This window comes from Podarcis gaigeae (assembly GCF_964106915.1).
Source record: "Podarcis gaigeae genome assembly, chromosome: W".
NCBI lineage: Eukaryota > Metazoa > Chordata > Lepidosauria > Squamata > Lacertidae > Podarcis > Podarcis gaigeae.
The window spans coordinates 28,815,278-28,887,366 of NC_139695.1; the positions used below are offsets into that span (position 1 = coordinate 28,815,278).

The 72,089-nt window shown below is 44.2% G+C and overlaps 1 protein-coding gene and 1 long non-coding RNA gene across 2 annotated transcripts in view; one reads left to right on the plus strand and one right to left on the minus strand.

Annotated features, from left to right (window-relative positions):
- Positions 1 to 3,505: 3,505 nt before the first annotated feature.
- LOC310836064 (inositol polyphosphate 5-phosphatase OCRL-like) lies at positions 3,506 to 28,180 on the minus strand (the record flags this gene model as incomplete). The annotated part of the gene is made up of 9 exons (XM_083720992.1): positions 3,506 to 3,855; positions 13,347 to 13,512; positions 13,978 to 14,088; positions 14,487 to 14,622; positions 16,035 to 16,138; positions 17,968 to 18,021; positions 21,410 to 21,660; positions 21,771 to 21,870; positions 28,127 to 28,180. The coding sequence occupies 9 exons, from the start codon at positions 28,178 to 28,180 to the stop codon at positions 3,506 to 3,508; spliced, it is 1,326 nt and encodes a 441-aa protein (XP_083577118.1).
- Positions 28,181 to 54,502: 26,322 nt separating this feature from the next.
- Positions 54,503 to 72,089, plus strand: part of LOC310836093 — a 382,060-nt gene continuing 364,473 nt past the window's right edge. Inside the window, exon 1 of the long non-coding RNA XR_014559856.1 lies at positions 54,503 to 54,615. This is a non-coding gene — a long non-coding RNA (uncharacterized lncRNA). The remainder of the gene's footprint in view (positions 54,616 to 72,089) is intronic.

Here is a 72,089-nt window from a genome sequence, read left to right on the forward strand (position 1 = left end):
ACCTGCCCCGCATATTGAAGGCTAGTCCGATAAAGGATTCCGGGGGCGTGGCCCTGTCCGAAGCCTATGGAGGTGAGGGCCTAAGGCACGCCCCTGAGTGGTGACCCCGGGGGGGGGGGTTGCGAGTTGATGTGCATCAGCAGGACTCCCCCTACTGGTGGTTAACCCTTCCCGGACCTCAAGCGGACGGGCTGAAGCCGGATAGTCGGTTAGGACCAATGCCTAAGCCAATACCACTCATCACCTGTAACCAATAAAGTTGTGGCCATATTTAGCCCATTAACCTGAAATAATTGTGTCATGTGTCTTTATTTCCACTTTGGGGGGGGCGGGAACTCGCCACGCAATAGGGCCCCACCCCCCTCCTCCTATACTCGGACGGTGCCGACTACTCATCTCTACAGAGTGAAATGTTTATGAGTCCTGCAGATCTAGTCTCAGACGTCAAAGCTCTACCCCAAAGACGGGGGAGCCTGTGACCTTCTAGAGCATACATTTCTTTGGACTGCTATATGCTGAAGTGAACAAATGTTTTGTCTGAAACCCTTGAGAGCTTCTGTGGGCCGCCCTAGAGAACACTGGGCTAGAGGGATCATGGGGATGACTTGTTCCACAACAGTAGATGGCATGCAGAAATTTAAACTGTAGCAAAGGGAGGTAAACTGTCTAGCTAGCTAGCTAGCTATGTCTTGCTGAAAGTGCATGCACTCCTCTTAGCCAAAGCCCCAAGAATTGCAAGCGTGGAGCCACACAAACACGCCTGATCTCGACACTGTCTTGGGGGAAACTCCTGATGCTGGAAAATTCATGTGCTCAATTTCTGCTCATTGAGACAGGAGCCAAAGAAAGCACACGCAGAGTAGGGGAGCTCATAAAAAAGGTTTCTTTGGGAGGGGGTGGGTTGAGGTTTGCTCCCATGTGAAAGCTAAAGAGCAGGCTTTCACAGAGAAAGGAGCAGAGTAAGGCGGAACCTACTGGGACCCGTGCTTTCCAGGCACGCTGACGGGAGGGATGAGTCCAGCATTGCATTGTTTTGGTCGTATTTCCAGTGACAACTATTTATGACAGAGGTTTACAGAAAATTGATCTAAACCCTCTGCTTGTAAGAGGCTATGGGCATTTGAAGAAGCCCATCATAATCTTTACATGAAATGTATCTTTAGAACACCGGTGGCGTCATGTCCCCATTTGTTGCCTTAGTTTCACTGTCAGAGCTGCCCGAGGTCCCAGCTCACAAAGGACCAACGCCAGTTCGTTGTTATATACAAAAGTCTTTATTGAAGTTCAGTTTCGATTTCAAAGCCGCGGCGCGCAGCTCTACGTCTCAAACTCTAGACCGCTGAAGCTCCGTCTGAATCTCCTCCCCCCAGACACCAGTTTAAGACTCTAGCCTTGCTCCACCTCTTCCTTTGCTCTTTCCTCCTCTGGGTCCGCCTGTCCGCTGGGGTCTTGCCCTTTCTAGACTCTTCCCCTGAGTCTTCCCCCTGCCTCCGGCGGGCTTTAGGACCTGGTTCCCAATCCGGGTTTTCTGCTGTCCCGCGCGCCTGTACATTCGAACTTGGCGCGCGCGCCCAGCCGGCAACCTTTCTCCTGACCGTTACACTGCTCCTGTCACTGCTTCCCCCTTCGGGGAGGCTAGCTGGACCTGACTTCCCCTCCGTTCCCTCACTCTCCGATAGAGGCGTGGTCAGCCCTGACTCATCTTCTCTCCCTGCTGGAGGAGACACTGGCCCTGATACATGGGACTCTTCCCCTCCACTACGCTCTGGTGGGGGAGCTGGTCCTGATCTCCCGCTGCTGCTTTGGGAGTCCCCGCTGGCCCCTTGCTTCTAGTGCGTCCCCCCTGGGACCCCCCTTGCCCTGGCCCTCGGCGCCCCCCTCTGGGAATCTTCTGATTCGCTGGAGAAGCTCATGGAATCTCTCGTGCCACTGTCATACTCCCCTACGCTGCCCTCAGATTCTTCCCCTTCGCTCTCCATTTCCTCTCTCCCCTGTGCCTCTGCTCCTGAGCCCCTGACATTCTCCATCAATGCACCACCCACAATTTGCCATCATATTGGCATCAGGTGTTCTCCAGGCCAGTGAATGTCAGCAACCCCTTCTTCTAAAGCTGCTTCCCCAGTTCCATCCAAAATAGAAAGAAATGCCATTTGGTGGCCCAGTGAGAAGCTTTGGGAAGTAATGAAATACATTTCTGAAAGTTATTTATGGATGCACAAGGTCACCACATCTTTGCTTAAGGTGAATGGAAAGGAACATTTCCCCAGGCGGCACACCACTGTCCCCGAATCTCGTCCGCTGCTTGGTCATTTCAACAGATTGTGTGTACATTTCAGAAAGCTTCTCCTTGCCTACAAATGAAGTGCATGATTTTTCAAAAACTTATCAACGCCCCGTGCTTTTACTTCTGGTGTGGTAAAAAATGGCAGAATCTGGCTATCATTTAAAGCAGTGTAAGACGCTGGTTTACGTTTCCCCTCACATTTGGTGACTAGGTAGGGATATGCAGTTTTGTGTTTTGTTTTTTGAAGAGTTGCTAAGGAGTCCTGCTGCTTCCGAGTTTTATTTTGGGGGTTGTTGTTGTTGTTTTTGTTTACAAAAAGGTAGTCCAGTTGTAACCCTTTTCTAGGTACAATTCTGTACATTCTGGTACTACCTGTTCACTCATGGTCCCTCCAAATCCCTTTCTTTCTTTTAGCAATGTGTCCTTGTGTATCTGCATAAGCTTTTCAAAGCCTGCTACCTTTGCTTACAGAATTTCTCCTGAGGGGCGCTTTGAACATGTCCCGTAATACATGTGGATAAAAGGAATCGCCTTTGTTAATTTCAAAAGCCATTTTATTTCTTCCATGATTTTCCTCTCTTGTTAATTTATTTTGTAAAAGCAAGTGGGGTTTAGTCACCAAAGAGGTGGAGTCTGTGGTTTTGCTCAATAGGTCATGGTCATTTCAAGAGCCATAGGGCCTGAGATGGTTCCAGCTCTAATTTACGTGTAAGATTAGGAGTCCAAGAATGTGGAATCAGTACTGCAGAAGGTCAGTTCTGACATACTTCCCCCCTAAATAGTGGGTGAAGTCCTTTTGGAAAGGTTTCAAAGTGTCAAGTTTTGCTGTACTGAAGGACTGTCCATATCTAATCTATTAGAACATTGAACCCTCCTCCCCACTCCAGGAATTTTGCTATCCAGTTGCTCATCTCATTTCCATGGAGGACATTCCGAGAAAGAAAAGTGGGTTTGAATTTGGATAATAAAAGTTTCCAGTCGAGTAGATTTATATATTTTAGTGAAGGTAAGCAACTTAAAATGACCCCAGACCCAGTAAAACTCATTACAAAGAGAAGAGAAACAACATTTAAAAGCAGATACAAATAATGAGGCATTATTCTTTTCTCAAGAAGCCAGCAAAATTTCATCTTTCCTGTTTTATTTTAAGCATGCTTTTTATTCAAGTTTTTAACAAACAACAAGGTGTTAAGCTGCTGACTATAGGCAGACCATCCTTTCTCAAGGGCCATTCCAAATGGGATGAGGTACATCAGTCAAGGCAAACAAAGGGCATGAACAGCACACAGGAAGCGGATGCACAGCTACAGAAGCTGAAGCTGAATGCAGCGGAGGACCCCCAGCTCCACATTGCTGAGTGGAAGAGCAGCTGTTTTCCAAGCAGGCAAGCAGAGTGGGAAGGGTAGACATCCAGCACAAGGCTTCCAAGGAGGTCCCGAAGCAGCTTGGTAGGTAGCTCCCACCGATGGTGAGGAAATAGTCCTTGCCAGGGTCAAGGTGAAGGACAAAGATAGCCTCAATCTTCTCTTCCTTGCTGACGTACACATCCAGGGAAATGTCCACCGTCTCACCTAAAACGGGAGGAGGTCAGGTAGATACACTCTTTGGCACAGCCAAGTTGGCTTGTCTGTAAATTAAAAGTGAAGACGGTGAAGAATAGGAGGCTGCTGGATCAGGCCAATGGCCCATCTAGTACAGCATCCTGTTCTCACAGGTGTATGGGGCAAACCTTAACTTCAAGAATTAGGAGAAGAAGCGACTCAGTTCCCACCCCCACCCCACTTTCCTCTCTAGTCCTCCAAAGCAGCAGCTGCACAGAAGATGGTGACAGGATACTGGGGGGTGAGAGAAAGTGATCCTAACAAAAGAATATCAAAAGGGAAAGGATTTTTGCGCCCCCAATGTAACTTTCTTTTTTAGTTTACATTTCATTGAGTTTTTAAAAGTAGGCATTTGTTTGACAACACAAGAAACATCATCGACATTTTGGAACTTTTACAAACAAAGCTTAACACTAGAGCGGTGTTAATCTTTATCGATGCGGAGAAAGCCTTTGACAACATTTCTTGGATGTTTATGAAGAAAAATTTGGAAGGGATGGGAGTGGGGCGGGGGTTTGAAAATGGAATAGAAGCAATATATTCAGAACAAAAAGCTAAATTGATAGTAAACAATGTGGTGACAGAGGAGTTTAAAATTGAAAAAGGGACACGACAGGGGTGCCCTCTATCCCCTCTATTGTTTATTTCAGTTCTGGAGGTGCTATTGAATATGATTAGAAAGGACCGGTTGGTACAGGGAATTGAGGTCGGAGTGAAACAATACAAATTGAAAGCATTTGCAGATGACCTGGTATTAACATTACAGGAGCCAGTCTCTAGTACTAAAAGAGTGCTAGAATTAATTTCTGATTTTGGTCGGGTGGCGGGATTCAAGTTGAACAAGCAAAAAACTAAGGTTTTAGCAAAAAATTTGACAACTGCAGAAACAGATGAGTTCCTGAAAGAAACAGAATTAAATGTGGTTAAAAAAGTAAAATACCGGACTTCCGGAGGCGGCGCGAAACAGCAATGGCGGTCCTCTTTGCGTTGTGAAGAGGGGCTCCGCGAAAAAGGGTCATCCGCTGCGGCAAAGCGGAGACCCATTAAGAAAAACCACAGGCAGAGCGAGCCTGCGGCCGTGGGACTCGGCGGGCGCCTGGAGCCCCCCCAGAAGCGGGGAAGGAGCCTCGTAAGAGGCTCCGGAACGTGAAAGGGGGAGCGGCGCTGTGAGTTCATCGCTCTTTTCGTGGAAGCAAAGCCGCGCTGCTGCTGCTGATGAGCGCTGACCTTTCTTCTTGAAATTATCGGAATTGGAGCAACATACCCGTGAGTAAGGGACCTAAATTTTCTAACTTAAATTGAAGAAATTCGGCTGAAAGCGGGAGGCGAGTAACAGGAAGTCCGCCTCCCGACTCTGCTAATTAGATCAAAGCAAGGGCTCGGAAACGAGCTGAAGTATTTAAAAAGGGATTGTAAAAGTGGAAGAAAGGGTGCATTGAGAGACTCTGCATTTTGAAGATAAAAAGGAAAGAACTGTGTGTTGTATAGACTTTTATTCTTTAGAACTATCCTCCAATTTCTGGGCTAAACGGGGCTGAAAGAGATAACCCCGTCACCGGGCTGCCAGTGCATAGAAAAAGAACTGTCAAACTGCTGTCAAACTGACGACATTGTTGCAGAGATCGAAATTGTTGCATAGACTGAGATACTAACATTAAACATTGTTGCATGGACCTGTATCGATACTTTATGGCTGGATTTTAAGAGATTAGAAGTTCTGGAAACCTTCCTTTTGTGTTTGGGAATTACAAAACTCAATATGGGGAATTGAGGAACTTCAATGGCGGAAAATAGTTCCTTTCTTTTTTGAAACTTTGAAATACTCCCCCTATAGGACTGTGGAAATATAGTGGCATGGGAACTGAGCTTTATTGAAACTTTCTGTGGTTCTTTTTGTTTATATTTGGGACTTGTTTTTCCCATGGGACAAAAGACCATTTGACCTTGAACAGAGGCAGGTGTGGAATGAGCGGCACAGGGAGAACAAGAGCAGCTAAAGCTAAAGATAAAGAAAAAGAGAAAAAATCTGGGCAACTTTTGCAAACAACTTTAACTCATCACCGCAGATCATCTGTCCCAACTGTGCTGACAGCACAGGAGGTGGAACTAGTGCAGCCTGCTGCAGAAGACATGGCAACTGGAGGATCTGAAACAGTTTTAAAACAAATTTTGGAACAATTGGCAGTTTTAAACCAAAAAGTGGACAATCAAACATCAAAGATTGACCAAGCTACATCCTCTATTGGCAAATTAACTGAACAGGTTTCGCAGCACACTCAGGCAATTGAGAAATTGCAAGGAGCTACGGCAGAAAACTACAAATTAGCTGTGGAAGCCAACCAAAAAGCAGAACAGGCGAACTTAAAGGTGGATGAAATTAAAGGAGAGGTAAGACCTCTGACAAGGCAGGTAGGGGAACAACAAGCCTACCTGGCATTGGTTGAATTGAAAAGTAAAGATAGTAATCTCAGGATAAGGGCTATCCCGGAATTGGAACAAAATAATTTAGAGGGATTTTTGACACTTTTGTTCTCCAAATTCTGGGGAATTGAGGAAGAAAAGGACTTTAAAATTGTGACAGCCTTTAGACTGGGAAAATCAGTAAAGAAAGACAAGCCCAGAGACTGCTTGGTTGCTCTGAGATCAAGAGAAGAAAGGGATAAGATATTAGGCCTACATTTTAAGAAATCTTTGGAGATAGAAGGCAAAAGGGCCGAAATTTACAGAGATATACCCAAATATCTCTTGGAACTTAGGACTACCTATATAGATTTGACCAAATTGTTGAGACACAACGGAATTCCTTACAGGTGGGAGTTTCCACAAGGACTTTCATTTATTTACAAAGGAAGGAAAATAAAGATTAAATCACCTGAAGACCAGCAGAAGTTCCTACACGACCACGAGGAGGACCTGCAAAAAGGAGCTGCAGCTTCTTGGCCTCCACCACCACCGGGACCATCTCCAAGAGTTATACCACCAGGATCAGGACCAGCATTACCTCCCCCGGGATCGGGAGGAAGCTTAGATACCCCATTGTAGAACCCGTCAATTGATTCAGGATGTCTCTACAGCTTCTTAGTTGGAACATAAATGGCGGAAACTCCCCGGAAAAAAGAAGGAAAGTCTTTCACATTTTGAAAAAGGAACAACTGGACGTTATCTGCCTACAGGAAACACATGTGACAAGGCTCCATAGAAAAGTGTTAATTAACAAAAGACTAGGCCAAGAATTTATTTCTTCGGACAAAGTTAAGAAGAGAGGAGTGGTGATTTACGCAAAGGAGAGCCTGTCACCGAAATTTTTATTCAAAGATGAATATGGCCGAATTTTGGCGATTGAAATACAGACACAAGGAGAAAAAATTTTGATATTAGGAATATATGCTCCAAATGAGGGAAAGTCGGAATTCTTCAGGAAGCTGCATGAGACTATGCTGGATTATTTGGACTATAGTAACATCATTATGCTGGGTGATATGAATGGGGTTGTGTCTGTAAATATGGATAAGTCACAAAGTGCCAACATATCGAAAGACGGCAGACTACCCAAAACTTTTTTTGAAATGACAGACAATATGGACTTAGTCGACATTTGGAGGGTTAAGAACCCTCTAGGGAAAGAAGGGACTTTCTTTTCTGAAGCTCATCTGACATGGACACGAATCGACCAAATCTGGACAACTAGAGGACTGGCACCTAAGACTAGAAAAGTGGAAATCTGCCCAAAAACCTGCTCCGACCATAGTGCTTTGAAAGTGGAATTGAGACTTAACACAACCGGTTCTTTTAGATGGAAAATGAATGACACTTTATTAAGAGATCAGGAGATTGTGAAGAAGGCCCAAAAAACTTTAAAGGACTATTTTGAGATAAATTTGAATACTACTGTGGAAAAAAGAACAATCTGGGACGCAAGTAAGGCAGTCATGAGAGGGTTTCTAATACAACAAAACACGATTAAGAAAAGGCTCTGGAATGAAAAGAAGGAGAAGATATTGGAGAAAATAAGAGAAGGAGAGAAAAAATTAAGATCTAGGCCTAAGTCGAAGGACGTGTTAAGAGAAGTGAAATTCTTCCAGGCGCAATATTCAAAACTGATAAACCAAGAGGTGGAATGGAAAATTAAACAAATGAAACAAAGATCCTTCGAATCGGCGAATAAGTGTGGGAAACTGCTAGCTTGGCAGTTGAAAAAGAGACAAAAGCTTAATACGGTTACAAATCTAGAGATCGAAGGGAGAATGGTTCAGAAACCCGAGGAAATCAGAAAGTGCTTCCAGAGGTACTTCAAAGAACTTTACACACAAGGGCCGCAAAAAGCCTCAGAGGTGGATCAATTTCTTAAAACTAATGGATTACAAAAAATACCCCTGGAAATGAGAACAAACCTGAACTGTAATATTACACAGCAAGAAATTGAAAGTGCCATTCAAAATCTTCAACTTGGCAAGTCCCCAGGCCCGGACGGCCTAACCTCCAAATATTATAAAGTTTTAAAGGACTATTTGATACAACCTTTGATGGAGGTTTGCAACCAGATAATGGAGGGAAGGAAGGCACCGGAAACGTGGAAAGAAGCTTTCATCACATTGATACCTAAATCAGAGACTGAAAAGACCCAACTTAAGAACTACCGCCCCATTTCACTCCTAAATGTGGATTATAAAATTTTTGCAGATATTTTGGCAAATAGACTTAAAAAAGTACTAAATGAAGTGATTCACAAGGACCAGGCTGGCTTTCTCCCTGGTAGGCATTTGTTTGATAACACAAGAAACATTATTGACATTTTGGAACTTCTACAAACAAATCTGAACACCAGAGCGGTTTTGATTTTTGTTGATGCAGAGAAGGCCTTTGATAATGTTTCTTGGATGTTTATGAAGAAAAATTTGGAAGGGATGGGAGTGGGGCGGGGGTTCGAAAATGGTATAGAAGCAATCTATACAGAACAAAAAGCTAAATTGATAGTAAACAATGTGGTGACAGAGGAGTTTAAAATTGAAAAAGGGACACGCCAGGGGTGCCCTCTATCCCCCCTATTGTTCATTTCAGTGCTGGAGGTGTTGCTAAATATGATTAGAAAGGACCGGTTGGTCCAGGGAATTGAGGTCGGAGTGAAACAATATAAATTGAAAGCATTTGCAGATGACTTGGTATTAACACTTCAGGAACCAGTCTCCAGCACTAAAAGAGTGTTAGAATTAATTTCTGATTTTGGTCGGGTGGCGGGGTTTAAGTTAAATAAGCAAAAAACCAAGGTTTTAGCAAAAAATTTGACAGTTACAGAAACAGATGAGTTCTCCAAAGAAACGGAGCTGAATGTGGTTAAAAAAGTAAAATACCTAGGGGTGTACTTGACCTCCAAAAATTTGAATTTGTTTAAAGATAATTATGAGAAATGCTGGTCAGAAATCAAAAGAGACTTGGAAATATGGTTAAGATTGAAACTTTCCTTGTTAGGCCGAATAGCTGCTGTAAAGATGAATGTATTGCCGAAAATGTTATTTTTGTTTCAGGCCCTACAGATCGTGGACAAGGTGGAATGTTTTGGAAAGTGGCAGAAGGATATTTCTAAGTTTGTTTGGCAGGGCAAAAAGCCCCGAATAAAGTTCAAAATATTAACTGATGCGAAAGAAAGAGGGGGATTTGCCCTGCCAGACTTGAGGCTATATTATGAATCTGCAGCCTTCTGCTGGTTGAAAGATTGGATTTTATTGGAGAACACTGACGTCCTGGATCTGGAAGGGTTTGACAATGCGTTTGGGTGGCATGCATATTTGTGGTATGACAAGGACAAAGTGCACAAATTGTTTAAAAACCATATTGTCAGAAGAGCAATTTGGAGGGTCTGGATAAAATACAAAGACTTATTGGAGAGTAAAACTCCGAGGTGGCTCTCACCGGTGGAGGCCAAGGCACGTAAGAGACCCAACATGGAGGCCCATTGGCCTAAATATTGGGAAATAATTGAAAAAACTGGAGACAATTGGAGGTTGCTAAGCTTGGAGAAATTGAAAACTAAGGTACGAGATTGGCTGCACTATGCGCAAATTCAAGAGGTATTTAAAATAGATAAAAAAGTTGGATTCCAGGTGGAAAAATCGAAACTAGAGACTGAATTGTTATAGCCAAAAAGTAAACTACTTTCGAGAATGTATAACTTGCTGCTCAAGTGGAATACACAGGATGAGACAGTCAAATCCGCTATGATAAAATGGGCTCAGGATGTGGGGCATAACATTATGTTTGCAGACTGGGAAAGGTTATGGAACACCGGTTTGAAATTCACGGCATGCACTGCCTTGAAGGAAAATATTATGAAAATGGTATACCGGTGGTACATGACCCCAGTCAAGTTAGCCAAGATATATCATCTGTCTGACAACAAATGTTGGAAATGTGGAGAGGCGGAAGGGACATTCTTTCATCTCTGGTGGACCTGCCCGAAAGTGAAGGCCTTCTGGGAAATGATCCATAATGAACTAAAAAAGGTATTGAGATTTACCTTACCTAAAAAACCAGAGGCCTTCCTTCTGGGCATGGTGGACCAGAGAGTGCTTAAGAAGGACAGAACCTTTTTCATGTATGCTACCACAGCAGCAAGGATCCTGATTGCAAAATACTGGAAGACACAAGATTTACCCACGCTGGAGGAATGGCAATCGCAGTTGATGGACCATATGGAACTGGCTGAAATGACTGGCAGAATCCGAGACGTGGGAGAAGAAACAACTGAGGAGGACTGGGAAAAGTTTAAGGACTATTTGAAAAAACACTATAAGCTGTATGAATGTTAAAAAAATGCACCTTTCAGGAAATTCTAGCTTCAGCAAATGTAAGTTAATGAAATGAAAATTAAGACACAAGAATTCAGAGGTAAAATAATGAAATAACTTTATTGTGTTTAATATAAAATATATAAGAATTGAGCGATAGTAAAATTGAAAATAGGGAACATGATAAAATGGAAGTTACAATAAGTTTTGAAATAAGTTAACAAATTGCTGATGCTTTATAAGACAGAGAACGCAGGGTTCGGAGGATGTGGGGAAGTCCTATAGGTTAGATGGAAAAAGAATATGGAAATTTGTTATTTATATCTTTTTTTCTTATAACCACTCTTTATTCTTTTTTCTGTATTTCTGTATTTTTAAAAAGCAATAAAAAAATGTTTAAAAAAAAAAAAAAGTAAAATACCTAGGGGTGTATCTGACCTCCAAAAATTTGAATTTGTTTAAAGACAACTACGAGAAATGTTGGTCAGAAATCAAAAGAGATTTGGAAACGTGGTCAAGATTGAAACTTTCCTTGTTGGGCCGAATAGCAGCTATAAAGATGAATGTATTGCCAAAAATGTTATTTTTGTTTCAGACCCTACAGATCGTGGACAAGGTGGAATGTTTTGGAAAGTGGCAGAAGGATATTTCTAAGTTTGTTTGGCAGGGCAAAAAGCCCCGAATAAAGTTTAAAATATTAACTGATGCGAAAGAAAGAGGGGGATTTGCCCTGCCAGACTTGAGGTTATATTATGAATCTGCAGCCTTCTGCTGGTTGAAAGATTGGATTTTACTGGAAAACACTGATGTCCTAGATTTGGAAGGGTTTGACAGTGCTTTTGGGTGGCATGCATATTTGTGGTATGACAAGGTTAAAGTGCACAAATTGTTTAAAAACCACATTGTTAGGAGAGCAATTTTAACGGTCTGGACAAAATATAAAGACTTATTGGAGAGTAAGACTCCGAGGTGGCTCTCACCGGTGGAGGCCAAGGCACGTAAGAGACCTAACATGGAGGCCAATTGGCCTAAATATGGGGAAATAATTGAAAAGATTGGAGACAATTGGAGGTTGCAGAGCTTGGAAAAATTAAAAAACAAGGTGCGAGATTGGTTGCATTATGCACAAATTCAAGAAGTTTTTAAAGTAGATAAGAAGGTTGGATTCCAGGTGGAAAAATCGAAACTAGAGACAGAACTGTTAGAACCAAAAAGTAAACTACTTTCGAGAATGTATAACCTGCTGCTTAAATGGAATACCCAGGATGAGACAGTTAAATCCGCCATGATAAAGTGGGCGCAGGATTTGGGGCATAACATTATGTTTGAAGACTGGAAAAGGTTATGGAACACCAGAATGAAATTTACGGCATGCAGTGCCTTGAAGGAAAACATTATGAAAATGATATACCGGTGGTACATGACCCCAGTCAAGCTTGCTAAGATATATCACCTGTCTGATAATAAATGTTGGAAATGTAAAGAGGCGGAAGGGACATTCTTTCACCTCTGGTGGACCTGCCCGAAAGTGAAGGCCTTTTGGGAGATGATTCATAATGAACTTTAAAAGGTACTTAGATTTACCTTACCTAAGAAACCAGAGGCCTTCCTCCTGGGCATGGTGGACCAGAGAGTGCTTAAGAAGGACAGAACTTTTTTTATGTACGCTACTACAGCAGCAAGGATCCTGATTGCAAAGCATTGGAAGACACAAGATTTACCCACACTGGAGGAATGGCACACGCAGTTGATGGACTACATGGAACTGGCCGAAATGACTGGCAGAATCCGAGACCTGGGAGAAGAAACAATCGAGGAGGACTGGAAAAAATTTAAGGACTATCTGGAAAAACACTATAAGCTGTATGAATGTTAAAAAATGCATCTTTTAGGAAACTCTAGCTTCAGTAAGGTTAAACTAAAGAAATGAAAATTAAGGCACAAGAAGTCTGAGATAGAATAATGAAATAACTTTATTGTGTTTAAATGAAAATGTACATGATTTGGGTTATAACACATTTGAAATTGGGTAACATGATAAAACGAAGGATACAGCAAGTAATGAAATAAGGTAACAAATTGCTGATGTTATGTATTACAGAGAATGCAGGGTTGGGAGGATGTGGGGAAGTCCAGTAGATTTGGAAAAAAGAACAAGAAAACTTGTAACCTTTCTACTTTACTCTTATAATATGTTCTTTATTCTTTTTTCTGTATTTTACAAACTCAATAAAAAATATTATAAAAAAAAAATAAAAGTTTGGCTAGTTCTGTATGTTCCCCAAGATATTTTTGTGCCTCCACAACATAAAAATACGATTATTATTTTTGAAAAGTAATTTTTGGACGGACTGCTCTCACTGGTTCCCTGCAATGCCAAAAGGTGTTTGGGGACCCTCCAGCATTGCTTGGCTTCAATTCATTTGTGTGTGTGTCTTTGTTTAAAGCTGGTCACACACACTTTTTCACTTTGGGCACAGCTGCTTTGACGTGTGGCCCTTGGAGGCTTGAGCATGGGGCAATGCAGCCCACAAATGTTAAGCCTCCCCTGCTCTACCAAACTCCCAAGGTTTGAGGGAGGAGGGTTGGGAAGAGGAGGGGAAAAGGAAGGCCTTCCCTAGATGAGCCTTGGGGTCCCTTTCCAACTCTACAGTTCTCTGATTCCAGAGAGAGACGCGCTGGGCTCCAAGTATCCCTCGCAGGGCTCAGCGCGAAGCCATGGCTTCCAATACTGGCTGTCACTGAGCTTGGGGATAAAGGAGAAGTGGAGGGTGACCTGCCCGTTGTTTGTGATCTGGAACCTCTCCTTCTGCAGCTGCCGGAACTTCACATTCTCAAACGGAAACTGCAGAGCAAAACGGGGGGGGGGGGGAGGAAAGAGAGTGTTTGCCTTCAGCAGAGGCAAGGAAACGTGCTCCAGGGGGAAGTTTGTCCTTGGCCCTGGCCTCTCATTTAGGGGACTGCACATGCAACAGGTCCACGTGGGGCTCTCCAGATATTGCTGCACTTGCCACTGGCCATGTTGGCTGGGGATGATGGGAGTTGTAGTCCAGCATCTGGAGGGCACCACGCTGGCTACCCCTGGAGTCTTTGCCTGCGAGGAAGAGGAAGAGGCTGCCGCTCAGTGGAAGGGCATCTGCCTTGCATGCAAAGGTCCCAGGTTCTATCCCCAGCATCTCCAGGTAGGGCTGGGAGAGATCCCACGGAAATCCTGGGGAACCGCTCAAGACTGAGCTAGATGGGCCAAGGGCTTCTTTCCCCCCTGGTCTTTTTGCAACAAACCCTCTTTAAGGGATTGGAGAGGATCCTATTCGTCCTTACCTCCCTCCAGGGAGGGAAGGAATTCGTTCTCCATCCTGTCCATCAACTGAACAATATCCTCAAACACTTTCCGGTACCGTCCGTCATCCACAACCTTCACCTATCGGGGGGGGGGGGCAGAGCACGTTTGTTGGGGCTATAGGATGGCAGCGGCTGTGACTTCCAGAGCCAATGGGCTGAAGCCAAATGCTCCAAGCCAAGTACCACAGAAGCTCCATTGCATGAATGGAGCCAACGGTTAAGGTATACAGTTCAGCCCATGTGGTCTGCCATGCCTGCAGGAGCAGTGTGTACTCAGAACAGTGGAGAATGGAAGCCTAGGGATTTAACAGAGCCAAAACCTGCCCACTCCTTGCACCGGAAGTCATTGGCCAAGGAGGAGCTCTGTGGAAAGGGGCCTGGTTGTTGGTCAGGGCCTGCCCAGATTCGAGGAGGTGCCACATAGCAGGCAACTAAAAAGCCTGAATAGACGATAGCCCTGGCCAGGGCAGGTGTTACCCCTGTGAGGAAGAGGGAGCTGGCGGGCTTGTGGTCGCTCCTTTTCAATTCCATGTGGCTTCGGTAGCTGAGCTGATTCACGCTGCCTCCTCTCCAGAGGATTGGCTCACACCATGCTGGCACACGGCACTTCCCACTGCAAGGAGACAGTTGGACTGGCTGAGGCAACACACAAGGCTCACACAGTCAAACTTTGACTCCACACACGGCCTGTGATCTTGACCACGGTCAAGAGCTGGAGATGATGGGGCTTGGGAGTCCAACTTCTGAAGGGGCGGACCTTGCAGGTGTGCAGGCATTTTGCCTCATGGAGAGAGTTATCAGGAAATCAAAAGCTGCCTTCTACCAGGTCAGAATGAATTTCTGACCTCCCCCAGTTTGGATTCCTACATTGCAGGGGGTTGGACTAGATGACCCTCGTGATCCCTTCCAACCCCACAATTCATTAATTAAGTCTCCTCTGGCTGGCAGCAGCTCTCTGTGGCCCAATCCTTTTTCAGGTGGAGGTGCCTTTCAACTTGAGACTCTGCATACAAAGCATATGGCACACCACCAAATGATGATCCTTCCCCAAAGCAAGGGGCCCCGTTATTCTTGTTCAGACACTATTTTTTCAGTGATCCAAAAGACCCTTTCTGGCACCTGAAATGCTGCCCAAAGGAGCCTGCCGTTTTCTGGCTTCGTCACTACATGTTCCGCCTGTCCTTTTGATTTCCCCATTACCACAGCAAGAGCAATGAAACTAGCAGGCCTAGGTGGCTTCTGACAGTTGTCAAGAACCACAAGAATATGCCACATCCTGGATGGTGAGGCTCAATGGCTACTAGCCATAATGGCCAGAGAACATACTCCACCAAGAGAAGCAGTATGGCTTGGAGGAGGGGAGCGTGCTGTTGCACTCAGGTCCTGTTTGTGGGCTCCCCGAGAGGCATCTCATTGGCCAATGTGAGAACAGGATGCTGGGCCAGATGGACCAATGGCCTGATCCAGCAGGGCTGCTCTCATGCTCTTATGCCCTGGCAGACTCATCTTGAGAGAGCACCAAGTCTCATTCCCAGACTTCCTTGACACAAACAGGATTCTCTGCTTAAACACGCCATGAAACAGAGGATGCTGGTTATCAGGACAAATGTGGGGGAAAGGCTGCTTGTGGAAAAGGAGCCAAAACATTTCCAGAGACTTTGAGCAGGGATGGCTTGAGGAAGACAACATATCACAGCCTTGCATTTCACAACTCGCCTAGCAGCCTTTGGCAACCGGGAATTCCATGCAAGCAAAGTGAGCAGGTGAAGGAGAGCTGGATCTCTCTCTTCCTCCCTGGCTTGGTGTCCATTCTGGCTGCAGAGGAAAGGAAGTCCGTCCAGCCCTCAACTCTAGCCCTCCTCCAACAGCTTGCTTAGCAGAAAGCCATGTTTAAAATATATGTTTTACTAGCCTGCTCAGGAGGATGGAAAGGCAGGACACTACTAGCATCTCAGCAGACTAGGAAAAACAAACAAGCCTTGCAGAAGAATGATTGAGAGGACTTACTTACAAAGGCTCAACTATCAAGCAGGATCTGTTTTAGAGTCGAATTTGTACGTCGGGATGAACTTGATCTCTCCCTCTGTGAAATCAGCAAAAGCTGTCTTTTGGGTACGCTGAATGTTTAGCTAAAGCCAAAAAGAAATCGCTTATCAGCAGAGAAGCAGAAGACCCCCTGTTGCCTGACAATGGAGTCTATTAACAGCCACTGTTGTGCTGAAAGACCAAGGTGAAGTACTAGTAGGTTAAAGGTAAAGGTAAAGGGACCCCTGACCATTAGGTCCAGTCGTGACCGACTGGGGTTGCGGCGCTCATCTCGCGTTATTGGCCAAGGGAGCCGGCGTGCAGCTTCCGGGTCATGTGGCCAGCATGACTAAGCCGCTTCTGGTGAACCAGAACAGCACACAGAAACAGCGTTTACCTTCCCGCCAGAGCGGTACCTATTGATCTACTTGCACTTGGACGTGCTTTCGAACTGCTAGGTGGGCAGGAGCAGGGACAGAGCAAGGGGAGCTCACCCCGTCGCGGGGATTCGAACCGCCGACCTTCTGATCGGCAAGCCCTAGGCTCTGTGGTTTAACCCACAGCGCCACCCGCGTCCCTACTAGTAGGTTAGCCAAGTGCACAAAAGGGGTATACCTGCTGAGATCCTATCTTATACCCAATTCTTAAAGGTACAGGATGCTTGTGCATTTTTGCCCCATGTCATCTTAAATTACTTTGCTGCATCACACGACAGGAAAATCCTCTAACTCAGGAGTAGCAGACACGTGGCCCTCACAATGCTGCAGAACTACAATTCCCATCATCCCTGATTACTGGCCATGATGGCTGGAGCCAACAGGAACTGCAGCTCAGTAACATCTGGCAGACCACAGGTTAGCCATACCTCCAACAGACAATGTTATATGTACCAATAATCCATACAAACTGGTAACAACCACCAGAATACACCCCCGACACTATGAGCAACTGCAAAACCACCCTTTTGCATCCTACGTTGGCTCCCAGGACGTTTCTGAGCACAATTCTCAGTGTTGGCGCCAACCTTTAAAGCCCTAAATGGCCTCAGCCCTGAAAGAGTGTCTCCATCCCCATTGTTCAGCCCAGGCATCAGGGTCCAGCACCGAGGGCCTTCTGGCCTTTTCCTCACTGTGAGAAGCGAAGTTACAGGGAACCAGGCAGAGGGCCTTCTGAGTAGTGGCACCTGCCCTGTGGGACACCCTCCCGTCAGATGTCAAGGAGATAAGTAACTATACAGCCTTTAGGGAAGTTTTTAATGTTGTATGATGGTTTTGCATATGTTGGAAGTCTGAGGCTGCCCCCCCTTGCCTTCCTTGCAGCATCCTTCTCAAAGGGCTAAGGCATGACTACGCTCACAGAGTTTAAATCCACCGTAAGGTGCAGCAATCAGGCCTCTGTTTCAACACAAAATACCAATGATCCTTATGCCAAGTGGGAGAAAGGTCGTCAACATGATGAACACACAAACCTTGGAGAGAAAAATGTAAAACAAAAAGCACCAGCAATTTAATTGGACTTAATGGAAGTCTCTGCTGATAAGAACATGTGAGCAACGCAGATTTTCCAGACAGATGCAAAACCTAGAGCAGGAAACCTTAGACCTTTAGATATTGCTGGACAGCAGCTATGCTGGGGCTGATGGGAGTCCAACAACATCTGGAGCGTGTGCTGAGCTAGGAAAGCCCTCTAACTGGGAAACTGCAGAGCAGTCCTACTTATTCCAAGGCAACCCTCCAACTTAATTGGGACTTGCTTCTAATTCAGGTTGCACAAACCTGCAACCTTAAAAAGCATTTGTAGAAGTCGCAGTCATCCTATGTTATAGCTACACTTTGCTCCTAACTCCTCTAGCCGAGGCTGGGGTATCCCAGACAAAGGAAATAAACAGGGCAATATCCTAAACCACCACATATAACACAAAGATGCCTCTCACCTGGTCGTAGGTCAGAAGTCTCTGAAGCTCATTTTTAGTGATCAGATGACAATGCTGGAAAAAAGCAAAGCAACCACAGCTACAGGCTAGCTCACGGGGTCGGGGGGCGGGGGGCAGCCTGCTGCCACTTCCTGCAATATGTAGTAAGACTGATAACTAGGATTGGGCAGTATGATCATATTAGGCTAGTGCTCTGTGAACTAGACTGGCTCTTGAACTGCTTCCAGGCCCAATTCAGAGCATCCCATTTGGCCTTTCAAGTGTTTCAAGGTTTGGGGAAAGGGTACCAGAAGAAGGCCCACTCATGTTTGCACTGCCTCTCCACTGACTAGAATCCCTTTCCCAGGGAACTCCTGCTCTTTCAAGCATGGCAGGGCCTTTTCAGTCATGGCACCCGACCTTTCAGAATAATCTCCCAAAGAGGTTCACCTGGCCCCTGCTTTGATGTCCTTTCAGCAAAGACTTTTAGAATTTCCCCTGGTTCTTGAATTCATGGGCAGGGCGCTTGTGGCCCTCCAAACCCTGCTGTAGTACACAGGAACATAGGAAGCGACCTTATATTGAGGCAGACCATTGACCCATCAAGCTCAGGACGGACTACATGGACTGGCAGCAGCTTTCAGGCAGAGATCATGCCCAGCCCTAGCTGCACACACTGGTGACTGAGCCGGGAACCTTCTCCATGCAAAATGGCCGCTCTGCTTTCGCGTTACTGCCCTTAACAAACTGCAACTCCCACCCCGATCACTGGAGAAGTTGCCCCCATTTGCTATGATCTCATCTAATACATCTCTGCCACTCGGTTTATGTTGCTCTCTCCTGGCTGCTCTAGTAGAAACCTTAGTGGTGCAGCTGCAGCAGCAGGGATCGCCGACACTGCACCCTCCTGGTGTTGCTGAAGTGGAACTCTCATGAGCCCGTCAGCAAGGCCAATTCTTAGCAATTATGGGAATTTTGGTCAATCAACATTTGGAGAGCACAATGCTGCCTGCCATAAAGAAGGCTGATCACCAAAGAATTGATGCTTTTGAATTCTGGTGCCGGAGGAGACTCTTGAGAGTCCCAAGGACTGCAAGAAGATCAAACCTCTCCATTCTGAAGGAAATCAGCCCTGAGTGCTCACTGGAAGGACAGATCCTGAAGCTGAGGCTCCAAGGCTTTGGCCACCTCATGAGTGGCCAATGGATCCAAACTACAAGAAAGAAGATTCCACCTAAACATTAGGAAGAACTTCCTGACAGTAAGAGCTGTTCGACAGTGGAATTTGCTGCCAAGGAGTGTGGTGGAGTCTCCTTCTTTGGAGGTCTTTAAGCAGAGGCTTGACAGCCATATGTCAGGAGTGCTCTCATGGTGTTTCCTGCTTGGCAGGGGGGTTGGACTCGATGGCCCTTGTGGTCTCTTCCAACTCTATGATTCTATGAGAAGAGAAGACTCCCTGGAAAAGACTCTGATGGATGAATGTATTGCCAAAAATGTTATTTTTGTTTCAGTCATTGCAAATTCTGGACAAGATGGACTGTTTCAAGAAGTGGCAGAAAGACATTTCTAGATTTGTCTGGCAGGGCAGGGCAAGAAGCCCAGAATAAAATTTAAAATACTAACTGACGCAAAGGAAAGAGGTGGATTTGCCCTGCCAGACCTTAAACTTTACTATGAATCAGCAGCATTCTGCTGGTTGAGAGATTGGCTGCTTCTTGAGAACACAGACATTTTGGACTTAGAAGGTTTCAACAATGTTTTTGGGCGGCATGCATATTTGTGGTACGACAAGGTTAAAGCACATAAAGCATTTAAAAACCATATTGTCAGGAAAGCATTGTTTAATGTCTGGATAAGATACAAAGACTTACTGGAAAATAAAACCCCAAGGTGGTTGTCACCAATGGAAGCAAAGGCTCAGAAAAAACTCAATATGGAGGCCAAATGGCCGCAATATTGGGAAATATTGGAACAAGAAGGAGACAAATTGAAATTGCAGAGTTTTGAGAAATTAAAAGATAAAGTGCGAGACTGGCTTCATTATTACCAAATAAGAGAGGCCTATAATTTGGACCAAAAAAATGGCTTCCAGGTGGAAAAATCGAAATTGGAAACAGAACTGTTAGATCCCAAAACTAAGATACTTTCAAGAATGTATAACTTGCTGTTAAAATGGAATACGCAGGATGAAACGGTTAAATCTGCTATGATTAAATGGGCACAAGACACTGGTCATAACATTATGTTTGCTGACTGGGAACAATTGTGGACCACCGGTATGAAATTTATGGCATGGCATGTAATGCATTGAGAGAGAATATTATGAAAATGATATACAGGTGGTACATGACACCAGTCAAGCTTGCAAAAATATATCATTTGCCCGACAATAAATGTTGGAAATGTAAAGAAAATGAAGGTACATTCTCTCACCTTTGGTGGACGTGCCCAAGGATTAAGGCTTTCTGGGAGATGATCTATAATGAAATGAAAAAGGTATTTAAATATACCTTCCTGAAGAAACCAGAGGCCTTCCTCCTGGGCATAGTCGGCCAATTGGTGCCAAAGAAGGATAGAGCTTTTTTCATGTATGCAACAACAGCAGCAAGAATACTTATTGCAAAGTATTGGAAGACACAAGATTTACCCACCCTGGAAGAGTGGCAGATGAAGGTGATGGACTATATGGAATTGGCCGGAATGACTGGCAGAATCCGAGACCTGGGAGAAGAGTTGGTGGAAGAAGACTGGAAGAAATTTAAAGACTATTTGCAGAAACACTGTAAAATTAAACGAATGTTAAAATGATGTTGGATTGAAAATAAGTGGCATTAACAACAAAGTTATTAAGAATATGCAAAAATGAATTGATAATGGTTGGAAATAAAGAGTTATAATATGTTAAGATATAGAGATAAGACAATGAATGAGGGTAAGGATTTGCTGGTTTGATTATGTAAAGGGGATACAAAAAGGGGAGGTGAGAAGAGGTCAAGGAAACAAGCAAATGAGTTTAAAGTTATAAAAAACAGATTTGTTTTTAATTTTTTCTTATTTTCTTTTTGTCTTTTGTCTTTTGTATGTTGTATTTTTATTTTTATTTTTTATTTTTTCATGTATTTTTGTACTTATGGTTTTGTAAAACTTTAATAAATATTTCTTAAAAAAAGAGAAAAGACTCTGATGTTGGGAAAGATGGAGGGCACAAGGAGAAGGGGACGACAGAGGACGAGATGGTGGGACAGTGTTCTCGAAGCTACCAGGATGAGTTTGACCAAACTGCGGGAGGCATTGGAAAACAGGAGGGCCTGGCGTGCTCTGGTCCAGGGGGTCACGAAGAGGCGGACACGACTAAACGACTAAACAACAACAAATGCTGCCTACCCTGAGCTACACACAGGCAGGAAAGTTACAGAAACATGACTCAATTTGCTTCTCCAGATAGCGGAGACCAGCAAGTTACATCAGCCAAGGCTCTCTCCCTCCAAGCCCTCGAAACGCACTCGTGTTTCATGATTGTCAGCTGCGGCAGACCCTGGTCAGGGGGCAGGAAGCTCATCTGGGCACAGATATCCTTGTAATCCTGGTTTCGGCGCTCAAAGTCTTCCACGTGGGCAGCAAGGTGGGAATTGACCATGCAGAAGCTGGTATTGTTGCAGACAAGCCTCACGGCCACACACCCCTTGTTACCCTGCAGGGGCGGAGCAAAGATGGCTGTTAGTGAGCAAGCAGGAAAGAGGGGGAACTGGTTGGCAGAGATTAGAAAAACAGATAGACAGACAGACAGAAAGATCGACGTAGGGAATTCCGCTGTCAGGGTCTACTCCCCATCTTCCCCATGATGCCTGTGGCCACTGTCTCCCTCATCACTTCCTTGATGCGGCTGAGCTGGTCCTTCCTGACAAAGATGAGCACCAGCTGCACCTAGAAGATGCAAGGTACTGGGATGTCTACCAGCTCTGTTCATTGCTTGCTGTCCTGGGCCGGCTGGATGCAGATAGGAGTGGCAGGTGGCACCAACTGGGGATCCCCCAAGGGAAGAAGGCTCAGAGCCAGGGAACTGGTGGGGGGACTGTGGGATGTAAACACAGGAGCAGTCAATGACAACATTCCTAGAGTGTACATGTTAGAACATGGGGAGGGATGTCAGTCCAGCAAGCAGGTAAACGTCCTGGGACGGACTTCCTCCGCATGTGACCAGAGGTGGGTGTGGCCTCACCTGTGCAGGTAAATGATAAAAGCACAGGGCAGGCAGCCATCTCTCTCTCTTGCCTCTTGCCTCTCTCATCTTCATCTTTCGAAGAAGCAGGATGCCCTCTTGGCTCTCAGCCAAGAGAGGAGGAAAGGACTATCTTCCTATAGATAGATTCTAAATGTATTTTACCTTTTTAAGCCTGTCTGCCTTCTAGGATCATATTGTGAACAGAATGTGAGTAAACTCTTTTATACTTTTATAAAGACTGTGTTGTGTCTTGTATTTTAAGAGGGATCAAAAGGCGGAAATTACCAGAGTAATTATTATAGAGGTTCTAGCGAACCTGTTTATGGGCCCAGTATTGCATATTTCTGCGTATTTCTGAAGGATTGCATTGGATTGTAATTTTAAGTTGAGTAGTATTTTTCTGAGTTAACTTCCTGGTAAGCACATGGTCCTTTGTTCCATTGTGCAGTGGGGATTAAGCAACCCCCCCCCCCTTCCCTCAGAGTTCACAGTGACCCAAGGCAGTGAAGGACTGTTTTGTATTTTGAGATTTTTGAGATTTTGATTTTAAAATTTTGAGAAATTTTGAAATTTTGAAATTTTGAAGAATTTTCAAATTTTGGATTTTAAGATGGCTAGAGCAGCTTTTGATAGTGATGCAAAGCTAGGAATGCCTGTGCTGAATGAACACAATTTCATACACTGGAAGCAGCGCTTGATAGCATGTTTAGATTATAAGCACATTTTGGAAGCTTTAAAGCCTCAGCCTACAGGATCATCTGGTGAAGCTTTAGCCAAGATAAGTGGTTGGAAACGCATGAACAGCGAAGCTAGACACATAATTTTGAGTGGACTTCGTGATGAGCAGCTATCATTAATAAATAGTACAGATGATGCGTCTCAAATCTTAAGAGATATTGAGCGCGTGTATGGAGAATCTAGCATAAACTGCTTCAGAAACTTGGTGTGTAAATTAACCAGATTGAGGATGAATTCAAAAGAGGAATTCACAGAGCACATCAACAAGTTTACTGAGATTATTCAAAGCATTGATCTGACTCCCAAAGCTTTTGATGAAGATACAAAGATAGCATTTTTGTTATCATCACTTGGACCACGCTTTAGCGCATTTGTAAGTTTGATGGATCATAGACAAGGTCTGACTTTTAAAGATTTGATTGGTTATTTAAAAGAAGAATGCAGAGATAGAGCTGAATCTCCAGTGAGAAATGCTAGAAGCAAAGACAGCAGTTATGCATCTAGGCAATTTACAAAGTCGAAAGAGATGCCTAAGAAGGTGATTTGTTTCAATTGTAACAAAGAAGGACACATTGCAAAGAATTGCAGCGCTCCTAAAGCAAAGAAACCCCACCCCTTTCAGCCAAAAGGGGAAAAGAAGGGGAAATGTGAATGCACATGGCTACTGCAAGAAAGGAATTTAGCTGTCCAGAATCGTGAAAATAAACGTAATAAATGGATTTTAGATTCAGGTGTCAGTTCACACTTTTCATATAAAAAGGACTATTTTAATGAGATAAATGAGATAAATGATGAAGAAGGATATGAAATTGAGGTTGCAGATGGCAACATTGTTAAAGCAAAAGGTGCAGGTTCCATGAGTCTGAAATGCAATATAAACAATGAATGCATTGAGAACACAATCTCTAGAGTTTTATACGTACCAGAGCTGAGCTGCAATTTAATCAGCGTGTCCACTTTGGACAAGAAAAGTTTCCAGATCACATTTGGAAATGGAGAATGCAAGGTGACTAAAAATGGCAAAGTGGTTGCTCAAGCAAAGCTAATAAATGGTGTATATGAGCTTGATCTTTCAGAGAACCAGTCTGCAAAAGTGGCAAATTCCATCCAGAAGGATGAGGCAGATCTTGATCTATGGCACAGAAGGCTTGGACATAGAGACACCAATGTCATTCTGGATCTACAGAAAAGAGAACTTGTAAGAGGTTTGCAGGTAAAGCAGAGCAACAAAGCTCCAGCAAAGTGCTTAAGCTGTATTACTGAGAAGGCTGTAAAACCTTCATTTCCACGTTGTGCAGAACAAAGAAGCAACAAAGTGCTTGACATAGTGCACACTGACATATGTGGACCTATGAATGTTCCCTCACTGGGAAAGAATAGATATATTTTAATATTTCTGGATGACTTTTCAAGATTTTGTGTTGTATATTTCCTCAAAGAGAAGAGTGAGACAGTGGACAAGCTCCAGGAGTACATTGCCATGGTCAAGAACAAATTCCAGAGAGCTCCAGCTGTGCTAATGAGCGACAATGGAGGTGAGTTCTGCTCAAATGAAATGTAGGCTCTCCTGGCCAAGGAAGGAATTGCACACGTAACCACAATTCCTTACACACCACAGCAGAATGCCATAGCTGAGAGAAAGATTAGATCCATTATGGATATGACAAGGTGCATGCTAAAGGATGCATGTTTGCCACAGAAGCTGTGGGCCGAAGGAGTGTACACGTTGGTCTATTTGCAGAATAGACTGCCAACAAAAGGAGCAGAGCGCACACCATTTGAACTTTGGCATGGGAAAGCTCCCAGTCTGTCGCACATATGTGTGTTTGGAAGTCCGTGTTACTTCCACGTGCCCAAGGAACACAGACACAAGCTTGACTCCAGGGCAAAAGCAGGTATCCTTGTGGGATATGCCTCTGGAGGTAAAGGATACAGAATTATGGACTTACAAACTGGTAAGACAAATGCATACCATGCGGTTTATTTTGATGAATATGGAAAAGTAGACACTAAGAACACTGTTGTGATCACAAATTCATCAAGGACTGGGGAAAGTTCACGGGTTATCTGAAAATTATATGTGATGAACAGACAACGCTAGTGGGTTTTAAGGAGGTTTTGTGATAGTACAAGGTATATTGTAAAAAAGAAACAGAGATGGAAGGATAATACTAAACTGGCAATATTATATATAGAAAATGTGTGAACATAGGAAAAATGGATGATTGATGGAGGTGCTGGTGGAAGTTCAAAAATTGGAAATTTGTAAACATGGTGGTTTGGACTTATTTTGTAAAGGAAAAAATTAATATATATATTTTTAAAAAAGAACACTGTTGTGGACTCTTCCGATGAGTCAGAATATACTCAAGAGTTTGTATATTTCCCTTTTGAGACCCCACAAAGTAATGATCTGCCTTCGAGTGTTACAGCGCCCCCTACAGGCGATGCACCAGAAGACGCAGAGGACCAGAACCCTGGCGGCACCAGAGACGAAGAGGAGGACTCAGATGGGGACATGCCTGCATTGGAGGAGGATGAGGAAGCTGATGCGGTCGCAGAACCAGAGGTCAGGCGCTCGTCCAGAACCAACAAAGGTGTCCCACCATTACGGTTGTCCTACCTTCCACTTGGGAAGAGATACAGGAGATGCCAGCTGCAGAAGCCAGTCTCTGGAGGAAGGCCGTGCAGGAGGAGATGGATGCACTGCATCAGAACAAGACCTGGACACTCACTGAGCTGCCTCCCGGTAAGAAGGCCATTGGCAGTAAATGGGTTTTCAAGGTTAAGAAGGGGTCAGAAGGAGAAGTGCAGCGCTACAAAGCTAGACTTGTAGCACAGGGATTTTCACAGCGTTTTGGTGAAGACTATGATGAAGTTTTTGCACCAACCGTGAGGTACAGCAGCATAAGAATGCTTTTAAGCATTGCAGCCTCCAAGAAAATGAGGGTGAAACACATAGACATTGCTACTGCTTTTCTACATGGGCAGATTTCTGAGGAAATTTATATGAAACAGCCCAAAGATTTTGTGAAACCACATGAGGCACATTTAGTGTGCAAACTCCAGAAAGAACTTTATGGACTTAAACAGGCTGCTAGAGCCTGGAACCAGAAGTTGCATAAAATGCTGATGCAACTTGGGTACAAGCAAGGCGACGCTGGCAAGTGCTTGTACAGTAAGTCAAATAATGGACAATTCTCATATATTTTAGCTTTTGTCGATGACCTGATTATTGCCACAGCAAGTGAGAAAGACTATACACAGATAGTAAAACACCTTAGCAAAGAGGTGGAGGTCAAGGAGCTAGGAGATGTCCAGTACTACCTTGGAATCCAGGTGGAAAGAGAAGAGGACGGCTCATTTCTTCTCAGCCAAAGACAGAAGATCCACGAGCTAATTGAGCACATGCAGATGCAAGACGCACATCCAGTTGCTACACCGATGGCTACTGATGTCCTGAAGAATCAGCAGGATTCGAAGCAGTTGCCAGACAACAATGGCTACAGACGCAGAATACATTGCAGCAACAGAAGCCTGCAGAGAGATCGCCTGGCTTGGGACATCCGGGTCGGCGCCATCAGCTAATGGCGGATTTCCTCTGATCTTGGAGGGGATCGGCTCCGTGGAAACCGGGTCTGCACCGCTACGGCGAAGCGGGGATCCTATAGGAATCACAGGCGGGTAAAGCCTGTGAATGTGGGACTCGGCGGGCACCTTTTGCGCCCCCCAACTCGCAAGGAAACCCATTTACGGGCTTCAGAGCGGAGCGGGTGAGCGGCGCGGTGCTGTGAGTCAATTGCTTCTTTCACGGAGCGAAGCCGCGTAACCGTTGCTGGAGAGCGCTGACTTTTTCCTGGGACAATTTGACCACAAAAGCAACTACCCGTGAGTAGGGGAAATTGGATTTAATTGAAAAAGAAGGGGGGGGGGAAGACTCAATTGGATGCCGAAGCGGGGAGGTCTAAACAGGAAGTCCGCCTTCCGCTTTGTAGATAGATCAAAGCAAAGAGACTTTTAAGCTAAAGCTTTGGAACTAAACTTGAAAAGGACTGTTTTCTAACTCGATAAACCTCTGAATCCCCTTCCCGGGAAGCAGGGAAGGAAGGGGGTTGTGGTTTTGGACTGTACAAACCTGCAAGAGAGAGGGAAAGAACTTAAAATCCACTGCTCAAACTTGGGAGCGGTCTGCCAGTGAAAAAAGACTGTTGCTTTTTAAACTGCGTGCTAGCTGTCAAGAGAAGGCTTTTTGACAGCAAGAGAGATACATTGTGACTAGTCTTTAGAGAAAGCAACTGGAAGGTAACAAAATTGGAACTGTTTATTTCTCCCGGGTGGAGTTTTAAGAAAAAAAACAACAACAAAAAATAAGAAGAAAAGCTACTTTTTTCTGGACTATTGCAACTGTTTCCACCTAGAGGGACCTTTAGAAATTGCCACAAGGAGAATTTTCCACTGGTAAACAGGAACTGTGTATCTGAGACTGACCTTGGCTCTTCTATTGTTTAAGTGTTATGGCAAATGGTAAAGAGAAAGTAGACTTGTCATCCCTAGTCAGAAAAACGAGGTCTGGGAAGACCTTGGGGCAGCGAAGGCAATCAACAGCTGGCCTTACTACTTCATCTGTGACAGTACCAACACAACCTAAGTCTAGTGGAATGTCTTCAGAAGATGTTTTAGCGAATGCATTAACTAAGATTAATGAAACTTTGCAGCAACTCAGTACAAGGGTTGAAGAGACTAATAAGAGGGTCGAGGAGACAAATAAGAAGGTCGATACTGCAACTAAAAAAAATTGATTTAAACACAGAAATGTTAAGCAGTCTGGGGCAGAAGGTCAACTCTAATACAGAATCTATTCAGAAATTGTTGCAGGAATCCACCTTGACCCAGGAAAAAGCTGCCGCTGTGGAATTTAAGGTAACGCAATTGGAAACAGAGAAGGTTCCAGACCTACAGAAACAAATTGAAGACCATAAACTGACTTTGTCTATGATTGAATTGAAGGAAAAACAGACGAAACAGAGCTGTACCTGAATTGGAGAAGGGCACCCTGATAGATTTTTTGACACAAGAATTTGCAGAGTTTTGGAAGTCGGAATTGAAACAAGAAGAATTTAAAATTGCGAGGGCTGGGACTTCCGGGTTGGCGCGACTGGCTAATGGCGGATTCCCTCCGAGCTCCGGAGGGAATCGGCTTAGCAGGGGGTTGGGTCTTGCCGTGCCGGCGACACGGGGACCCATAAAAACCACGGGCACGGAGCCCGTGGACATGGTGACTCGGCGGGCACCATAAGCGCCCTCCTGACTCGTGAAGGAGCCTTTTTAAAGGCTACGGATCGGGTGCCAGGGAGTGGCGTGGTGCTGTGAGTCCTTCGCTTCCCCTGCCGAGCGAAGCCGCAAGCCATTCTTCGGTCAGCGCTGACTTCTTCCTATTAAATTTGGACTTAAAAGCAAGAACAACAACCCGTGAGTAATTTGAAAATTGGATTACAATATATTTGGCTTTGGATTTGGCACGAGCGGGGGAGCTGAAAAAAAGGAAGTCCGTCTCCCCCCTATTGTAAACAGCTCAAAGCAAGGACCTGTCAACTAAGGTCGCGGGAAGAGCTGCCGGGATTGGATAAAGATACAAATTCCACGGATTTAAAAGGACTAAGCTAATGTGCTGGAGGACTAGAGTTTACTTTATTTGAATTAAGTACCATTCTTCTCAAGCCCGGGAGTAACCCAAGTCAAGAGCCTGCTGAGGATTTATAGAAACCTTTGACAGCTGTCAAATTAGCTATCAAAGTTGGAAGAATTGAAAGTTGAAACTTTAACCGGTTATATCGTTACAAAATATTGAAAACAAAGAAAGATTGTTACAAACAAATTTGACTTTTGGGTCGGAGGGGAAAAGAACATTAAGTAACCAGAATCCCTCTAGAGGGGATCCTTGGACATTACAAGAATGGAACTAAAACAGGGAATACAGGAAATACGTGCTGACTTGAAAAAGCTGATCTCTCTCGTGGGAAAGTTGTTAGAGATGAATGAGAAAGGCCTTGTTTTGTCTACGAGCCCCTCAAACCCGAAGTTATCTGAAGATATATTAACTGAATTGGAAAAAGACTCGTTGTTCAAAACACAGGCAGCTGGACAAGAAAAAGAACCAAAGATTGAGGAGGAGAAGACATCTGCCAAGCAGGAGGAGCTGAAAGAAGGGACGGCTGAGATGATACAGAAGAGAAAAGAGAACTGGAGATCTGCTAAGAAGAACCTTAAATTGACCAAGGTGAAAGTCGGACTAGTTGGGACATATAGATTTTGGAAACAGTGTTGGAGCACCACGTGTAAACAAGGAGGATTCATTGGAAGAATCACGGTCAGCACCGAGAAAAAATATCTTCGACCCTGGGTGTCAAGCAAGAGAGACTTCCGAAGAAACCGGCTGAAAGGGACTGAGAGAGACTTGCGCGCTCTGGACGTAAGATCACCAGGCTAAAAAGATGGACCAAATGGATTTTGGTTAGGGATGGAAACCGGGGAGGGAAGGGTGGGATCTAACAGTCCGAAGGGGGTCTGTTCTTTTTTCTTTGCTTTAGGAGTATAAAAATTATGGGTTTGTTTGTTTTTTTTATTATTATTATTATTATTATTATTATTATTATTATTATTATTATTAAAAATGGGGAATCGGTGGAGGGGAAATAGTGGCAACCTTAGGAAGGGTATATTATTTTGTTTTTTCTTTCTTTCTTTTTCTTCTTCTCTATATATAGGGCTAAGGTATATAATTTAATAAATGGCTAAGGTATAACAATGAACTAAAGTTTAATTCTATTATAAAAAATTAACTTAATTAAACTAGGGCTAAGTGATTTTAAATAAACTATGTTGTAGGATATTAAGTGGAAAACTTGCTTGAATAAACAATTGAAGATGGAATACAATAAGGGGAGGCGTGGGGAAGTCTTGAAAAGAAGTTAAGGAAAATGAACCTAAAAGGTGGAAACCTTTTTTGTTGTCTTTTGTTTGTTTGTTTTTTCCTTTTTCCTCTGGTCTTTTTACTTTTTACTTACCTCTTTTTTTTTTTTTTTTCTGCTCTGTTATTTGTAACCTTTTGAAAAATTTAATAAAGATTATTATTAAAATAAAATAAAATTGCGAGGGCTTTCAGACTAGGAAAAGGAGGAAAGAAGATTAAAATAAGGGATTGTCTGATTACCCTCCAATCTAAAGAAGAAAGAGATAAAATTTTGGGTTTACATTTCCAGAATCCTTTGATAATTCTGCAATCAAGAGTGGAAATTTTTAAAGACATACCGAAACATCTTTTGGATCTTAGATCCAATTTTGGAGACCTGGTTGCCCTTCTGAGAAAGAACAAAATTATTTTCAGGTGGGAATTCCCCCAAGGCCTATCTTTTAGCTACAAAGGAAAAAAGATAAAAATAAGATCAGTGGAGGAAAAAGACAAATTTCTGGGAAAGCACGAAGAAGACCTGCAGAAAGGACTTGGAAAGGAGCCAGAAGCTCTGGACAAGAGTTCACCAAAAAAAGGGAAATCAACGCCACTGACTGATATAGACAAACTACTGGGTGTTGTTGGAGGAGAAGCAGAGTAATTACACCATGACACTACAAGCATTAAGCTGGAATGTAAATGGACTGAACTCCCCGGAAAGGAGACAGAGAGTTTTTCATATATTAAAAAAAGAACAATTGGACTTGATTTGCCTACAAGAAACACATGTGACAAGGCTGCATGGGAAGATTTTGAGTAACAAAAGACTAGGACATGAATTTATTTCATCAGATAAAGTTAAGAAAAGAGGAGTAGTACTTTATGCAAAGGAGAGCCTGTCACCGAAATTGTTATTTGAAGATGATCAAGGAAGATTTGTTGCAATTGAAATTCAATCAGAAGGAGAGAAGTTCTTGATAGTAGGTATTTATGCACCGAATGAAGGGAAATCGGAATTTTTTAAGAAGTTACATGAAACTTTGATGGATTACCTGGACTATAATATGATTTTGATGGGAGATATGAACGGACTGGTGTCTAAAAATATGGATAAAGCCCAGAGACAGGTGGTTACAAAAGACGGCAGATTACCAAAGACGTTCTTTGATATGGCTGACAATATGGACCTTGTTGATATTTGGAGAACTAAGAACCCCCTGGGAAGAGAAGGAACTTTCTTCTCTGAAGCCAAAATGACATGGACAAGAATTGACCAAATTTGGGTAACTAGGGGGTTGGCCCCGAAGATTAAAAAAGTTGAAATTTGCCCTAAAACTTGCTCCGACCATAATGCCATGAAAATGGAAATGATATTAACACCAGCTGGTTCCTTTAGATGGAGGATGAATGACTCTTTGTTTAAGAATGAGGAAGTGACTAAAAAGGCCCCAAAAAACTTGAGAGACTACTTTGAGATAAATATGAATACCACTACAGAAAAAAGAGTAATTTGGGACGCAAGCAAAGCAGTTATGAGGGGGGTTTTGATACAACAGAGTGCAATTAAGAAGAGAGCCCAAAATGAAAAAAGGAAAAAAAATTGGAAAAAATAAAGGAAGGAGAAAAGAGACTGAGAGCAAAACCAAAATCACAGGAGATCCTGAAAGAGATAAAGTTACATCAAGTACAATATATGAAATTGATGAATCAGGAAATAGAATGGAAGATTAAACAGATGAGACAAAAGACATTTGAATCGGCTAACAAATGTGGGAAACTGCTGGCTTGGCAAATGAAAAAAAGACAAAAACTTAATACCATTACAAATTTGGAAGTGGAGGGAAAGAATATACAGAATCCTGTGGAGATTAGGAAGTGCTTTCAGAAATATTTTAAACAGTTATATACACAGGGAACCCAGAAAGAAATTGATATTGACCAATTTTTGAAAACAAATGGATTACAAAAAATCTCTCAAGAGAACAAGTTAATGTTAAACTATAAAATAACAGATCAAGAGGTGGAAGGAGCCATTCAGAATATGAAACTGGGCAAATCTCCAGGGCCGGATGGTTTGACTTCAAGATATTATAGATCCTTGAAAGATTGGCTAGTACAGCCTTTGAAGGAAGTCTGTAATGAAATAGTGGAGGGGAAAAAGGCACCAGAGTCGTGGAGAGAAGCTTATATTACACTTATACTGAAAACAGAATTGGAGAAGATGCAGCTTAAGAACTACCGTCCCATATCTTTGCTCAATGTGGATTATAAATTTTTTGCTGAAATTATGGCTAAAAGATTAAAAAAGGTATTGGTAGAAGAAATCCACAAAGATCAAGCAGGCTTTCTCCCGGGGAAACATTTGTCAGATAATACAAGGAATATAATCAATATTTTAGAAAAATTACAAGTGAACATTAACACTAAAGCAGTTTTGATATTTGTGGACGTGGAGAAAGCCTTTGGCAACATTTATTGGAGCTTCATGAAGAAAAACTTACAGGGAATGGGGGTAGGCCAAGGTTTTGAAAACGGTATAGGTGCAATTTACTCAGAACAAAAAGCTAAATTAATTGTGAATAATGTAATTACAGAAGAATTTAGGATTGAGAAAGGAACACAACAGGGCTGCCCAATTTCCCCATTGCTTTTTATATCGGTCCTGGAGGTTTTGCTAAATATGATTTTTTTAAAATGAATATTTATTAGTGTCAGGACTGCCGCTAGGTCCCAGCTCACAGAGGACCAACGCCCAGTGGATGTTATATACAAAAGTCTTTATTAAAGTTTAGTTTCCATTTCCAAGCTCTGGGCGCGCAGACCCACGTCTCGACGCTAGACCGGCTAAGTCCCCTCTGACTCACTGCTCCACCCACACCAGTTTAAGATTCTAGTCCGGCTCCACCTCTTGCGCTGCTCTTTCCTGCGCTGGGTCCTTCTGCCCTCTGGGGTTCCCTCCTTCCTGGACTCCTCTGACGCTGAGCCTCCTGAGTCTTGCCCCTCCCTCCGGCGGGCTTTAGGACCTGGCTCCCTTTCCGGGCTCCCTGCTGTGCCGCGCTCCTGTACATTTGAACTTGGCGCGCGCGCCCAGCCGGTGACTTTCCTTCTGACCGTTTCCCCGCTTCCTGATGTGGGCGTTGCCAAACCTGACTCCTCTCCTCCCTCTGTTGGTGAGGACACTGGTCCCGACTCCTGGGACTCCCCCTCCCCACTGCGCTCTGGTGGAGAAGCTGGTCCTGATTTCCAACTGCTGCTCAGGGACTCCCCGCTAGCCCCTTCCTCCTGGGGCTTCCCCCCTGGAGCCCCCTTCGCTCTGGCCACCAGCGCTCCCTTCTGTGAGTCCTCCGATTCGCTAGAGAGGCTTGTGGAATAACTCTGGCCACTGTCACTGCCTGCGCCCCCCCCGTACTCCTCCTCCTCACTCTCCATTTGCTCCCCCTCCTGTGTCTCTCCTTCTGAACCCCTGACAATTAGCATTTTCAATAACAAACATAAAAATAAGACAAAAAAGTAACAAAAATACAAAAAAAGAAAAACTTAAAAAGAACAATTAAAAAACATATGAGATTTCAAATGCTTATTTTCATATAACTTCTTTCTCAGACCTCCTCACACCTCCCCCTTTTGTATTCCAATTCCATTGTTATTCCAGCAAATTCTTACACTTATTTCTCAATCTTCAATTAATAAATTTTTACATATTATAATATTACCTTTCCTCTTTCTTCCATTTCCTTAAATTATTTTTGCAATTCTTATTTTCATTTTAATTTAACCATTCTAAAGACCAATTTTCATTTATCTAAACTTAAACATAAATACCTATACGTCATTTCTTATACTTAAGCATATTTCTTAAAGTCGGCCAATTTCCCATCCACGGCTTTCCCAGCTTCTATTCAAATCATCAACACATTTCAACAAAATAAGTCATAATTATATACCCTTTGGATAACTAAACTCCACCCTCCCTTTCCCGGTTTTGGTCCCCAATAGTTCATCATTTACTGTTTAGCCTGGAGATCTCACGTCCGAGGCTCTCAAATCACTCTCAGTTCCTCTTTGCCAGCCTCTTTGACAGTCCTTGATGTTAAGCCCCAGGGCTCGGAGGGGCTCCAACCCCTCAGGGTCCATGTTTTTTCCAGCTAATCCTCCATATTTAAAATTGACGCTTGTGGGGTATTCCCAAGCTAATTTCATCTTCCTCTCAAGTCCAAAAGCTCCCCATGTTCCATCGTCCCCTTTGGTCATATTTGTAATCCTTAGATCTTCATTTTCCATCTCAAGGCAGGTTTTCCATCTCAAATTTTTATTCTCCTTTGTTGTCTTCCTGTCTGGCCCCAAATTGTAGCTCTCCTTTGACATCTGCAAAGTTAGAACTCCTCCCTCCTTTTCTTCAATAACAGCATGTATCTCTTTCTCCATATTCTCATGGCTCTCCGCTTTCTCTGGTTGTTCAATTGTGTAAATTAATTGCTTCCATTCCTTGTCAGTATCAACAATGTTATTTACTGCCAAGGCCAAAGTGTTCATGCTTGTAGTCAAAACATCGGTCTGGTTTTGTAATTTTCCCAGGAGAACAAGTATTCTATTGAGTTCAGTCTGATTTTCCTTTCCTTCAGCCATTCTTGTAATGTTCCTTACCCCCCACAAGGGGGATTTTAGTAGTTTAATGTCTTTCAGTTTAGACCCAGTAAACAAGTTAGTTTGTATCCACTCTCTCTTATTTTCAAAAAGTTGCAAGAAATATAGCCAACAGAGGCGGCAAAACAAAGTTCCCTTTTTCCTTTCCTTTGACAGCTGGTTTGACAGCTGTCAAACTCTTCAGTACTTCACCAACCGGCTCTTTTCACGGGACGCCCCCGGGTTTGGGGGGGTGAAACTTTAACTCCCGAAGTTACTTTTATCCTCTGGTAACACTCTTGTAGTGTCAAACCGTGAAGGTTCAAAGCTTTTAAAGAAAAAAAAAGATTATCTCGACCTTAGATAGCAAGCTCTTTGCTTTAAAATATCTACAAAGGGGGGGGACTTCCTTTTTAACCCCTCCCCGCTCATTCCTAATTCATCAAAAAATTTCTTTAAATTCCGAATTCCGTATTTACTCACGGGTTCTTATTTTTAAGTCCGCATGTTCCAAGGAAAAAGTCAGCGCTTCTCCGACAATGGCACGCAGCTTCGCTCCGCAGAAGTAGCAGTCTGCTCACAGCACCATGCCGTACCCCGTCCCCGTTCCGTAGCCTTTAAAAAGGCTCCTTCACGGTTTTGGGGGGCGCAAATGGTGCCCGCCGAGTCACCACGTTCACAGGCATCTGCGCCTGTGATTTTTAAGGGTCCCCGCGTCGCCGCCGCGGACAAGACCCGATCCTGCGGAGCCGAATCCCTCCGGAGCTCGGAGGGAATCCGCCATTGGTCGATGGCGCTAACCCGGAAGCCCTTTGCTAAATATGATTAGAAAGGACCAATTGGTTAAAGGCATACAAGTCGGAGCTAAACAGTATAAATTGAAAGCTTTTGCCGATGATTTGGTATTGACATTGCAGGAGCCGGAATCCAGTACTAAAAGAGTATTGCAATTGATTCAAGAATTTGGTCAGGTAGCAGGTTTCAAGTTGAATAAGTTGAAAACTAAGGTTTTAGAGAAAAATCTAACACTGATTGAGAGAGAGAGGTTTCAGAAAGAGACAGGATTAACATTGGTTAAGAAAGTGAAATACCTTGGGGTTAACATGACTGCTAAGAATGTGAACCTATTTAAAGATAATTATGAAAAATGTTGGACGGAAGTGAAAAAGGACTTAGAAATATGGTCAAATCTGAAGCTTTCATTGCTAGGCCGAATTGCAGCGATAAAAATGAATGTATTGCCAAGGATGTTGTTTTTGTTTCAAACATTGCAAATTTTGGACAAAATGGACTGTTTCAAGAAGTGGCAGAAAGATATTTCTAGTTTTGTCTGGCAGGGCAAGAAGCCCCGAATAAAATTTAAAACATTAACTGATGCAAAAGAAAGAGGTGGATTTGCCCTGTCAGACCTCAAACTTTACTATGAATCAGCCACATTTTGCTGGCTGAAAGAATGGCTGCTTCTGGAAAACACAGACATCTTGGATTTAGAAGGTTTCAACAATGTATTTGGGTGGCATGCATATCTGTGGTATGATAAGGTCAAAGCACACAAAGCGTTTAAAAACCATATTGTTAGGAAAGCACTGTTTAATGTTTGGATAAGATACAAGGACTTGCTTGAAAATAAAACTCCAAGGTGGTTGTCACCAATGGAGGCCAAGGCTCTGAAAAAACTTAACATGGAGGCAAATTGGCCGAAATATTGGGAAATTTTGGAACAAGAAGGAGATAGATTAAAACTGCAGAGTTTTGATAAATTAAAAAACAAAGTACTTGTTGGTTTCTGCTTCCTTCACTGAGCAGCGAAGTGCTTGTCACAAGACAATGTTTACATTCCACAGTCAAGTGCTGTTGGGTTTTCTCACGGGAAAGGAGACTGGATGTGACGTACACTGGTTTCCTGTTTTTCACTGTTCTTTGCAGTTCAGTGAGATTCTCTCCGTGCTTTAGAGGAGAGAGGATGCCTTTCTCTGCTCCGGCAGAGGGAAGATGTTTTTCTGTAAATTACCAGCTTTGAAGTGTAAATAAAGTAATATAGAGCATGTTGGCACGTACTTTTCATCATTCCGCTGTGCACTGGACACTGCTTATCCCCAACATTTGGTTCCGGGCCCAGAACAACGCAGTGTTTTGAGAATGGACTCCAGAAGTCGGGCTCCTGGCAAAGGAACAAAGGAGCAAAGAATTGGAGTGCCGGCAAAGGATCGGAATGCAGAGGGCCGGATCGGACGATATCTCTGCGCGTCAAGATGATTTGATGAGGTATGTGCTACAGCTCCGGGCAGCCTGCCAGCTTCTAATTAATGGCTTTATGGCTGGACTTTGAACTTTTATAGCCGGTTTTTGCCGTGGCACAGGCAAAAGGCTAGAAGGATAAATTTTTCCTATGCTGGGGGAAATCGAAAGTAAAGCAGCTGCAGCAGTGTCGCAGCATGAATTTAAGACAGCAGAGAGAACTTTCACTTTTGAACTTGCCTTTGGAATGAGGTTTTGCAGCAGCTGCAGATAAGCAGAGTGGCACAGGCTCACAGGCAGAGGCTGGAAATCGAAAGTACTTTTGAACTTGCTTTTGGAATGAAGCAGCTGCAGCTGTACACAGACGCAGCTTGTATAAAGCAGCTTGATTTAAAGCAGCAGAGATGACGCAGAAGGCTAATGCCAGAGTCATGATGGCTAGCTGCAGAAGGCTGGCTGATGCAAGTGGGGAATCTGATGCCAATCAGCCACATGCTCAGCTCAGAGTAGCCTGTGATACTGCCATGATTCAGAATGAAGCAGACCGCCAGGGTGATAGCTGCATGGGCAAGGGGGAGTCTTCACAGACGTCATCCCAGAGTGCAGTGGAACCACCAGATGGCGCCAAAGCTTTGAAGGCAGTGAAATGCTACTCGTGTGGACGTCTAGGCCATATGAAGAGGGAATGCAGATATCCCAGGGCCAAGACAGAGCAGCGCAGCGAAAGCTCATCGCGTGGAAAAGGGCGAGGCAAAGGCAAAGGTCCGGTGTCCAGGACAACGCAGCACAAGGCAATGGTCTCACGCTTCACTCCAAAGGTTGCAGAGGTCCAGAAGACATCTAGATCTTTCTTCGTTGTTGATTCGGCTGCAACGCATCACATGTGCAATGATAAGCGACTGTTCGTGTCTTTTACACCGCAGGAAGGTGCGATTCACCAGGCGGATGACCACACAATCCCCAGTAAAGGCTACGGAACTGTTGTTCTTCACAGTTTGGACTTATCGATACAGGATGTGCTTTATGTGCCAGATGCCAAGCATAATCTGCTCAGCGTTGGACAGCTGAATGAGCGGAAAATTGACGTTTCCTTTAAGAACAAAAGGTGCATCATCACAAAGAAAAATGATTATGTATTGCATGCTGAATATGTTGATCGTTTGTATGTTTTGTATTTTGATGATGTTGTGCAGGATGACACTTGTTGCATTGCAGGTTCTAACAAAAGTTTGCATGCAGAATGTATTCACGATTTTCATCGAAAATTTGGTCATTTGCATTTTGAGGCAGTATCTAAAATGCCTGCCTTGGTTGAAGGTATGACTATTAAACCCTGCAGGTACCACATGAAGTGCAAGGCATGCGCAGCAAACAAGGTAAAAATGGCTGCGAAAGGTAAGGTGTCTAGTAGGCAAGCTACAGAACCATACCAGGTTGTTCATGCTGATTTGGTTGGACCACTAGCGCCCTCTTTGGGTGGAAACAGGTACTTCATGGTTCTCATTGATGCATTTTCCAGGTATATTTATGTGTACAATCTCAAGCAGAAATCAGAGGCTTTTCCAAGGTTCAAGGAATTCTGTGCTTGGTTGGGAAATGTGCATGGAAAGAAGGTAAAGACTCTTTTCAGTGATCGCGGGGGAGAATTCACTTCTCAGCAGTTTGAAGCTTTTCTGACTGAGAAAGGAATTCAACACGATTTGTCTAGTCCTCGCTCGCCATGGCAGAATGGACTTGCGGAACGAGCAAATCAGACATTGCTTCAAGGGTTAAAAACCTTGCTGCATGATGCCAATCTTCCAGAGAGTTATTGGGCCGAAGCTCTCTCATGTTTCACTTACAGTTATAATCGCAGGTTATCTTCAGCGATTGGTTGTACCCCCTATGAGAAGATGTTTGGCAAGAAGCCATACATCAAACACATGAAAATTTTTGGTTCTGACATGTGGGTTCACTCACCACAAAGCTCCAAGTTAGACAAGCGTGGATTGCATGGTATCTTTCTAGGTTATCAGAAAGGGTCTTACAGAATAATGATGACTGACTCTAAGGAAATTAAGCTCACAAGAAGTGTTGAGTACAATGCCAAGTGGGGGGAGAATGTGGGAATTTTCCAATGTTATCCTGATGACAGTGATGAAACTGAGGATAGTCAAAAGCAACCGCAACAACCCACACCCACTGATGAAGGTTCTGAGTCTGAGTCTGAAACTGAATCGGGTGATTCAGAGGATTTCAAGAGTGCGAAAGCCTCTATGCGACCCTCTGAAAGCTCTGATCAAGAATTGGAGGAACCATTGTTCACAATAGGTCACTTTTCTCCTAAGAAAGAAGAGGAGAGTGTTGAAGACTTAAGGCTAATTCGCAGGTCACAGAGAGCAACAAAAGGCAGACCTCCAAAGAGATTTGCTGATGAGTTTGCTAAGATAGCAGTAATAGCTGTTAAAAGCTCCAAGAAGGTGTTTGAACCTTCAAGTTTCCAAGAAATCCAGGATTTGGATTCAAAGGAAGCTGAGCCATGGTTAAATGCCATGAAGGCTGAGCTTGATTCCTTGGAAAGGAACAAAACATGGGACCTTGTTCCAGTAGTTCCAGGAATGAAACTGCTTGGAAGCAAATGGGTCTTCAAAGCGAAGACAGATCAAAATGGCAAGATAGTCAGACACAAAGCCAGATTGGTAGCCAGAGGTTTTGGACAGGTACCAGGTGAAGACTATCACGAGACCTACTCACCCACCGTGAGGTATGAGAGCATTAGGCTTATGCTCAAGCTAGCTGCAGAAGAGAATCTACACATTAGTCACCATGATGTGAATACAGCTTTTCTGTACGGATCTCTAGATGAATCACTTTATATGCTTCCACCTGATGGCGTACAGGTAAAACAGGGATTTGTTTGTGCTCTGAAGAAGTCCCTTTATGGTCTCAAACAAAGTGCACGGTGTTGGCACACAAAACTCACTGAAGTATTGTTTTCTCTAGGTTTTAAGCAAGGGAAAGCTGATCCATGTGTATTTGTCAAAGAGGAGGGGCAAAAGAAACTGTATTGTTTGTTTTATGTTGATGATCTTTTATTCTTTTGGAAGGATATCACAATGTACAATAATGCCCTAGCTCAATTGAAAGAGCACTTTGACATGAAAGATCTTGGTGAGGTAAACAACTACCTATCTCTGGAAATAGAGAGAGATCAAGATGGTAACATTCTAGTACACCAGTCACGTAAAATTGCTGATGTGTTAAGCAAACTAAACCTGATGGATGCTAACCCTGTAGACACACCGATGACAACAGGTTATCAGGTAGATGACACTGGAGAAGCATTTTCTGATACTACACTGTACAGAAGTGTGCTAGGCAAGCTAAACTTCATTGCCAGATGTTCAAGACCTGACATTGCTGTTAGCTGTAATTTGCTAAGCAGACAAGTCAACAATCCTACTGTTAAGGATTGGAAAGCTCTGAAACGCATAGCGCGGTATTTGAAAGGCACTATGCATTACAGACTGAGATTTAACAATCAGAAGTCTGGTAGTCTTGAGATATTTGCAGATGCAAGTTTTGGAAGTGACACTACAGACAGGAAAAGTACGTCTGGAGTTTGCTATAAGTACAATCAGGGTCTATTTGATTGGTCATGCAAGAAGCAAACAACAGTTAGTTTAAGTACTTGTGAAGCTGAACTGAATGCACTGTCTTATTCACTTAAGGATTGTGAATGGTTGTTACAATTGTGCAAAGACATAAAAATTCCTGTCAAATGTCCAATCCAGGTTTACCAGGACAACAAAGCATGTTTGGCTTTGCTGAATTCTGAAGGTTGTAAGCAAAGCACGAAGCACTTGCAATTAAAGTTGCAACATGCTAGGGAACGTATTCAAAAGGGACTCGTAACGGTGTCCTATATGCCAGGTAATGAAATTCCTGCTGATGTATTGTCCAAGATTGTATCAAGGGATCAACACTGTACCTATGTGCAGAAGTTGGGTTTGTACTGATATTGTACGAACACGCTGCCCAGTGATGTTCACAGAAAGGGGGAGGATGTTGGTTTCTGCTTCCTTCACTGAGCAGCGAAGTGCTTGTCACAAGACAATGTTTACATTCCACAGTCAAGTGCTGTTGGGTTTTCTCACGGGAAAGGAGACTGGATGTGACGTACACTGGTTTCCTGTTTTTCACTGTTCTTTGCAGTTCAGTGAGATTCTCTCCGTGCTTTAGAGGAGAGAGGATGCCTTTCTCTGCTCCGGCAGAGGGAAGATGTTTTTCTGTAAATTACCAGCTTTGAAGTGTAAATAAAGTAATATAGAGCATGTTGGCACGTACTTTTCATCATTCCGCTGTGCACTGGACACTGCTTATCCCCAACAGTACTAGACTGGCTTCATTATTATCAAATTAGGGAGACTTATAATTTGGATAAGAAAATTGGCTTTCAGCTGGAAAAATCAAAATTGGAAACAGAATTGTTAGATCCTAAAACTAAGAATTTGTCAAGAATTTGTCAAGACCTACATTGGCTCCCAGTATGTTTCCGAGCACAATTCAAAGTCTTGGTGCTGACCTTTAAAGCCCTAAACGGCCTCGGTCCAGTATACCTGAAGGAGCGTCTCCACCCCCATCATTCTGCCCGGACGCTGAGGTCCAGCGCTGAGGGCCTTCTGGCGGTTCCCTCATTGCGAGAAGCCAAGCTACAGGGAACCAGGCAGAAGGCCTTCTCGGTAGTGGCGCCCTCCCTGTGGAACACCCTTCCAGCAGATGTCAAAGCGATAAAAAACTACCTGACATTCAGAAGACATCTTAAGGCAGCCCTGTTCAGGGAAGTTTTTAACGTGTGTCTGGGGAGGCCCAGCCAGATGGGTGGGGTATAAATAATAAATAATAAATAATGATTATGATTATGATTATGATTATGATTATGATTGTGATTGTGATTGTGATTGTGATTGTGATTGTGATTGTGATTGTGATTGTGATTGTGATTGTGATTGTGATTGTGATTATGATTATGATTATGATGTATAACTTGCTGTTGAAATGGAATACACAGGATGAAATGGTTAAATCTGTTATGATCAAATGGGCACAAGATGTTGGACATAATATTATGCTGGCTGACTGGGAAAAGTTATGGACCACAGGTATGAATTTTATTTTTATTTTTTTAAATGATATTTTATTAGATTTTAGGAAAGAAAAGATTACAAAGACAAGAACAAAAATTAAACACACAAAAAATTACAAAGAAAAAAGATTACAAAAACCAAGAGTTCAACTCAAAAACTAAACAAAGATAGAAAAAAAATAAAGAATAAAAAATAAAATCCCTCCTTTCAAATTTTTCGACATTCTTTCACTTGTTCTCCTGACTTCCTCCCACCTCCCTCTTTGTATTCCATTTAGAAAATTGTTCAGCAAATTCAGCCTTATTACTCAAACCTCTTCATTTTTTATATTAATCACATTAATCCTTATCTCATCCTCTTGGTCTTGAAAATTTTTATACATACACCATTTTGACTTTTCTGCTAAAGCCAATTATTCCTTTCCAACATCTCTTAATATTTCATTAGTATTACACTAATTCCATAAATATAGGTTTATTACAAAAAGCAATTCTCATTCTAAATTTATCCAACGTCCCTTTTTCTGGTTCCGGATAATGTCAGTCCTTATATCATTATATCATCCTCAGTCCGGTGTTCTAATGTCTGAGGCCCTCAAGTCACTTCTATGTGGCTTTTGGATGGAGTCCAGACGCTTCCCTGGCACTCTGCTCCACACTGGACCTCCAGGGAACAGCTCTCCGTGGACTCCCTGTAGCAGAGTTTCCGCAGCGTAGAAACTGATGCGGTGCGTGTGTGATAAATCAAGACTCCAGACGGGCGTTCTGGCTTAGCTTTTCTCTTTTAATCGTGTAGAAAACAAACATAAATCAGACAGAAGTTACACCCGGTGAGAGAGCACTCATCTTGCTTCCTCACCGCGAAAGCGAAAGGAACAAAGACACAGAGAAAACACTCCCCTCTGTGTAAACTGGCCACGCCTCAGGAATGTGAGACGTCACTCAGAACTTCTTAACCCTGTAAGTTCTGAATCTATCCACACCCCCTCTCGTCTCCAGTCCTGAGGGGAAAAAATGTGAACATACCTGTACAGACCTCTGAGAGTTCAATCCCTTTCCCATTGCCTTTCGCCCCTTCCTGGCGTCTTTGTCAGGCAACTGTTGAACCTCCTCAAAACTCCCAGGTTTGCACTGTGCGAAACCAACCCACACACCGGTGGCCTGATACCTCTCAGGTGGAATGCCCTTCGTTGCTCGAGTGGACCGCCTGAGCACAAATTCAGGTGTTTCTTCTGACCCACTGGGGCCAGCAAGTGTGTCCTCTACATCACAAGACTCCCCCTCTGACTTAATGCGTCTTCGAACTTTCTGCATTATGCTAACAGGAGACGCAGGCTCACTCTTGGGCTCTCTTTTAACAACCTGTGGAGAAGCCCAGCCCTGTTCTTGACCCTGGTCATCGACCTGGTCCTCATCAACAGGTTCAGCCTCTAGCTCTCCCTCATCCTCAGAATCAGACAGACATTCTGAGAGAACATCAGGACTAGCATTGCGCTTTGACCTACCATCTTGCTCACAGAACTCAGCATGTCTACTGACCAGAAGCTTGGTCTGGTCACCTTCTGGATAGGCAAATCTCCATCCTTTTGTCACTGGCTCATACCCGCAGAAGATCATCTTCTGGAACTTAGGACCAACCTGCTTTTGTTGAGCCTTTGGCACTGGCACCAAGGCCGGTGACCCAAACGCACGGAAGAAATGCACCTGCGGCTTCTCTCCATAGAGTACAAAATGTGGGGTTTCACCTATCACTGAATTGTAGGACCTGTTCATCGTGAATGTCACTGTTCTCATCGCCTCCCACCAAAAGCTCTGAGGCAAACCAGAGTCACACAGCAAAACCTCTGTTGCTCGGACCAGAGCTTCACATCTGAGCTCTGCCACGCCCCTCTCCTGAGGAGCCGTCACCTTGTGACGTATCCCTTTCTGGCGAAAGAACTCCTGCAGAGCAGACCCAGTAAACTGCACATCGGTCACTCTTGAACCCCATCACCTTGGTGGAGAACCTTAGTTCCACCTCTGCAACCCAGTCTTTGATCAGTTGTGGTGCATCTTCTTTCGATCTCAGAGCATAGCACCACGAAACCTGGCTAAAATCATCCTGTAGCACCAACAGAAACCTGGCCCCTCCCAGACTTGGCTTTGGCATGGGCCCAAAAAGGTCTGTGTGCACAAGCTCAAAAGGTTTTGTGGTTACCCTCTCCACCCTAGGATAACTGCACCCTTTTACCTTTGCCATCTTGCATGCCCTACAATTCAGAGACCTGCCACATTCTTATATTTTGCACCCTTTGGTGCACTCTGGCAACATCTGGATCTCTTCTAAGGAACCATGTGACGTTTTCTTGTGCCATGCACAAGCACATGAAACATGAGTGGGATCGGTTGCGCCCTTTGCTTGTGCTTTCCCAGCATTCCCCACACCCTTCAGAGGCATTTCTAGAACAAAGAGGTTGTCTTCCCCTTTTTCAACGCTGACCAGACGTTTTCCCCTCTGAAAATTGTACAGACATTGTTTTCAAAGCACACCTTATACCCCTCCTGTAAAAGACAAGAGACAGATAAAAGACAATGTTGCATCCCAGGTGCCAAGTAGACTTCTAACTCTGCCTGCAAAACAGAAAAATAAACATTTGCAACTTTAGAAATTGATTTCTTTGTCCCATCAATCAATTCAATACTTTTCCCAGCTGAAACAGTTCTGCAGTTCCACATCTCGACAGCAGGTGTCTCTGTTATCAGGTGCCTGCTGGCTGCAGAGTCAATGATCCAGCGTAGCACTCTCTCCTCCCTGGAGCTGTCCTTCAACATCGCCATAGCAACAAACGTCTCGCTGCCCCCGCCCTTGGGGCCTCAGCAGCTGTCCTCTCTGGTTGTCACAGCAACAAACTCCCCCTGGCAGGAAGACTTGCCCATGACCTTTGCAGCTTCCGTAGATGCAACTGCCTTGGAGACCGGACTTGTCTCCGCATTCCCACACAACTCTGTAGCTGTTATCTTTACTTTTCGCAGGTGGCTGGCCTTGAAGCGTCTAGCTCTCTGCAGCTTCCCAGGCTCCGACTCACGACGAAAACAACTCTTAGCTGCCTTTGGAAAATAAGCCGTTTCTGAGCTTTCACCGCTCACTGCCCCCCCCACTGCTCTCAGGGCTCCCAGGGCTCCCAGGACGTTTTCCTGCACCCCCTCTGGTGGGTAAAGGGCTCCCAACGCTTGGCCTCTCTCCTGGCTCCTCACACAGGCACGTTGTTGTGCCAGCAACAGTCCCTTCGTCCCCCCGTGGGGGCTCAAAGCTCCCCTCAGCTGTGTGTCGGCTCTCAAGAATGTGCCCAGCGCCATCTTGCCTCTCCCCTTCAGATGCAGCCACATCTTGGCCCTTGCTTCCCACTCCCGCTTCACAAGCCTCACGGAGTGCCAGCCAAGCAGCCTCAGGCCTTTTAGCATCCAGGACAACTTGCTTCAGATCAGCACTCACATTCTCTGCCAGAAAAGCAAGCACACGCTTCTCTGTTTCTCTTAGCTTTGCTGCCTCAGCTTTCCCAACCGCCTTCTGTGTTGGCTGAACTGCTTCCCAAAGTTTTGTCCCGACGAGAAGATATTCTACGTGAAAACTCCACTCCAACCAACTTTCGCAAGTCAGCTTCTCACATGGCAGCTTAAGCTCAAAGCCATGCTCCTGGGACTGAGCCATCTCTCCCCCGGGGCCCAGCGTACTCACGTAACCAGTAGCTCTTCGCGGCACCCGGCTTAGCAGATCAGATTCCCCCAGCGAGTTCCTCTGCCTCTCAGCGTCAGGCAGGACTCCCAGCTGGCTGCAGCTTCTGTTCAGCTCACTTCAACACACACCGGCACGTCTTGGCAACAGCTTCAAAGCTTTGCTGACCTCTCCATAACCTGTGGCTTTTGGATGGAGTCCAGACGCTTCCCTGGCACTCTGCTCCACACTGGACCTCCAGGGAACAGCTCTCCGTGGGCTCCCTGTAGCAGAGTTTCCGCAGCGTAGAAACTGATGTGGTGCGTGTGTGATAAATCAAGGCTCCAGACGGGCGTTCTGGCTTAGCTTTTCTCTTTTAATCGTGTAGAAAACAAACATAAATCAGACAGAAGTTACACCCGGTGAGAGAGCACTCATCTTGCTTCCTCACCGCGAAAGCGAAAGGAACAAAGACACAGAGAAAACACTCCCCTCTGTGTAAACTGGCCACGCCTCAGGAATGTGAGACGTCACTCAGAACTTCTTAACCCTGTAAGTTCTGAATCTATCCACATTCTAAGCCCCCTCTGCGGGTTTTCTTGTTTCTGTTTGTAGTTGCATACATCCTTGTTCCCCATTGGGTTCTTTTGCAATTTCTTCTCTTTCTCTTTGGGGAGCAAATCTCTGGGGAGTTCCGTAGAGTAATATTCTTCATTTCCTTTCATCCAGTTGTCCCATTCCCCGTTGATGCACTCCCCATCAATTAGTTTGTAATCCAGAAAGCAGTTATTCCAGAAATAATCTTCCACCTGTTTCATAGTCCCACCAGAGATGACACTTTTCTTAAATCCAAAGTTTAGCCAGTGTCCTCCAAGTTCCATTTCCCAATGTTGCAGCTTTTGGTCATGTAGGACTTGAAGTCTCTTTATCTTTTGAGGTACATTCACAGCCTCTTCCATCTTTCTCTGCCCTTGCACTTGCTCTGTTAGGCCAACTTCCTGAGTGGATTGTTGTGCAGTTTCTGTGGCTACATTTTCTATTGGCACCTCCTTGCTAACTGCAGCTGTTATATAGACCATCTGTTTATTCATCCGAGATACTTTCTCATCCAGCTGGAGCAGTACATCATATATTTTGTCCAGGGTAGATAAAACTTCCTTTCTAGTCATTTTGTCAAGGTCAGGGAGCTAGTCCCACGGTCTATTTTCCCCAGTTACAGTGTTCTCTTTGTAGATTGTAACAAACACCCTGGCTAGCTTCCTCTAGGGGGTGTAGTTACTTTTTGGCATCCATTTTTTAAAATGTAACCAACAGGGAAAAAATTACTTTTAATTTTCAGATATTTTGTTTCCTTTCAACGTAAAGCAAACAGGCAGAAGGGAGCATTAGGATTATTTTCCCCCTTTTCCAGTTCTATCTGTCAATTTTTTATAATCAAATTGTAGGCATCACCGACAATTTCTTTCCTGTCATTCCGTCCCCAGATTAGGGGCAGTGGAGGCTTACTTTCTTAACACACTCTCAGCAGGATTTAAAAGTCAAATTTCTCCCCCTTTCCTCCTGCTGGCTGGGGGGGTTGATGATTAAAAATGCAGGAAATTCCCAGCTGTCAATTTACCCGGCTTTTAGCTTATAGGATCTTTGCTTTATTCTCTATACAAGGAACGGGAGGCGGACTTCCTGTTTACACCTTCCCGTCTCGGTTCAAATTCAAAGATGTTTTTTTAAGTCCAAAAGTTTCAATTGTCCTACTCACGGGTTGTTGTTTAAAATCCGAATTGTCACAGGAAAAAGGACAGCGCTCTCCGACATCAGCTATGCAGCTTCGCTCCGCAGAAGTAGCGATTGACTCTCAGCACCACGTCAACCCCCGTCTCACTCCGGAGCCCTTAATAGGGTCCCTTTGCTAAACGGGGGGGGGGGGCGCAAATGGTGCCCGCCAAGTCCCACGGTCGTAGGCTTCTTCCGCCTACGATTTTTGAGAGGGTCCCCGCTTCGCTGCAGCGGTAAGACCCGGTTTCTGTGGAGCTGTCTCCCTCTAGATCAGAGGGAATCCGCCATTGTCAGAGGCGCCGCCTCCGGAAGTCCACACAGGTATGAATTTTACGGCATTTGCGAGCTTGACTGGTGTCAAGTACCACCTGTAGATCATTTTCATTATATTCTCTCTTAAGGCATTACATGCCACAGGTATGAATTTTACGGCATGTAATGCCTTAAGAGAGAATATAATGAAAATGATCTACAGGTGGTACTTGACACCAGTCAAGCTCGCAAAAATTTATCACTTGCCCAATAATAAATGTTGGAAATGTAAAGAGACTGAAGGTACATTCTTTCACCTTTGGTGGAGATGCCCAAAGATTAAGACCTTTTGGAAGATGATATATAATGAAATGAAAAAGGTATTTAAATATACCTTCCAGAAGAAACCAGAGGCCTTTCTCTTGGGCATGGTCGGCCAATTGGTGCGAAAGGAGGATAGAACTTTTTTTATGTACGCCACAACAGCAGCAAGAATACTCATCGCAAAGTATTGGAAAACACAAGATTTACCCACCCGGGAAGAATGGCTGATGAAGCTGATGGACTATATGGAACTGGCTGAGATGACTGGCAGAATCCGAGACCAAGGAGAAGAGTTGGTGGAAGAAGAGTGGAAGAAATTTAAAGTTTATCTTCAGAAATATTGCAAAATTGAGGAATGTTAGAAAGATGTTGGGGAAATTTTTTTTGTGGTTTTAGCAGAAAGGATGTAAAGGATTAAGTAAAAATGAATTGGTGAAAGAGAGAAGGTAAAATTATAATATGTTAAGATAAATTATTAGGATAAAAACAAAGTTGGAAGGATTTGCTGGAATATTTAATTGAATTAGAATACAAAAACGGGAGGCATGAGGAGGTCACGGAAATAAGTAAATGAAAGGCAGGACATGGAAAGATTGAAATGTTTTTAATCGTCTTTTTATTCTTTTTTGTATTTTCTATCCTTTTTGTGTGTGTTTTTCTTTTGTTTTGTCTTTTTTCATATTTGTAATTTTGTGGAAAACTTAATAAATATTATTTTTTTTAAAAAAAGAGAGATCGCCTGGCTTGATCAACTCATAAAGGACTTTGGGTTGGTGAGAAAAGGGCCTGTCAGCTTGCTAGAGGGCAATCAAAGTTGCCTGAAGCTGACGCAGAGTGAGAAGTTCCTGGCCAGAACAAAACACATTGGGGTTAAATACCACTACATACGCCAGATGATCCAGGATGGACTTGTGGAGCTATCCTACTGCAGCACCCCAGAGATGACTGCTGACATCCTGACGAAATCCCTATCAAGAGAGAGTTTCCAGAATCTACGTGTCAAGCTGGGCCTCTGGGTGGTTGAATAAAGTTGTTTATATTTTGTGTATGTTGTATTGCCTGAGAAGAGGTATGTGGGATGTAAACACAGGAGCAGTCAATGACAACATTCCTAGAGTGTACATGTTAGAACATGGGGAGGGATGTCTGTCTAGCAAGCAGGTAAACTTCCTGGGCGGACTTCCTCCGCATGTGACCAGAGGTGGGTGTGGCCTCACCTGTGCAGGTAAATGATAAAAGCACAGGGCAGGCAGCCATCTCTCTCTCTGCCATCTTCCTTCCATGAGGAAACATCTAAGGATGCTCTCTTGGCTCCCAGCCAAGAGAGGAGATAAGGACTATCTTGCTACAAGATAGATTCTAAATGTATTTTACCTTTTAAGCTGTGTGCCTTCTGGGATCATATTGTGAACAGAACGTGAGTAAACTCTTTTATACTTTTATAAAGACTGTGTTGTGTCTTGTATTTTAAGAGGGAACAAAAGGGGAAATTACCAGAGTAATTATTATAGAGGTTCTAGCGAACCTGTGCACACATTACCGTTGCGAACTAAAAGGGGAATGTTTATAAACTCTGCTGATATTTTGGGAACTTGTTAGCACAAGTTGGATAAGGATATAATCCCACAATATATCCTCTCCTGCACCCCAGAACATTCCCACAGGGATGATGACGCTGAGCCGTCAGAGGGAGAAGAGGGAGCAGACTGTGAGCAAGAGGAGGTGTTGGAAACTGAAGAGGCAGGAGGGCAGGAAGATTCTGTGGCAAACAGCAGCCCAGAATCCGAGGCAGAAGTGGAGGCTGGAGGCGGGGGTCAAGAGGCAGAGATCAGGCAGGCTGCTGAAGAAGCCAGGGGGTCTCCCCATCCTGCTGGTCTCCCAGAACACAGAGAAATTAAGAGGAGGGAGCAAAGACAGGCAAGGTGTCAGAGTCTCAGGATGCTTGGGAAGGACCAGGGGGAGGAGGAGACTTCAGAGAGTGGTGGGAGGGTAGCAACCTTTAGCCTTCACAACTACCTCACTGGGGCAAGACCTGTTGGGAAAGGTTTCTGTGATCACGAGGCCTGCACGGTTTGGGTTTCTTTGAATAAAGAATGTTGGCTTCTTTTGAATAAAACTCTTCTGACACCAGGTGTTTTTTCTTGCTGACCTCCTCCTCCTCACTCCAGCTCCTGACAGTCTCCAGCTCCAGCTCCAGCTCCAGACACTCCAGCTCCGATCAAACTGATGCAAGGACTCCAGAAGCCGAGTTGGAATGCCGGTCGGTTCAACAGAGAAACGGATCGGTTGTTATATTCTCTGCATCAAGATGATTGATGAGAGGTATGTGCTCATGCTTCGGGCAGCCTGCCAGCTTCTAGTTGATGGCTTTATGGCTGGACTTTGAACTTTTAAGGCCGTTTGCCACGGCACAGGCAAAGGCTCTAAAGCACAAGCGCTGAGGCTTGGGGGAGGCTGGAAAACTGAAAGTACCTTTAAAAGTGCTTTTGGAATGAAGCAGCTGCAGAACACAGACACAGCTTGATTAAAAGCAGCAGAAATGGCAAATGCAGGGCTGGCTGATGCTTTTGGGATTCCTAAGCTCAATAAGAAAAACTATACGGACTGGGTTCTGTATGCAGAGGCAATTCTGCGGAAGGAGGGTCTGTTTAAAGTTATTTCAGACAACCCCCCAGCTCCAATTACAGATGAATGGAAAACTATGGATTCCAAAGCGAGGGGAACTCTTACATTGATAGTATCCCCAGAAGAGCTCTGTCTGTTGCGTGATAAGACCTCAGCCAGGGAAATTTGGGACGCTTTGAGAGAAGCTCACTTGAGGACAGAAGCTGGCTCCTCTATGTTTTACTATGCCAAGCTGCATGGTATGGCTCTTGCTGAAGGTGGAGATGTGCGTACACATCTGATGGAGATGCAGAATCTGAGACATGAGCTGCAACAGAGAGGACTCACCTTTCCAGAGGCTGTGTATTCCTTCATGATACTACATTCTTTGGGTCCAAGTTGGGAGTCTGTTGCCACTCAGATTGCTGTACAGCCAACTGCTTAGCTCACAATAGACTATGTTACTGCCGTGATTCTGAATGAAGCAGACCGCCGGGGTGCTAGCTGCATGGGTAAGGGGGAGTCTTCACAGACGTCATCCCAGAGTGCGGTGGAACCACCAGATGGCGCCAAAGCTTTGAAGGCAGTGAAATGCTACTCGCGTGGACGTCTAGGCCATATGAAGAGGGACTGCAGATGTCCCAGGGCCAAGACAGAGCAGCGCAGCGAAAACTCATCGCGTGGAAAAGGCCAGAGCAAAGGCAAAGGTCCGGTGTCCAGGACAACGCAGCACAAGGCAATGGTCTCACGCTTCACTCCAAAGGTTGCAAAGGTCCAGAAGACGTCTAGATCTTTCTTCGTTGTTGATTCAGCAGCAACCCACCAAATGTGCAACGATAAGCGACTGTTCGTGTCTTTTACACCGCAGGAAGGTGCGATTCACCAGGAGGATGACCACACAATCCCCAGTCGAGGCTACGGAACTGTTGTTCTTCACAGTTTGGACATATCGATACAAGATGTACTTTACGTACCAGATGCCAAACACAATCTACTCAGTGTTGCGCAGCTGAATGAGCGGAAAATTGACGTTTCCTTCAAGAACAAGAAATGCACCATCACAAAGAAAAACGATTATGTATTGCATGCTGAATATGTTGATCGTTTGTTTGTTTTGTATTATGATGATGTTGTGCAGAATGAAACTTGTTGCATTGCAGGTTCTAACAAAAGTTTGCATGCAGAATGTATTCATGATTTTCACCGGAAATTTGGCCATTTGCATTTTGAGGCAGTATCTAAAATGCCTGCCTTGGTTGAAGGTATGACTATTAAACCCTGCAGGTACCACATGAAGTGCAAGGCATGCGCAGCAAACAAGGTGAAAATGGCTGCGAAAGGTAAGGTGTCTAGTAGGCAAGCTACAGAACCATACCAGGTTGTTCATGCTGATTTGGTTGGTCCACTATCGCCCTCTTTGGGTGGAAATAGGTACTTCATGGTTCTCATTGATGCATTTTCCAGGTATATTTATGTGTACAATCTCAAGCAGAAATCAGAGGCTTTTCCAAGGTTCAAGGAATTCTGTGCTTGGTTGGAAAATGTGCATGGTAAGAAGATAAAGACTCTTTTCACTGATCGCGGGGGGGAATTCACTTCTCAGCAGTTTGAAGCTTTTCTGACTGAGAAAGGAATTCAACACGATTTGTCTAGTCCTCGCTCGCCATGGCAGAATGGACTTTGCGAGAGGGCAAATCAAACATTGCTTCAAGGGTTAAAAACCTTGCTGCATGATGCAAATCTTCCAGAGAGTTATTGGGCCGAATCTCTCTCGTGCTTTGTTTACAGTTATAATCGCAGGTTATCTTCAGCGATTGGTTGTACCCCATATGAGAAGATGTTTGGCAAGAAACCATACATCAAACACATGAAAAGTTTTGGTTCTGACATGTGGGTTCACTCACCACAAAGCTCCAAGTTAGACAAGCGTGGATTGCATGGTATCTTTCTAGGTTATCAGAAAGGTTCTTACAGAATAATGATGTCTGACTCTAAGACAATTAAGCTCACAAGAAGTGTTGAGTACAATGCCAAGTGGGGGGAGAATGTGGGAATTTTCCAATGTTATCCTGATGACAGTGATGAGACTGATGATAAGCAAAAGCAGCCGCAACAACCCACACCCACTGATGAAGGTTCTGATTCTGAGTCTGAAACTGAATCGGATGATTCAGAGGATTTCAAGAGTGCAAAAGCCTCTATGCGACCCTCTGAAAGCTCTGATCAAGAATTGGATGAACCATTATTCACAATAGGTCACTTTTCTCCTAAGAAGGAAGAGGAGAGTGTTGAGGACTTAAGGCTAATTCGCAGGTCACAAAGAGCCACAAAAGGCAGACCTCCAAAGAGATTTGCTGATGAATTTGCTAAGACAGCAGTAGCAGCTGTTAAAAGCTCCAAGAAGGTATTTGAACCTTCAAGTTTCCAAGAAATCCAGGATTTGGATTCAAAGGAAGCTGAGCCATGGTTAAATGCCATGAAGGCTGAGCTTGATTCCTTGGAAAGGAACAAAACATGGGAGCTAGCTCCAGTAGTTCCAGGAATGAAACTGCTTGGAAGCAAATGGGTCTTCAAAGCGAAGACAGATCAAAATGGCAAGGTAGTCAGACACAAAGCCAGATTGGTAGCCAGAGGTTTTGCACAGGTACCAGGTGAAGACTATCACGAGACCTACTCACCCACAGTGAGGTATGAGAGCATTAGGCTTATGCTCAAGCTAGCTGCAGAGGAGAATCTACACGCTAGTCACCACGATGTGAATACAGCGTTTTTGTATGGATCTCTAGGTGAATCACTTTATATGCTTCCACCTGATGGCGTACAGGTAAAACAGGGATTTGTTTGTGCTCTAAAGAAATCCCTTTATGGTCTCAAACAAAGTGCACGGTGTTGGCACACAAAACTCACTGAAGTATTGTTTTCTCTAGGTTTTCAGCAAGGGAAAGCTGATCCATGTGTATTTGTCAAAGAGGAGGGGCAAAAGAAGCTGTATTGCTTGTTTTATGTTGATGATATATTATTCTTTTGGAAAGATGTCACAATGTACAATAACGCCCTAGCTCAACTGAAAGAGCACTTTGACATGAAAGATCTTGGTGAGGTAAACAACTACCTATCTCTGGAAATAGAGAGAGATCAAGATGGTAACATTCTAGTACACCAGTCACGGAAAATTGCTGATGTGTTAAGCAAACTAAACCTGATGGATGCTAACCCTGTAGACACACCGATGACAACAGGTTATCAGGTAGATGACACTGAAGAAGCATTTTCTGACACTACACTGTACAGAAGTGTGCTAGGCAAGCTAAACTTCATTGCCAGATGTTCAAGACCTGACATTGCTGTTAGCTGTAATTTGCTAAGCAGACAAGTCAACAATCCTAGTGTTAAGGATTGGAAAGCTCTGAAACGCATAGCGCGCTATTTGAAAGGCACTATGCATTACAGACTGAGATTTAACAATCAGAATTCTGGTGGTCTTGAGATATTTGCAGATGCAAGTTTTGGAAGTGACACTACAGACAGGAAAAGTACATCTGGAGTTTGCTACATGTACAATCAGGGTCTATTTGATTGGTCATGCAAGAAGCCAACAACAATTAGCTTAAGTACTTGTGAAGCTGAACTGAATGCACTGTCTTATTCACTTAAAGACTGTGAATGGTTATTACAATTGTGCAAAGACATGAAAATTCCTGTCAAATGTCCAATCCAGGTTTACCAGGACAACAAAGCATGTTTGGCTTTGCTGAATTCTGAAGGTTGTAAGCAAAGCACGAAGCACTTGCAATTGAAGTTGCAACATGCTAGGGAATGTATTCAGAAGGGACTCGTAACGGTGTCCTATATGCCAGGTAATGAAATTCCTGCTGATGTATTGTCCAAGATTGTGTCAAGGGATCAACACTGTACCTATGTGCAGAAGTTGGGTTTGTACTGATATTGTACAAACACGCTGCCCAGTGATAGTCACAGAAAGGGGGAGGATGTTGGTTTCTGCTTCCTTCACTGTGCAGTGAAGTGCTTGTCACGGGACAATGTTTTGCATTCCACAGTCAAAGAACTGTTGGGTTTCCCACGGGAATAGGAGACTGGATGTGACGTACACTGGTTTCCTGTTTTTCACTGTTCTCTCGGAGTTCTTTGTTTTTTTCCGAGGAGAAAGGGAGTTGCTTCTCTGCTCTCGCAGAAGCAAGATGCCTGCTTGTAATCTCTCAGCAGTGAAGTGTAAATAAAGTAAGTTAAGCATGTGGCATGTACTGCTCATCCTTCCGCTGTGTACAGGAGTCTGCAATTACAACACCAAGATCTCTCCCAACTCTCAGCAGCCCTCACTGTGAGCCATACTAGAGGAATTTTGTCCTGCTTTTGCTGAGCTACAACACAGGAGCGCACCCCCAGGGGGCCATGATGTGGTAACCCTGGCGAAGCATTGCAGAGCAACTGAGAAAGCAGAATGATGTTTGCGTGGACAGTCCATTAGAAAGCTGCACTATTATTGCATCGATAGCACATTGCAGAATACGGCCCCCCTCCAGGCAAAAACATCCGTCTGGCGGGACAGTAGCTTTCATTTCGGAGGTTGTGGTTTTACATCTTCCTATTTATTTATTTATTTATTTATTTATTTATTTATTTATTTATTTATTTAAAATTATTTATTTATTTCATAAAATTAAACGCTGAAGAAGTGAATACCAGAATAGATCAGAACTCACTCCCATTGGAGATGTACTTGGAGGGTGTGGCAAGATGGCGGCTGTAACAACTTCTCCTCCGTGAACCCTCCTGGATTACAAACCTTTTATAGCCTTTTACAGCCTTTTATAGCCGTTTTTATAGCTGTTTTTATTAGACTTTTAATTATTTTACGTCTGTTAGAAGTTTTAACCATTTTATCTCTACTGTTGGCCAGTCGTGGCCAATATACATATTAACAAGGATATTCAAACCTTCTGCTGAGAAAGCCTGCTGCTGATTAGAAACGCCGCCTTGAAGACTGGGTTATGCTGAGCAGTGGAGGAGGAGTAGCAGAGGAGTTGTGTCCACAAAAGATAAGTTCTCTTTTTATCTCCGTTTACGTCTACTTTTAACCTCCGTAGTCAGTGAGACAGTGACAAATGGGTCATGGCAAGCGACCAAGATCTGCTGAGAAAGGTTGTTCACCTCCAAGAGCAAAGCAGTCAAAGCAGTCAAAGCTTGAATCTCCCTCACCACCTACTAACAATAACAGCCAAACAGAGCAAGTAATTGTTTCTGCGGTCGAAACATACAACCGCTTTTGGCCTCTGTATGGTCAAGGGGAGCTGGAAAAGCCAGTTGATCCAGAGGGGGATGGAAGCCATAGGGAAGCCCCCCTTCCTGACACCTTAATTACACCTTCGCCATCACTAAAACAGGACGCATCAGGGCAAACTGCCCATGAATCAGTACCTGATCAAATACAACTAGTAATCAGGACTTTGAGCTACATTTTCAAGCAATTGGAAGGGATTTCTTTATCTTTGAATAAACTTTCACAAGCCCTTCTGACGCATCCATCTTCCTCAACTGAGCTATCTAATTTGCATCAATCTCCTGTGCAGCTTGTAAGTGCCTTAAAGAGACAACATGACCAGAAATCTCACCTTAAGGGTTCTAGAAGCAGGCTGCCACTGCCCCAAAGGAACAAGCAATCCTTGATTTTTCAACCTAATAAAATATGTCTATCCATTTTTTCCCGTGACGCTCCCAGACTTAGGTGGAATAACCTGAGGATGGCTAAAGGGTACCTACGTGATTTGCTAAATATCCCTTTTTTCCAGATAGATCTTATATCTGTAGTACCCCTAAATGCCACGCCCTGGCCAAGGAAATTTATGCTCTCCTTCCAGTCTGCAAGGGTCCCACATCTTCTTGCAAGACAAAAAGACCAGCTGGCAGCCTGGGAGATTGTAACAACAAGAGTCTTTAAGGACACGAGTGTCAAACCTCTTTTTGCCAACTTCTTAACCGGCAATGAATGCTCGTTGCCCCCTTCTGTTCCTATAATAAAGGAAAAAACACCTAGCCGGGTACCCCCTGTTCCACCTGCGATCCCAAGTGCCCATCTAGTTACGCTGAGGAATGATCCAATTGCAAGCGGAGATTGGAATATCCCTGAAGAGAGAAATCTTATCTCCTCTTATGGAAAACTCCCTTCAGAAGAACAGCAGGCTATTCTCGACAGATTGGATCTACTCAAACAAAGACTCCTATCGCTAGGGGACCCCTTTATGCCGACGAGAGAGGAGAGCAGGCGCTCCACGTCCCACAAGGCGTCTCCATCAAATGCCTTGATAAGCTTTCAACCTGCTACTTTGTTACCCCCTACTGATCTGAATCAGCAGTCACCTGTTGACCAACAGCACCATTCTACCGTGGAGGAAGTCGATAAACTCAACACTCCCGTCTCTGACCTTATGTCCAATCAAAATATGGAAGTTGATGAATCCTTTGCTTCAATGCCAGAGCTAGAATCTACCCTGTCTGAAGATCACCAGGAAATGATTATGCATGCACCATCCCCACGCTCACGTCCTTCTATACATCTGCGTGATAATTCTTCTCCATCTGCGCAGCAACTACAAGTGATGGCTGGAACACCTCTTAGCGCTACCCTGGTTAAGACTGACAACTCTGATGGATCTACTAGTATAGCCCATCAAAGACCTACTACTACTCACCTCAATGAACAGCATCCGACCTCACCAACTTTGCCTAATTCTTCCTCCCCGGCAAAGCCCTCCCTGCCTGTTAATGTTACCAAATCATGGATTCGACCAACACAGAAGAAGACCTTATCCGCACAAACTAAAATTACTGATTTCTTTATGGGTCCTCCTCCTACCTCCAAGAACCTATTAAACAACTCAAAGTGACAATTACCGGGACAGCACAAGGATCTGACATTATCAATACTTAGCTGGAACATTGCTGGTTGGAGAACCAAAAAATCAGATCCCGAATTCAGGAAGTATATAAATTCATTTAATATCATTCTATTCCCAGAAACATGGGATGAGGAAGAGATTACCATAGACGGCTTTGATCTTCTAACACTTCCGGCCTCCCCTTCCTTGAAAGGTGGTCGCCCCAAAGGGGGTCTTTTGATTGGGATCTCACTCCAACTTCACGCCAAATTCACTCTGGTACGGGCTTCCCCGCCTTTTGCTCTATCTGGACTGATTGCAGAAGGGAAGTCCTCATTACTAATTACTAATGTTTATCTCCCCCCTGAAGGCTCAGCACCTGATCTTAATTGGAGATGGGAATCATTTGAAAATCACCTATTGTCATGTCATACCAAATGCCCTAACTCCTACTCCTTAATTGGGGGAGACTTTAATGCTCGTATTGCCACAAACTGGGACCTACTAACCAAGTCCAAATGGTGGACTCCCCCATGCTTGGACAACTTTGACTTGGAACATTTGTGCGATGGGTTGCCCACCCTAAATTGCTCTGGAATAAGATTCCCAGATACCTATAGATTTTCACTTGTTGGATTTCTTGCCCTCTTATTTTCCATTTCTCTAATTTCCAACCATTCGAGAAGACCAAATTTTTTGTCTTCTCATAGTTTATAGAGAGTTTGTTACATTCGCAATAGAGGATCAGTGAAGATATAAGACGTTTCAGACCCAAGCTCGTTAAGGATAGTAGGACAGCATCGTCTGCATATAGTAAGAGAGGAACTGGTTTCTGATTAAGTTTAGGGGCATGTGATTCTATTTTTTGAAGGTAATCTGGCAAGTCTGATAAAAATAAATTAAATAGAAAGGGGGCAAGAATACACCCTTGTTTTACCCCTTTCGAGATTGGGATGTCTGATGAAAGGTGACCTTTGATGTTAAGTTTGACTTGACAGGTATTGGAAGAGTGTAGATTTTGCATTAGAATCAATAGGCGCTGATCAATTTTTAATTCTGCGAGTTTCCTCCACAACTTTGGGCGGTCAATTGAGTCGAATGCACCACGAAAATCTACAAAAGCAGCGTATATCTTAGATTGCCTTTGGGATCTGTATTTTTCAACCAGATGCATAAGTATAAGACAGTGGTCTAGTGTGGAGCAACCTTTGGAGAAACCTATTTGTTCTTTCCCTGGTAAATTTAGATTTTTCATCCAGGTAAGGAGTTTAGATAAGAGGTGCTTAGCGTAGATTTTCCCTATCACTGATAGAAGGCTTATCGGTCTATAATTCCTTGGTTCTTTTGGGTCGCCATTTTTAAAGATTGGAATAATTATTGATCTTAGCTATATCTCAGGTATGATCCCATATTTATCTATAAGCGTAAACAGTTGGGCTAAGGGTTCTGCCCACCAATCGATATAGGTCTTAAATAATTCTATTGGTAGACCGTCTGGCCCAGGAGATTTCCCCGATTTGAAATTTTTAACTATCTCTCTAATTTCCTCTTCCTCTACCCTTGGCCACTCCTGGAGTTTAATAATTTTATTTTTGGTGGTTTCATTTCCTTTAAGTTCACTGTGTAGATTGTTAAATACAGATGTAAAGTATTGGAACCATTTGGATTCTGCAATTGGTGGTAGAGTTAGTTGGTTTTCGGCTTTCAAACCTCCATACACTAGGTTCCAGAACGCTTTGTTGTTTTTGCTCTGAATTGAGTCAAATAATTGTAGCCATTTTTGGGTTGCGTATTTCTGTTTCTTTTCGGCCAGAATGTAATGATATTTTCTTTTTTCATCAAGATAAGAGGGCTCTAGTTTAGTGCGATTATTTTTAAATGTTTGGCGCAGTTTTCTTTTTAGCTGGAAACATTCATCATCAAACCAAGGGCTAGCGGTATGTTTAAGTACCCAAACTTTAGGTGGAGTACTAAGCTCTACAAACATTTGAAAGATTTCATTATAAATTTTCGGAATATCACTGTAGAAATTAGTGATCTTTAAGTTGGATAATACTTGTTTTCTCAGGTTGGCTGTAAGTTTTTGCCCCACTGCTACACTCATTTCCTGGGACCATTTTAATTGTATTGAGAAGGTTCTATGGTATTGTACTTAGTTATTTTGGTTTCGTCCTTTAAGTTAATAGACAACGATAATGGCTGGTGGTCGCTTTCAGTGCGCGTTCCAATTTTGAAGTCCATGATCGAATTTATAATATTATAAGGGACAAGAATATAGTCGATGACACTGCATCCTCGGGGGGAGAAGTATGTAAACTCCCCGCTTCTATCGCCTTTTGTTGAACCATTCACAATCTGCAAATTAAAGTTGTTACATAATTCAAGTAGGCGTAAGCCTTCGTTGTTAACAACCCTGTCTCTGGAGAATCGTCCTATTTTCAGGGCATGTGCGATATCATTATCAGTATTCCAATTTAGTTTGCTACATAGTTGTTCATTGTTGGTTCCTACTCTGGCATTAAAATCACCTGCTATTATCAGTGAGGCATTTGGGTATTTATCGGTCAGATTTTCTATATAAGAGGTTAGTTGTGACCAGTTTTCACTGCTGCTGTTGTTTTTGGTTGGGGGGATATAGACATTTACAAGTAGCAAAGAATCTTTGTTTTGGGTTAAAAGTAGAGCTTGTGCAAGTGGTAAGCATTCTTCTAGTTGCTTGATTTCAAACCCTAAGTTGTCTTTGATCATACAACAGAACCCTGCTTTCGGCCGGCCCTTCGTGTTTGTTTTCAATGCGGGTTTCGTATAGGAGGTGAAGCCATTGATTTTGATATCTCTAGTTGACCATGTTTCTTGTAGAAGTATTAATTCAAAGTCTTTAAAGAAGTTCATTAGGTCTGGGTCTCCGCCTTTGTTTCCCCACCCTGCGATATTCCAGGACAGCAAGCGTAGGGTCCGTTTTTGAGTTGGTGGCTGGTTGACAGCATTTAGTCATTCTAGTTCTGTTATTAAGTCTAGCGAGGGATTTTGTCTTGTGCAGATACAGCCGTTTGTCGCTGCTTTCGGTGGGGAACATAGTGGTGGATCTTTTAGATTCTTTTTTAAAGTGCGGGAAATTAAAATTTCCTCCCTTTCTTGATTTTCTTCCTTAACTGTTCCTTGTTCCTGAGAAATTTCTGTGGCTGGTGGGCTGTTATGGACAGTTGGACTGTTTTCAGTCTCTACTTCCATTTCTTTGGCCTCATTTGGTGTTGAGCTCAGTGCGTCAGGTCTGTTGGAGGTCATCTTTTGTTCGGCAATGTTAAGGTCCTTTGTAGTACTTAAAGTAGGGGTACCTATTTCGTTTGAAGCTAATATTTGATATCTCAGCCAGGAATTTGTGGTTTCATTACTGGAGCTTTTCCTTGCCATTTCATATTCTAAAGGCGGCTGGATTTGAAGCTCTGCGTCTATACATTTGAAAGTTCCGTTTGTAGCTCTCTTTTTGACTATGCATTTTGGGGAAAAAGCTGGTAAGTGTAAAGTTTGATTGTGTGTTGTTTCTACTGCATTTTGTTGACCCTGTTGGTGAATTTCGGTCAATCTGGCCTGGAGTTTCGTCAATTTACTGAGTATGTTTATTTGTTCTTTATCTGGTAGCTTGGTAAAGTTACTCAGCAGATCTTCTTCTTCTGGGACTGTCCAGTCTATTGTGTCAAGGGCGAGGTTGTTATTTGATGCTACAGTCGCATGGTTTGGGAGCTTGGATTTTTCTTGCGTGATTTTCCGGGTAGCTGGCTGCGGTTTCTCCCATCTACTGGGTTCTTCCACGGGAGTAGGGCAGATGTCGGCTTCTGGTGGAATGGCCTTGTTCATCTTGTTCTGTCTTTTAGATGCAATCAATGGTCTGGGTGATATATCTTCAAAGTGTCGGCGCGGGATAATTCCTTTCTGGGCTAAATAAGCCTTTTCCCTTAAGAGTTTGGTTGGAATTCTATGGCTACCAAATCTTAGTAGTACTTTTTTGGAATATCCATCGTTAGTAAGCCTCTTGACTGCTTTTAAGTCAATGCTTCCACCCTCAAGGCTAAGGAGCAGATTTAGATGATGTCTGGCCCAGAAAGGTGACTCCCAATAAGGTAGAGGCCCTCTATATGGAAAGATGTGGAGAACAATCTCACATGGCCTCAGTATCAGGTTGATTGAGTGAGGGGGGCTTCCTCTGGTTTTTGGCTGGTTTTGAGGCATAAATTTGTATTTGTTCTGTTTATCTCCAGGGCTTGTTAAGGATGGCAAAAAGGGAGTGAGTTGCCTCCTTTCATCTGGGTTGTCCAGCTTCTTGGAGATGTTTTGTAATTGTTCAAAGATTTTTTGAACTGTTTGAGCAGTCAGTAGGCAGCATTCCTCTAGCAGCTCCACCTTTCTATCAATTAGTGCTTGTGCCTCTGTTATGGGAGTAGTAGCCTTGCCCTCATTTATTCCTAGGGATATCTCTTCAATTGTCTTTTCATGCGAAGAGTTGAGGAAGGTTTTGGGAGGAGATACGTGCTGCTTTTGAGGTAGCAGGTAATTATCTAGATTACTCTGTTTGAAACCAGAGAACTCTGTGTCAGTTTCTGTATCAAGACACCTGAGTCTTTTGGCTCTTCTCATTGCTAGATTCTTCTTAAGTCGATGAGATCAGACTTCTAAATAGAGTGATAAAGTGCTAAGGTTCTCAGGTCGCAATCTCGTTCAATTTTCATTCAGTCCTGGCTGGGCTGCTGCGAGGAGTTTAAAACTGGGGCCAATTATAGCACTCCTTTGAAGTACCCCCCCCTTCTTCCCAGTTTGTTAAAACAACTGAGATGTTTGGGGGTCCACGAAGTTAGAAGTAGTGGGAGAAATTTGTGGTTTTATAAATTTGTAGTTTTTAGGGTTAAAAGCCGATTAAAAGTCCTTAAGAATCCTTGGAATAAGTTTATCACAAGGAGTCGACGAGAAACTGGGAGGGAGTGCCTTAATGCCCAGAAGGGAATGTCTGAGAGCCTTCGTTAAAGCTTCATTAGCTTCTTTAAGTCCCGGCACCGAGGAGGATAAGATAAGATGTTCAAAAAGCACAGCGAAATGGTGAAAGGAAATAAAATCCAAAAGGGGAAGGAGAGCCAGCAACATTTAGTTAAAAGATCTCTTTGAGCTCCGATAAGAGCGTCTTACCTCGGCGCCATCTTGAAGACCCCATTAAAAAAGCATATAACAATGATTTAAAAAAGATTCACTCTAGCTTTCTGAGATGTATTCTTGGACTCCCAGCTATGATCAAATATGAAACAATGTGTGCAGAAATAGGCATACACACAATGGAATATTGGGCATGGTCCACCTCAATAAAGTATTGGTTACGCTGCCACTTTCGCTGCCCTCCATCAAGTCTGCTCGCTGATTTGCTCAAAGACTCCTATAAATCAAGATGGTATCAGCACCTCGAAAAAAAGATTGAATCTTTAGGCATCGAGCTGGAGCCCCTGTACAATTCTAGTGAGCAATATATCTCCCATAATATCCTAACTAGACTAAAGGATGTCGAGAGACAAAATATTATGGCAGCTGTAAACAAAATTTGCTCCCCCATATTCTATGAATTAAATATCTTAGATAGCAGAGCCAATTACGTCACTAAACTAATAATCCCAGCCCAACGTAGGGCTTTTATGCTGGCCCGTTTGAATGTTTTTCCCTCAGCATTTGTCAGGGGAAGATATCAAAACATTCCTAGAAACAAGAGACTCTGCAGATGCTCTATGAATGTCCCGGACACTGTAGAGCATATTCTCCTTCATTGCCCATTGTACAGTACGCTCCGTCAACGCGTGCTGTCCCCTCTTTTGGGTGGTCTGGAACCGCAGCAAGGTGAATGTGTGGGTTTCTACCTATCCGACGTTGACCAAAGGGTAATGGCGGGGGTAGCCGAGTTTTTGGTAGCAGTCCTCCAAGGAACAGGATAACAAGGAAAACCACTGACTCTATATGTATATATATATATGCATTTAGCAAACTGCTGCCTTTTTATATATATTTCAAGGCTTTTATATGTTATTTTCTCTTTTAAGGTTTTATTTCCATAATGCCTAATAAAGGTTTGATAAAGTAGTAGACTTGGAACATGCCAGAATTAGAACTTCAAAGGACAACAGAGTAAACAAAGCAGGAGTGACCCTTTACCAAATGGCCATTCGCCTGAATCTAGTCTTCTTGAACGGCACCTTCCCCCCCGACATACCGGGGGAGTTCACTCACCTGGGACTAGCATCTAACAGTGTTATCGATTACTTCTTGATCTCTGCAAATTTGGCCGTTAATGTACTTTCCTTCCAAGTTGAAAACCAACATTTCAGTGACCACCTTCCAATAGTGACCACTTTGTCATTGTTCCGGTGCCAGAAGGACTATAAACACTCAGTCCTTCTGGAAACCTCATCATCGACCAAAATAAGAGGGATCAAATGGTCGGAGGCTGTGGCCAAAAATACCAGGAATTTTTTCATAGGGAAATCATTGCCTATCTACCTCAAGTAACTACTGATTTACAAGACTTCAATTCGGTTTTGAAACTTTTTAACCTTCTTATAACAAACCTTACCCCTTTTTTTACATCACCTCCTCAAAAGGCGAAAGTGGCGCATTGCAGTACTGGGGCCCCTTGGTTTAACACCTCTTGCAAACAAGCAAGATCCCTTCTTCATTCTATCTATAATGAATACAAAAACTCTAATGCCCAGGCTCTACCACCCTCCTATTTACAAGCCAAAAGAGCATACAAACAGACTTTAAAGCTGGCCAAACGCGAATGGTACCAAAAGCGTTGGCGAGCCTTGATTGCGGCCTCTAGATCCCGCAGACCACAGGAATTTTGGGCTCTGATAAACAAAAGAGGAAGGAAGTACCCACTGGCGATTATCCCTGCGCCCACATGGGAACAATTCTTGAGTAAATATTTCTCTTTGGCAGAGGAATCCAACTCATCCACGGAATGCCGAGCCGACCATCTACCTTTGTGGCCCTCTACCGACCCAGAGCTGATAATGGACTTGATACTAGATCTGAAAACGGGCAAAGCCCCTGGGCCGGATCTAGTCCCTGCTGAGGCTATTGTTGCGCAACCGAGGTGGTGGGCTGAAATTCTGGCCAAAGTCTTTGATGCAATTAATTCTACGGGGCTTATCCCTAGGTCATGGAAGGAGGCCGTGATCGTACCAGTCCATAAAAAGGGTCCCCCTGCTGACCCAGAGAACTACCGGAACATCAGCCTTTTGTCTATCATCGGGAAAATCTATGCAAAATTTTTGCTGTCTAAGCTGTCCCATTGGGCATACGACTCAAATTTGATTGGCCATGAGCAAGCGGGCTTTAGGAACAATTATTCGACCACCGACCATATGGTAATTATGTATCATCTTGCCAGAAAATATTCTGCCCCGAGTCGGGGGCGCCTATGTGTCGCTTTCATAGACTTAAAGGCCGCCTTCGACAGTATCCCAAGAAACTGTCTATGGAAGAAATTAGAGAGATGGGGCATAGATAGAAGGCTGTTATGGCTTATAACCCAATTACACCACGGGTCGTCGGCTAGAGTGAGACTCACACCGGCGGGAAACCTATCCAATGAGGTCCCAATAGAGGAGTGCGCCAAGGCTGCATTTTGGCCCCACTCCTCTTCAACTTGTTTATTAGCGACATGAAGCTCTTTCTGAGTGAGTCTCAAGCCAACATTCATGCCCCCCGCCTAGCTGATTTTCGCTGCCCTCTGCTCCTATATGCTGACGATGCAGCGATCCTTTCCTACTCTAGAGTCGGTTTATGCAGAGCTCTAAAGATTTTTGCGGCTTATTGCAAACTCAACCATCTGACAATTAACCATGGAAAATCTAAAGTACTGGTCTTTACCAGGTCTCGGAAAACTTACAGCTGGAAGTTAGATGGAGTCCAATTAGAACAGGTTTTCAAATTTAAATACCTGGGAGTCTTTTTTCACTACAACCTAAGCTGGAAGTCACAGATACAGTATCTACTGAACAAAGGGAAAACAATACTTTACACTCTACTCCAATTTTTTGCGGTCGACGGAGCCTCCCACATCCCTTCTGCATTGAAGGTGTACCACGCAAAAGTGGTTTCCACCCTCTGTTATGCTGCCCCACTCTGGGCCCCAGGGTCCAATTTAACATCGCTGGGGACATTGCAAAATCAGTTTCTCCGTCGCCTCCTGAAACTCCCCATGTGTGTGAGCAATGCAGCCATACATCTGGAGCTAAGGATTGCATCATTGGAGACTGTCATCTGGAAGCGAGTCTTTGGCTACTGGCTGTCCAGCTGGCATAGGCTTCCTGACCATTACCTCTTTCAGTGCCTCTGGCGGGATGACTTTGTTAATCCGTGGGCAGGAAAAATCCATGCCAAACTTCTGAGCATCGGAATTTCCCCAGCAGACTCCTTAAAGATGAACCTACGCTCAGCCAAAAGCCTTATCGAGCAAAGATTAGCAGACATTGAAAATCAACACAACCTCTCCAGGGGTGGGGGTGTCTGCTCCCCCAGGTATCATGGAATAACCCCACCACTTGGCCTTCCATCATATATGTCATCTCTTTCATCTGTACCACACCGACTTGCATTTATTCGTGCAAGGTTCAATGTTTTTCCATCGAACCTGCTGAGCCACAGATTTTCCAAGGGTTTGGTGTCTCCGCTATGCGAGTGTGACGGGAAAACAGTTGAATCTCTTCCACATATAATGTTCAACTGTCCCTTACATAGCATAGCCAGGACTAAATTCCTGGGTCCTGCTTTACTGCGCTTGGTTGGCAGGCCTGTTGAGTCACATGCCGCACTGCTTTTGCAGGATACAGATCCTTCTGTAACTCTGCAGGTGGCGAGATTCCTGAATGCGGTTATCTCACACACAAAAACCACCAAAAAACAACATCAACAACAAAAACTAATCGGACAGTTATGATGAGAGTGCATGACGGATCTCGTCTCCAGTTCTCCTTTTTTCTGTGAACCGTCCCTTGGATCTTTCCGGGCCCCAAGCTGTTATTTGTCACTGCTCAATGACCCACCCTTGCATCGTGGTGTTCCCCTTCTGTTGTTAGATGTATTGGTTTTTATGTTTCTGTGCTTTTATGTTTGTACATATTTTATGGGCTAATAGCCGTAAATAAATAAATTTAAAAATTCACTCCCAAGGTAAGGGGAAGAGACATGGCTAAGATGGCAGGACAGCTTACTCTATGGTGTTAACCCCTTCATGCACTAATTAGACTGAAGCATGTTGGTTATATGAGACTGGTTATCCCACACAACATGCTCTCACACAACCCATGCCCTCCAACTGAAAACCCATTTCCTGGACAATATCAACATTGTGTTTTGTGCCTGTGAACTGCACAGTGCATATTTTTATTAAAAAAGAAAACAGCCCAGTGTTTCAGCTTCTCAGAGTTGTTTTATTCAGTGCGCTGCTACAGCTTGTCACACCCAAATCCTCCAAAGGAATCTGCCAAAGTGCTTTTCCAGGCAAAAGGGGGCAGAGGGAGAGAAACCAAGAACCTCAAATTCACTAGACCAGGGGTGGGGAATTGTGTGGCCCTCTAGATGTTGTTGGATTCCATCACCCCTGACCGTCGGCCATGCTGCCTGAGGCAGAAGGCCATTGGATCTGGCAATATCTGGGAGCCCACAAGATTCCCTGCCCCCGCCCTACACAAACAACCAGGCACTCAGCTGTGAGGCACACCTCTTACCAGAGGGAGGGTCACTCCAGAGGCAGCTGTGGCATGGGGGTGCTGGTTCATGCCTTTGTGGGCACATTTGAGGATTAAAGAGGACCCCCTAGGAAGCATGCTTGGAGATCTTCCTTACCACGTGGCTCTCTGGCAAAAAAACAACAGTACTAACGGCCATATGGAACCACACCTCAAAGCTGGATCAGACTTCCCAGATTCTGTAGCCTACATCAGGAGGAAGACTGGGGCAGAGGGGCCTAGAGTGGGAGTCAGAGCTGCTCTTAGGGCTGCATGTCTGAAGCATGGGCAGAAATCTTTGGGTGTGAGGTTGCATGGGGCTGTCTCTTTGTTTTTTGGTGATGCCAAGCCGCCAGCCAGCCAGAGGCAGGCAACCAACTGGCTTCAGGGGCAAGCTCCTTTGCAAAGCCAGTCTGATTTCACCAAATGCAATGACAGAGTGACCATTCGGCCCATGTTCTGCTTCGCTGTGAAATGGCGTGTGTTCCTCAACCCAGAGAACCTCTCGTGCAACGTCAAGCTGGTCTAAGGAAGAAAAGCATAAGAGTTAGTCTTGAATCCCCACACAGATGTGCTGGGAGATGCCTGCACACCGCACACGTAAAGCACATCTCCTCCCACCCACACCCAAAAAGTCCTGGGAACAATGGTTTGTTAAGGGTGCTGGGAATCGTAGCACTGTGAAAGGAAAAGTAAGGTTCTTAGGATGCTTTGGAGGGGGTGGAATGTTGAATACACAGCGGCCACATGGACGGATGGACACACCCACACCCACATACCCCAGCATAGCTTCAACGTTTAGCACAAAAAGTCTTCAGCCAGATGTCATGCAACCCTTTGGCAGGGGCAACTTATCATTTTATTGATTTTCCATAACAACAACTAAAAAGGCGGCCAATCTTGCACAGGAGTGTTGCCATTTAAACTGCTGGTGTGACGTAGGAACCCGAACAAAGAGAAGGAACCAGCTACCCAGAGTCTGCTTCCGATAGCCCTTGTTCTCCACCTCCCTCTATCCTAATCAGCCGCAAACAAGAGTTCAGATTTGAAAGCCTTGTTATCACCTCATTCCCTTCAATTAGCCAGCTGCTCTGGCAGATGACATCAGTTCCTTCCCGCTCCCAATATTCCTGCTCCTAACCTGGTTAGCCATAGCCCGGAAGGTGAATCTCAGGGGAACGCCTTTGGGCTGGGAAGGGCTCCTGGCCTGTGAAATGCGCTCAAAATGTAAAGATGCCTTCTTTCCAGGGAGCCAAGGGAGAAGGGGGGAATTTGAAATACCTCCCAAACTTCCCACGTCAGAGATGCAGGAGTTGCGTCACCTCCAACTTCCTCAGGGATGAAGCAGCTACGAAAAACAAAGCATCCCACCTGGGCACGGTTTCTGAGAGAGCAACAGCAGAAGACCCAGACTCTGGCAAGATGAGCATTTGCCCAGTGGATTCTGGTCGCTCCATGAGGGCAGACAGGGGATGGCTGCGGTGGCCGCCAGCCCCTTCCCACGCCATCTCAGATACAGAACACATTTGCTCTGCCACTCCTTGGCTCTGGCGCCACCTACTGTTGGCCTCCTTGCCTTCCACCCTCCCAGTCCCAATGAGCACCATCCACCCCTGGTCCAGAGGCGCAGAGCAGTAGTTAGGTGATCTTGCGCCCCGGCAGAACCGTCCAGATGGCGCCCCCAGCCAGGGACAAGTTAGCTCTTCTTTCCTCCGCTCGTCCAACCCCCCCTCCACCCATTCAATTCACCCTGGAACTACAAGTATCAAAAAGTACAATGTTAGAGGCTTCCCCCCCACCCCATAGCAATATAATTGGATTCAGCTAGCTGGTCAGTCTACTTTCGGTTTCCCTCCTGGCTCCTTGTTAAATTAATACTGCATCAGAAACTTCCCAAGCAGATATCCAAAGTTCTTTGGCATTTCTCCAGTTGTTAATGAGATGTCTCTTCTAGTCCAGGGGAGTCTTTTCATCTTCTTCCAGGAAACTAAGAGTCGAAAGCCTTGATTTTCCTTTTTTTTTTCCTTTTTCCAGTCATTTCCACAGTTAGTCATTATTAGAGTTATTAAAACCTTATTATATTAACAAATTTTTTTAGTCTCCCTTGCTTTCCTGGTGACCTTCAGCTTAAACACAAACTGCTCTGGAGTGAGAAAAACCCTTCACACTCCAAAAGCCCAGCTGGAGGGACCTGGAAGTGTGCGGGGAAGAGCAGTTTTGTAGTGGGTTTGTTGCACAGGAGCACCAAGTTCACTAACTGGCTGATTCAGAGTGAATCCCATTCAAAAAGAGTGCAATGGTGTGTGTTTCAGCCAGCCATCCGGCTGCTGCAACTATTCCCTGGGTGCCACCACACTGTCCTGTCTGTGTGTTTGGAAGGGAATGGGAGCTATGCTCCCCCCAGAGACACTCCACTCCTCCTTCCTTAGCTGTGTTGCTCAACAGTTGAGGCAACCTTCACAGTTCTGGGATGCCGAGGAAGCGAACCAATAGTCATGTTCATCTGTACTGGCTCAGTTACAGATAGGTAGCCGTGTTGGTCTGCCATAGTCAAAACAAAAAAATTCCTTCCAGTAGCACCTTAAAGACCAACTAAGTTAGTAAGCTGTTAGTAGCAAGGTATCTGAAGAAGTGTGCATGCACACGAAAGCTCATACCAAGAACTAACTTAGTTGGTCTTTAAGGTGCTACTGGAAGGAATTTTTTTTGTTTTGTACTGGCTCAGTATGCCCTATTCTGACAGGTGCTGCCTTTCATATTCACGCCCAAGAGCCTTTCCGCTCCAGAGATCTGGGGCTGAACCCGGGATCTGCATGCCAAGGCTGGAGTAAGAAAGAGCCCCAGTTGACGCGCCGGGCACCCCTGGTTCCCCCTCGGCAGTGGCAGCGCAGGCAGCAGTCTCAGCAGCCCGGAGCCAGCCTGGTAGTGCACTTGGCTCTGGCTGGCTTCAGGAGCTGCTCATTGCCGTGGCACCCGCCATTTTGACTCGCCGGAAGTCCCCATATGATGTGTCTTGGGCCGTTGAACCAATCACGCAACATTCCTTCCCTACTAATAAATCTACAACACTTAAAATATAAGTCTGGGGGCCTTATATGAAATCCGGGGACATTCCGGGGACGGATTTTGTTGGGGACAGATTTTTAAATCCGGGGACTGTCCCCGGGAGACGGGGACATCTGGCAATCATTCCGTAATAGGGCCAGTATGTCAGCCTTCTCCGCCTCCTTAAAGAGGGCGTTTAGAAGCACTTGTACGTCTGGCCATACGGGATTGTGAGTGGAGAAGGTGGCGCAGTCTGGATGAGTCCCTCTGTCTTGCTCTTTGGTCACTGTGACCGAGCACCATTTTGGGCCGATCAGGATCTATGGGGAAGGGGATCCACCCAGAAGTTGTGGAGGGAACGGGAAGAGAAGCTTGGTCAAGAGACTGGCTCATGTCAGAAGGAGGCCTGACTGCATCCTTGGCAAAGCCCAGGGCAGGGCAGGAAGGCAGTGAGGCATCTAATCATAAGCCTGCATTTTTATCAGAGCTTATATATTTCGATCGGGACGCAGGTGGCGCTGTGGGTTAAAGCCTCAGCGCCTAGGACTTGCCGATCGAAAGGTCGGCGGTTCGAATCCCTGCGGCGGGGTGCGCTCCTGCTGCTCGGTCCCAGCGCCTGCCAACCTAGCAGTTCGAAAGCACCTCCGGGTGCAAGTAGATAAATAGGGACCGCTTACCAGCGGGAAGGTAAACGGCGTTTCCGTGTGCGGCTCTGGCTCGCCAGAGCAGCGATGTCACGCTGGCCACGTGACCCGGAAGTGTCTCCGGACAGCGCTGGCCCCTGGCCTCTTGAGTGAGATGGGCGCACAACCCCAGAGTCTGTCAAGACTGGCCCGTACGGGCAGGGGTACCTTTACCTTTACCTTATATATTTCGATCAGGGCCTGTATCTTAAAATGAGCTTAAAGATTTTCAAATGTTTCATGCCAGGCAGAAGACTAAAAAACCTTGGCAAGATGTTTTTCCTCCTAAGACAAGGGGGCCCCCTGATTTATAGCAGAAAACAATTCTCAAAGTCGTAAAAAGGGAATTACAGGCTGAGAGCCAAGGTTACACTGACCCTACAAATTAAGGGTTGGTAAATAGTAAAATGAGCCATATCTTCTTCCTAAGGTTAAAAAGGCCAAGAGCAGTGAAAAAGGCAACTGGCTTGGCTGGAGAAGAAGAAGCTTCTCTCTATTTTTTATTTTGAGGCTGGAAACTGTTCCTTCCTTTTCTGTTTGAGAAGGTTTAATTCTTTTAAAAGGCTACCTATGATAATGTATGAAATATATTAGCTTAAATGTAATTATGCAAAGGATTTAAGAAATGCTAGATTCTTATTTCATAGAGTCATATTGCAATAGGAGACCAGAGGGGCAAATGAGCCCAGCCTCCTGCCAGACAGGAGACGCCATCGAGCACTCCTGATATATGGTTGTCAGGCCTTTTTGTTTAGACACCTTCAAATGAAGGAGATCTTTCAATGTTGATGTGAACTCAAGATCCTTGAAGATAAAAATTTAAGATTAACCATCTGTTTTGGAAGGCAATAGGGCAAGGAGAGCAAGAGGTGAGCTGGTAATTAAGATTCCTTGTTGAGACACATGTAAGATATATTACTACTTATTTGTCATTTATAGATATAAGAATATATAGCTCTTTGTGTTCCATAAAAGGACAGAAGGAAATGGGTGTATCTTTTGTGATTGGTTCTAGCAAACAGCCAATAGGAATTTCAACCAGGCTGATTGGACAGAGGCAGCCAAAGGAGGAGCAAGGGGGCTGGATTAAGGAAATATAAGTGCTGCACAGAATGGCAGGAGGCCAGGCCAGAGCTTGGTAACCATACCACTGTGCCTCTCATTTATTTGTCTGACAAATAAATTATTATTTTAATTTCTCTATTGCTGCGTTGAATATTTC